At 39.5% G+C, this 60666-nt stretch overlaps 5 protein-coding genes across 15 annotated transcripts; 4 read left to right on the forward strand and 1 right to left on the reverse strand.

Moving 5' to 3' along the window:
* The first annotated feature begins 6658 nt into the window (after positions 1-6658).
* LOC115678902 (cysteine-rich receptor-like protein kinase 1) lies at positions 6659-9930 on the forward strand. The gene is made up of 6 exons (XM_030602390.2): positions 6659-7545; positions 7893-8006; positions 8101-8451; positions 8750-8984; positions 9159-9303; positions 9488-9930. Exons 1-6 carry the CDS (start codon positions 6750-6752, stop codon positions 9857-9859), a joined length of 2013 nt encoding a protein of 670 aa, XP_030458250.2. The 5' UTR covers positions 6659-6749; the 3' UTR covers positions 9860-9930.
* Positions 9931-11631: 1701 nt separating this feature from the next.
* On the forward strand, positions 11632-18058 carry LOC115678905 (serine/threonine protein phosphatase 2A 55 kDa regulatory subunit B beta isoform-like). Its single transcript, XM_030602398.2, has 14 exons — positions 11632-11852; positions 12092-12201; positions 12310-12402; positions 12506-12625; positions 13583-13771; positions 13855-13946; positions 14315-14433; positions 14582-14705; positions 14829-14952; positions 15789-15857; positions 16812-16903; positions 17016-17093; positions 17734-17807; positions 17919-18058. Exons 1-14 carry the CDS (start codon positions 11753-11755, stop codon positions 18053-18055), a joined length of 1521 nt encoding a protein of 506 aa, XP_030458258.2. The 5' UTR covers positions 11632-11752; the 3' UTR covers positions 18056-18058.
* A 2813-nt stretch (positions 18059-20871) lies between these two features.
* LOC115678903 (protein MICRORCHIDIA 6-like) lies at positions 20872-30246 on the forward strand. 6 transcript variants are annotated; one of them, XM_030602396.2, is made up of 20 exons: positions 20872-21188; positions 22174-22523; positions 22754-22828; positions 22945-22979; positions 23382-23460; positions 23593-23682; positions 23769-23844; positions 24303-24381; positions 25118-25252; positions 25938-26036; positions 26128-26229; positions 26311-26457; positions 27070-27162; positions 27905-27959; positions 28037-28148; positions 29017-29171; positions 29254-29384; positions 29456-29535; positions 29954-29996; positions 30088-30246. In XM_030602396.2, exons 2-20 carry the CDS (start codon positions 22262-22264, stop codon positions 30205-30207), a joined length of 1968 nt encoding a protein of 655 aa, XP_030458256.1. In that variant the 5' UTR covers positions 20872-21188; positions 22174-22261; the 3' UTR covers positions 30208-30246. The 6 variants fall into 6 exon arrangements, 5 of the variants coding, with proteins under 5 accessions (XP_030458256.1, XP_056175414.1, XP_030458254.1 ...); XM_056319439.1 differs by having other exon boundaries at positions 29257-29384; XM_030602394.2 differs by having other exon boundaries at positions 20873-21188; positions 22162-22523; positions 29017-29201; positions 29275-29384.
* A 9271-nt stretch (positions 30247-39517) lies between these two features.
* On the forward strand, positions 39518-48679 carry LOC115678904 (protein MICRORCHIDIA 6-like). Of its 5 annotated transcripts, none has more exons than XM_056319277.1 (20): positions 39519-39913; positions 40789-41149; positions 41378-41452; positions 41569-41603; positions 42025-42103; positions 42236-42325; positions 42412-42487; positions 42925-43003; positions 43588-43800; positions 44385-44483; positions 44576-44677; positions 44760-44906; positions 45600-45692; positions 46020-46071; positions 46156-46267; positions 47139-47304; positions 47387-47500; positions 47572-47648; positions 48085-48127; positions 48220-48679. In XM_056319277.1, the coding sequence occupies exons 2-20, from the start codon at positions 40888-40890 to the stop codon at positions 48337-48339; spliced, it is 2034 nt and encodes a 677-aa protein (XP_056175252.1). In that variant the 5' UTR covers positions 39519-39913; positions 40789-40887; the 3' UTR covers positions 48340-48679. The 5 variants fall into 5 exon arrangements, with proteins under 5 accessions (XP_056175254.1, XP_056175252.1, XP_030458257.1 ...); XM_030602397.2 differs by having other exon boundaries at positions 43588-43722; XM_056319278.1 differs by having other exon boundaries at positions 40800-41149.
* Positions 48680-53012: 4333 nt separating this feature from the next.
* LOC115678992 (uncharacterized) lies at positions 53013-59439 on the reverse strand. Of its 2 annotated transcripts, none has more exons than XM_030602505.2 (5): positions 59201-59439; positions 58710-58781; positions 57798-57919; positions 54337-54795; positions 53013-53719 (listed from the first exon to the last, which is right to left on the reverse strand). In XM_030602505.2, the coding sequence occupies exons 2-5, from the start codon at positions 58734-58736 to the stop codon at positions 53305-53307; spliced, it is 1023 nt and encodes a 340-aa protein (XP_030458365.1). In that variant the 5' UTR covers positions 58737-58781; positions 59201-59439; the 3' UTR covers positions 53013-53304. The 2 variants fall into 2 exon arrangements, with proteins under 2 accessions (XP_030458365.1, XP_030458369.1); XM_030602509.2 differs by having other exon boundaries at positions 54337-54783; positions 59201-59436.
* Positions 59440-60666: the final 1227 nt, after the last annotated feature.

Genomic DNA, 60666 nt, shown 5'->3' on the forward strand with positions numbered 1-60666 from the left:
TTGCAGATCTCTCTCTCTCTCTCTGTCTCTCTGTCAGACATTGGTCTGTGTTCTTCAACCTCCGGATCCAGTCTCGTCTCAACCACCACCGTCAACCCAAAATCTTCCCGGACTCGATGGGGTCTCGGACCCCCATCACTCGCGCCGTGTCAAACACTGCATTCCACCCACTTTCTCTCTCTCTTTCTCTCCTGTACAGCACTGAGCAGGCAGGCAAGACGATGAAGTGGGGAAGATGAAGTGGAGAGAGAGAGAGAGGGTGGAGAGGAAAATATGTCAATTGCGGAAGTTTATGGGGACCTGGCATCATCATGACACTTTTCAAGATTCTACTGTAGCATACATAAGAAATCAAGGGTTACATGACAATCGAAACCCAAAAGTCAAGCATCAGTCTGTCGCTTCGATTTCGCCTTTTCATCTCCATCATCATCCTATCTCTCTCTGTGATGAACAAAGATTTCAACCCAGATAGGGTCAATCATCATCACGCAGCACAGTTCGCTCAAAAGCTCGCCGCAGACTCGTCGGACTAATGATTCGAGCTAGAACACCTCTCTCAAAACAGTAGAACCCACCAAGGCAAACAGTTGCTCCACTGTAGAAGAAGAAGAAGAATAATAGAAATTCAATCAAGCTCGTGAATGTTTTAGTTGAATATCGGCGAGCTTGACCTCAAATCAAATTTAAACAAGTAAATCTCGCGTGATCATCCCGTCAAGCCCGAGTTAGTCTCGGAAATAGCTTGAGGTCAGCTTCATTCCCATATGCCGCAACCGAAACTAACTTCACAAACCGTAAGACCCAACTAAAAACACAACCCTAGCAGCAAGCTCTTCAATCCGAAACCCTAGCTTGCCTCCTCCATGCTGTCCATCCCTTTGCAGGTCGTTCCGAACTGAAGTTATGATGTTAAGCCATTTATCACAGAATGTAAAGACCTCTTGGCCCTTTTTACGAGTCCTGAGTTGGCCCACAGCACTCGAGTATCAAATAGAGTAGCGGATTGGATTATAAAATGAAAGTCTTCATATCCTTTCTTAGTTTAATTTTGGGATCAACAACTTCTACTCGCGAAAGGTAATGGCAATTCATCCCCCACGGCCATTCCAAATGATGCTAAGGACGGGTTAGTGAAGGAAATGCATAACATAGGTATAACTCGAATCGACGCTATCAGATGAGATCGACGACACCTTATTATATACCCGATGTCATTGAAAAGTCATTTGAAAATGAGGTTCTTCACCTATTCGCGATAAAATAAAAAAGAACATATGTACTTAGACGAGTTAGGTCACGAGGTTACTGTCAACTCGGTGTCCCTGCCAAACATGTGCCAACATAAGATTAAAAAGGGTTGGAAAAAGCCATTGGATGAAGCACATCTTTACTTAAGTCGTGACCGCGATTCCACGCACTATGCGCCAAAACATCAGTTGCCTTGCACTTGCAGTACGAGATGAGCGCATGTGTTTGGTGACTGTAATGATCGTCGCAGTTGATCGCGGGCCGTGAACTAGGGTTTATCATTCATCTCAACTCGACCCGGGGACATGCCTGGATCGCGAGCTGTAACTGGGTAGGGGTGTTGCTTCAAGTGGAGAACTTACTCTGACCATTTAGCATCATGCGGTGCATGGGCAACTCACATGCTGCAGATAGATGTTTACTGTGTACATACCAGAGATTTCGCATTCAGAAACGCCACATGCGTCTTGCCATTGATGATTCTTCTTTCAAGGTTTCCCATTCATGGTTCAGTTTTCACAGAGAGAGAGAGAGAGAGAGAGAGAGAGAGAGAGAGAGAGAGATGGTTTTTCCGCAGGTGTAAATTTAGTTTCTCTTAGATCTGAAAGTCGTAAGGACAATAAGGAACAATCTAGTGTTTCTTTCCTTTTCTTGTTTGAGGAAAAAGGAAAACAGACTGACCTTTTTAAAAACAAAATATTTTTTCATGCTCATAGAAATTTTGAAATATTACGTTAGTTTTTTAAAAAGCTACTGGTAAAACAAGTTATCCATCGCCTGATTTTTCGGTAACTTGTTCTTTATGAAATTGCTAGTTCTTTTTTTATAATTTGCAAGTTATCAAGTTTTTTTATGTTTACCCACCCATAGGTAGCTTAGTTGGTTCGGGCGTACTTGGAATTGTGTGGTTAGGCGCGACTTATCCAAATTCGATTCCCAAGTTATTGAGTTTTTCTGATCTTGTACAAACTTTTAGTTCTTTGTCTTAGTCTTAGAAAAATAGTCGAGGTGCACGCAATGGTGGCGGATCTCGGTTACCAAAAAAAAAAATTTTTTTGATGTTTTACGAACTTTTACTCATCATTCCTGTTAACGCCTTAAATTTATCTGAGTTTGTCAATCATTGTTTGGATGGCTTACCAATTTTTCTCCTGTTAGAATTACCTACTTCTTTTGGATTACGACTTCTCATTTGAATTTCTTACGGACTTTTATTTGGTTTTTTTCTTAATTTATCAACTCTTGTCATCATTTACCAACTTTTTGAAACGTGAGGGGGCTCTTTGGACAAATTAGTAAGTTTTTGTAGATTTCTCAATCTCAATTTATTTTCTTCAGATCTGGCTTCCAAAAAACAATGTCATTTAGGAGACCCATCTATGGTGAATTCTCATGGGGATTCACATCATACACCGATCACCTAAGTTGTTTGCCAAAAATGTTTGCGCATAAGCAATTATCTAGGATATTGGACGGAAGCTAACGAAGGGAAAATTTGTCACGTGTGTACCATTTTACTATTTTGTAAACGTTTATGTTTTTTTCGATGCACGAAAATTAGTTAAGGATAAATGTGGCATCGATTTACCGGCTTGAGATATTTTGTGGTATTAATCTGGTGGCCAACTTAAATAAGAGTTTAGTAATCCAAAACTAGTCGATAAGTCGCTCGGAGAAAAGTTAATAAATCATTCGATTAAAGTTAATAATTTCATATAAGAGTTGGTAAATTTAAGGTGTCGTGCGACAAAGCTCGAGTCCAGGGATGAAGGGTTCAAGCTCTTCTAAGCTTAAACTAGGTTGAATGCCGACTATATTTTGGCTAAGTATGAAAAGATTAGGGATAAGCTAATCTAATGTCAAATCTTAATCACCATAAAAATATGGATTACCTGCTCCATCTTACTGTATTCTCCATTGTCACTTTCGAGAGATACAGAGATTGATGGGGATTGTTGATGTTGCCATGCCACCAGCATACTTTTCCTTTTCTTTTTTCTTTTTTTACTCTTTCTTTTTCTTGTTTTGGCCATATTTGTTTATGTTTTTCCCTTTTGAAGAGTCGCACTAAGCCACTAAGGGATGAGAATAGTTGACCGTATGGGGGGAGTGTTCTCTCGACAGGCACGCACAGTCAAAAGTCAACGCAAACCCTTTTCTTTCTTTTTATTTTTGTTTAATTATTGGGAGGGGTCATATTGATTTTGTCCGTGATTTGCATATTGGTAATTGTCAAATTTTTTAAGGTGTTGGTGATTATGAAATCACTGAACTTTCATTTGGACCGTCATTGGCAAAACTTTCTTCCCGTGTCCGGATTCCCGTGCGTCTCGTTTTATTAAATTTTTTTTTATATAAAAGTCTTATATGAGAATTCCTTTCAAAGTATTCGCTAAGCATATTTTATAAAAAAAGAAATATTTCGATGCCCTGTACTAGTTACGTGTAACACGTGAAAAATCGCGCGATGAAAATTATAGATTTTCGCGATTTAGCATGATTAATAAATGGTTGGCCGATGCTTTTCTACGTAATTTCCTTTTTAATCATTATTTTTTTCCTCTGTCTTCCTTTTGAATTTGTTTACCATCGAGCTTCTAGATTTTCACCATCGAGATTTAAAATTCATCGGTTCTTTCAACGGGAAAATGTTTTCCCTTTCCGTTGCTTTTTCCTCCATCACCTAACCATCTTATGGCGAATAATTCAAGTTCCGTGAATTTTAACCAAAGTATGGTGCCGTAGTAATTCATTTTCTCCTTGATAAAAGAATTACGTAGTCTCGACATCCATTTTTTCCGTGATCGCGACTCTAATTACCATTTTTTTGTTTTGTTTTTTGTTTTACATTTGAACCCATCGGTAAATTTTGAATTGGAATTATATGACAAAGATACGTGAAAAGTATGCTTTATATTTTTAAAATATTAAATCTTGAATCATAGTTTTTTAGGTCTTCCTTTTTTTCGGATTAAACTAATGTTTTAAGCTTTGAAAATTGGGGCATCTGCAATTTTCCATGTTTGGTGCTATGTACAGGTGTGAGGTAGAATCTGTGGGATGGACCAATTTGGTCGCGGTCGAATGATCGGAGAAAGGGGGAGAAGTATTTCGAAGTGGACCGATATTGCCTGGTCGAGAATATTTTTTGGGTTTTGGTCGAAACCTAGTTGAGATTGAGATATCCGCCGTGACAATTAACAAAAAAATAAAAAGTAAATATTACGCCGATGCCAATTCAGTCATAAAACTTTCAATTTGGCCGATTTGTTCATAAACATTTTGATAATTTGCCATTGAAGTCCTTCCGGCCAATTTTGGTGCTGTTGTGGACGTCGGCTGTCCTACATGGCACGGCCTGCCGACGTTGACGTGGACAATTTTTATAATTTTTTCTTTAAATTGTTTGAATATATTTTTAAATTTTTTAGTTTTTTTGCTTTTTTTTTTCATTGTGGCCACCCGCAGGTGAGGACCTGCAAGCCCTTGCCAGATTACCCTCACCGGCCACAATGAAAAAGAAAAGGAAAATAAAAATATATAGAAAGTTTTTAAGAATCACAAAAAACTGTTTACGTCAGCGTCGGCCGTGCCACGTGAGACAACTGACGTCCAAGTTAGCGATTTCAAATAAAAATTGATCGGAAATACTACATTGAAAAATTGTCAAAATATTTAAAACTAAATTGATCAAATTAAAAGGTGTAGGACTGATGTGATATCCGTACAATAGATTTATAACTTTTTAAATAAATTTTCCACCATCAACCACTTTCATTTTATTCCTCCTCTAGTGATTTTGTTCTTGGCGAAGCAAAAATTTCGCCATCAACTTTGGTGCGATAATGGCCAAACCCCAAACTTTTTATTGGGTTACGTGCTTCCTGATAACAGGTACTCAATACATATGATCCGCTAAATCATGCGAGACTTACATGATTCGATACTTGTCGTTCTTTTTATTCGAGGTGCTATGGAAAGCGTGGAAGAGTAACCCGATCGCTTCGTGCTTGTAACTCATTGCACCGAGAATTTACTCAATTTTCCTAAGATTTCCTCCTACTTTAGCTATGGACTGAGTCGGTCTTGTACAAATTACCGTGTTCCTACACATTTTGATACGCGGAATTCTACGTAGCGCGATTCATAATTAGGGTAGACGATGACAAGTAAATCTAAAGACGACCCGCATCTCGTGTAGACATCTCAAATTCTAGATTTGAGCTCGAAAACAAGAAGGTGCTCAATCATCTTCTCATCTCTACTAGGTGTCTCGAGTTGAACTCGGATCGTTCGTTCTATGACTTCTTCGAGAAGGCGTGTCACGCAATACATAAATCGGGCACCTCGCAACGCGACGGTGACGGGACCGAAAAAGTCAAGTTGTACTAGTGAGAAAAATGAAGGGGGGAATCTAATCTTAAAACACTCAATGCCAAAAATCGATCATCTCTAAAGTCACATTAAACGTCGTTATATACACATGGTCGGCCTCCGAGTTGATACAAAAGAGAGAACCTTCCAAGGACGACTGACCCGCCTTTATCGACCAACCCACCATGATCCGTGCAATGTAGAAGGATTCACGGTACACACCTCCCCTGAATTCAATGCGGGAGAATAATCGCCAGACACGAACAGCGGACGTCGACGACATCCGTCGCTCTCGTCGTCTCCGGTCAGCCATTGCAAAGAGATGTCTCTCTCTCTCTCTCTCTCTCTCTCTCTCTCTCTCTCTGTGTCGGACGTCGGTCCCCGTGTCTTCAACCTCCGGAACCAGTCTCGTCTCAACCACCACCGTCAACCCAAAATCTTCTTCGACTCCAAGGGGCCTCGGGAACCCCACCATCAATCGCGCCGCGTCAAACACTGCATTCCACCCACCTTCTCTCTCTCTCTCTCTACCCTGTACAGCACTGTTCAGGCAAGAGGAAGATGAAGCGGGGAAGATGAAGTGGAGCGAGAGAGAGAGAGAGAGAGTGGAGAGGGAAACACGTCATTCCGGCAGCTTGACGGGGGACCTGGCGTCATCATCGACACTTTCCAAAACTCTACTGTACCACACACAGAGAAATCGAGGGTGACATGAGAGTTGAGCCCCAAAAGTCAGGCGTCGGTCTGTCGCTTCGATTTAGCCTTTTCATCTCTATCATCATTCCCCCCCTCTCTCTCTCTCTCTCTCTGTGATGCTCTGTGATGAACGAAGATTTCAACCCAGTTGGGGTCAATCATCATATCACGCAACCCAGCCCGTTCAAAAGCCGCTCCCCAGACTCGTAGGACTAATGATTCTCTCTCTCTAAAACAGTGCAACCCACCAAGCCAAAAAGTTGCTCCACTGAAGAAGAATATGATGTAGAAGAAGAAGAAGAGAATTGTGTTCCGTGTAGAAGAGAATTGTGTTCTGTGTAGTGGTTGGATCGTAGTTTCCCTTACGCTTTTGCTCAAATCTTTCCCTTTTCTTCTTCTTCTTCTCCTCTCTTTCTCGAGCAGAGCCCATGAACTCAAACGGAGCGAGCCCGCCAATGCGTTCGCCGGTTGCGATCTCCGCCTGCTTCGCTCTTCCTCTGCTCGCGCTCTCCTCGCTCTTCTTCTCCCCCGCCGTCTCCGACCCTCGAATCGCCCAAGCGGGCCTCCTCTGCGGGAACTCCTCCGGGATCTTCGCCGGGAACATCGTCCCCAACTTCGGCGCCATCATGAGGGAGATCTCCGTGAGCGTCACCGACCGGCGGTGGGGCAACTCCTCCCTCACGTCCCCGCCCCCGGCGGTGTACGGCCTCGCCCAGTGCCACGGCGACCTGGTCGAGACCGACTGCCTCCTCTGCTACGCCGAGAGCCGGACCCGGATCCCCCGCTGCCTCCCCAGCTCCGGCCGGCTCTACCTCGACGGCTGCTTCCTCCGTTACGACGGCTACGACTTCTACAACGAGACCGTCGATCCGACGCGCGACATGCTCAAGTGCAGCTCCAATTCGACGGTCCCCGCGGACCAGAAGGACAGGGTGGCCGAGTTCTCGGATAGGGTGGACCGGGTGCTGAGGAATGTCTCGGCGACCGCGGTGCAGAACAGGGGCTTCGCGGTGGCCGGGGAGGACGGAGTCGGAGAAGTCGCCGGGGTATACGCTTTGGCACAGTGTTGGAGCACGCTCGACGCCGGCGGTTGCAGAGTCTGTCTGGAGAATGCAACTTCCATGGCGAGAAGCTGCGCACCCGGAGAAGAAGCGCGGGCCATGAACGCCGGATGCTTCCTCCGTTACTCGACGACGAAGTTCTACAGCGTCCCCGTCACCGGAGGTAGACAACTAGTCTCTTGATCACTCAGTTTTCCGGCTTAAAGATGGCTTCCTTGCCATTAAAGAAAAACCGAAGCTCTTCTTCGGTATTATTAACTGCGGTTCCCTCCATGCTCGTTGATTAAGTTTTGATTGGATTGATCTCATGATTCGACGTCGCCGGATTTTCGAAAATTCTAATGAACTCTGCTCATCTCAACCTGAATATTGGGTTGAACATGTTGATCGATCTTTCATTTGAGTGCTAAGGCTGCGAAATCTAAATTTTTTGTGAGGTGCCGGACATTTGACCATGTAGTTGGTATAGAATCGCTTGCAGGATGTGATCTTGCCTCCGTCGTTTCGCAGGGTCGTCCAGGATCCACATCACCATAGCAATAGCCTCATCGGCCGCTGCGGCGACTTCGCTTGTTCTCATCGGCGCATACATCGGATACAAAAAGTACTCCATGGACAAACAAGGTAAACGATTCGAATCGAGCCCGTAAAATGGTATCTCGGTAATTCTTAAAACACGAAGCTTGATGACGCGGATTTCGCATTCATCCATTTTCAGTGCAAAATAGCCTCCTGAGATTACCGGCGAGCATGAGCAAGTCTAGCTTATACTTCAAGTACGAGACGCTGGAGAAGGCCACCAACTTCTTCCACGACGAGAGGAAGCTGGGGCAAGGCGGGGCCGGCTCCGTGTACAAGGGGATCCTGGCCGACGGGAAGGTCGTCGCGGTTAAGCGGCTGGTGTTCAACACGCGCCAGTGGGTGGACGACTTCTTCAACGAGGTGAACCTGATCAACGGGATCCAACACAAGAACCTCGTCAGGCTTTTGGGATGCAGCATCGAAGGCCCGGAGAGCCTCCTCGTCTACGAATATCTTCCTAACAGAAGTCTTGATCAAGTTCTTTTCGGTAAGTAGCTGGTTGCTGCATAACTGCATTAACACTTGCAGAGTCACCGTTCGATGCCAACAAGAGAACTACCCTTTAAGACGAGCATCGGTTCAGTTTGCAGTCTTACCAACTGGTTTCTTGTATTGCAAGCAATGTTTCCGTGGTATGATTTCCGAGTCACTAGGCATCGAAAATCTGCTGCATTAGCGTGTTGCCATTCCGGTTCTTCTGTCATGTCCACCGCAGCACTCTGTTCTGCTGGTCTTTCTAAAGTACGAGGCGGTCCCGATAAGCATATAGAATCGTTTTGTTGCAGTGAGCAACGCGACCTACATCCTGACTTGGGAGGAGAGGCTGCACATCATCACAGGAACAGCCGAGGGCCTCGAGTATCTTCACGGAGGCTGCGGAGTGAAAATCATCCACCGGGACATAAAAACCAGTAACATCCTCCTCGACGAGAATCTCACCGCAAAAATCGCGGATTTCGGGCTTGCCCGATGCCTTGCTCCGGATAAGTCTCATCTTAGCACGGGAATCGCCGGCACACTGTAAGAATGCATGTTCAATCACTAGCGTGCTCGAAACCGTAGTCGGCACTTTTCTATTTCCTTGATCTGACAAGCTTGGCCTGTCAAAATGTTTTCGCATATCGTCCTCGTCTTCACTTCACAGCTTCTCTGGGCTAAGTTTGGTTTATTTATTAACAATGGTGAACTATGCAGCGGTTACATGGCGCCTGAATATCTCGTGAGAGGACAGCTAACGGAGAAAGCCGATGTTTATGCTTTTGGGGTGCTGGTTCTTGAAATCTTGAGCGGTAGGAAGAGTAGCGTGTTCGCGCAGGGGTCGGGCTCTGTATTACCGTCGGTAAGATTGCTTGTCCTTGCGTTCGCGAAGAACTTAGACCGACATTTACTTTTCCTGGCCACGCCACACCAGGATTATCTAATTTTTTACCTTGAATGGATCGTGGCTTTCTGTGTTTAGGATTAAGCAGACTAATGTTCAAATGTGATGTGAGCCATGGAACTTTTGATGATTGCTTTTTCAGGTGTGGAAGCATTACAGGTCGAACAATCTAGCCGCGTGCGTCGATCCCGCCCTACGAGGCAAATTCCCCGTCCAGGAGGCCACGAACGTGCTCCAACTCAGCCTTCTGTGCACGCAAGCCTCCATGGACCTGCGGCCCCCCATGTCCGGGGTCGTCGAGATGCTCCTCCACAACAGAGACCGCGAGGTCCCCCAGCCGAAGCAACCCCCGTTCCTCAACGCCAGCGTGCTGTCCGACGAATCCAGCGGCAGGAGCTCCTACACGCACACGTGGCTGTCGAACCAGCTCACGGCGTCCGAGGTCTCTTCCAGCCTGACGGGGAGCCCGCGGACCAACAGCCGGCTCGCGATGGAAGCATCCGAGCCTAGGTAGGAAGCGGGACCCCATTCTTTCTGTACAGGCAGATGGTTAGACATCATTTCGCACGGACGGGACGAGTCAAAACAGAATTTTCCATTCATGTACTGTGGGATCACACGGATTCTTGTTCTTTTGATTCCACAACCACCCGACGGTTGTCGCATTCGATTCATTGGTTTTTCGGAAGCACTGAACGTCTCCTTCCTACTTTCTTCGGTCGTAGTAGTTGCGGACGGCCTTCGCGCACACAGAAAGAAAGCACGTTTCTTTCTGCAGCGCGCCACCCTCCACTGATGATTTCTTGGTTTCCCATGACGACCCCACCACCCCGGTCAAACTTTGCTGCGTTGACCCTTGGGTTGAGCCTGCCGTCTTTGTCGTGACGGAGATGCGAGCAGATAAGGTGGCGGTTCTTTCCAAGAATGTCTGTGTCTTACGTGGGGACCTCTGCCATTCTGGTCACCGCAGGCACTAAAGTACAGATAAAGTTTATCGGGAAGATTTTTGTGTGTACGGATATCAATTACAGTTTTAAAGTTTTTCGATTTTATAAATTCAATCTCAAATATTTTTGTGCGAAATTCTGATGTTCTTCTTCCGGTCAATTTTCGCCGGAAGCACTATACTGAAAATTCGTGCAAAGATGTAGGACGGTATTGGCAAAATTGAAAAGTTAACGATTGAATTACCGTCCGTACAGTAAGTTTAGGAGCGATTCGATAATTTTTCTAAATTCATCTCATTCACAGAGAGAGCGGAAATTCTCGAGAAATTGATTTTCTCATGGTCTTACTCTTTGGAAATTGCAACGGCTTGGCAAGTCCCACGTTTCGAAGTCATTTTGTTCGTTTGACCCGCCTGCTAGGTTTAACCAGCATGATATAAACGTTGCAAAATATACCTTAGTGCCACTCTTATATAACAATTCATTTTTGGCAAAATAAAATGCACCCTAAATGCCTTCTGAAAGACATTTCTTAATTAACCAGACTTGGAGTCAAAGCGACTTTTACGCAAGATTAAGGGTTGAAAATTCTTGCAAAATAAATACCAAAGACACGGGTTGAAAAATGATGTGCGAATTTGGATACTAGAAGTCTCATCGAAGGTAGACAAAGAAGTTCGACGAGTCATGAAACAAAAAATTGTGAAGTTTTTTAGCTCTTTTCGGATCGCTTGTTCAGCAAAAAATGAATATATTTAGAAATTTTTTTTTCTGAAAGATGATATGTTATATCGTTTAGTAATAAATATTATCATTATCAATAATAATTTATTCCCGTATATTTTCTTGCAAAATAAATACCAAAGACACGGGTTGAAAAATGATGTGCGAATTTGGATACTAGAAGTCTCATCGAAGGTAGACAAAGAAGTTCGACGAGCCGTGAAACAAAAAATTGTGAAGTTTTTTTAGCTCTTTACGGATCGCTGGTTTCGCAAAAAATGAATATATTTTGAAAAACTTTTTTTTTTAGAAAGATGATATGTTATATCGTTTAGTAATAAATATCATCATTATCAATAATAATTTGTTCCCGCATATTTTCACGGATGATGAAAATACTTTTCGCTCGGTGATTTTCGCAAATGATATAAACAATCATTTTTAGGGTGGATGTCATAAAAAATCATGAAATTTCCACGAATCAAACGCCCTTAGAATTAGTTTGATCACATGACGCCTTTGGTTTTATCCACGACTCAAAGAAAAAGCAAAAAAATAAAAATAAAAAGAAGATCGATTTTAAATGGATAAGAGCGTTGAGTCATCGTCGTCCTCCCCGTGTCTCTCTGTCTTCTTCCCTGTGCGCGCGCGCGCGAGAGCCAGCATGTTCGCTTCCACTTCCGCTTGAAGCGGCGAGCGAGCCGAACGCCGCCGTACCGGACGCCGGCGAGCCGATCATGGCTCCGAGCAGCGCCGCCGCCGGCTCCGGCGCGCCTCTCGAGTGGAAGCTCTCCCAGGTCTTCGGCGAGCGGTCTCCCGGAGAGGAAGCTCCCGACGGTGAGTCGCTTGCTTAGGTCGTTTCCTTCTTCGAACTCCGGCGAGAGTCGTCCGAGGATGCTCATTGGAAAGCGATCGTGCGTAGTTCGATTTGCTTTTAGCTCGTGTAACACTGGTTTCGGTAGCGGAGACCGCGGGATATGTGCCGCTGAATCCGAGGAATCGAGAGGCTCTAACTCGTGCGTTCGATGGTTTGATATCGCTTGCGATGTGATAGGATTTTTCTTTCGTGCTGTCAGTTCCGGATGATGTCATATCTTCGATCGAGTTCGATAAGACGGGGGATCACCTCGCCGTCGGCGACCGCGGCGGCCGCGTCATCATCTTCAAGCGAAAGGACGGCAAAGACGTGAGCGGCGATGCCGTCCCTCTCTCTCTTTGAACTGTCGCGATCTTCCTGAACTTTTCTAATGCTGCTTGGTTAATCGATTACTTCGTGTGCTTTGAATCTCGGCAGCATTTTCGGAGGCAGGTGGAGCGGTCGGAGTCCGACTTCGCGTGGCATCCCGAGTATCGGTATATGACTGAATTTCAGAGTCACGAACCTGAGGTGGGCCTGACTCTTTCATTCTCGAGCGCGGGCTGATTCTTATTCGTGCGCTATTCAAAGATTTATTGTAGTTCTGTTGTCTTTTTTCTTTTTCCCTCTCTAGTTCGATTATTTGAAGAGTCTGGAAATTGAAGAGAAGGTCAATAAAGTTAAATGGTGTCCAATGCCCAACGGATCCCTTTTCATGCTTTCAACCAATGACAGGACAATTAAACTCTGGAAGGTATGGTTGTATCTGGTCAGCAAGGCCTTCCATGTTCCATTCTTCAAATTCTTGAGAAATGTTCTGAGGATTATAAAATACTCATTCATTTACTATGTTCAGATGGGATGATTTCAAAAGAGGGGAAATGATTTAGTTAATCTCTAGGGTAAAGTAAAGTGAAGAAAAGAAAAGATTTGATCGACTCATGCATCGTGTTTGGTAGGGGTGATTAGGAGAAAAGGGAAATGATTTAATCATCTCATTTTCGGAGGGATTCGGAACTTGCTAAGAATGACCTGTAGCTGAAGGGAAACTCCTAATCATTTCTTTTCCCTCCACTAAAAGAAACCAAACTGGATTATCTATATATAATCTGCTTAGATCCCTTCTCTTCTCTCCAAAACCAAACATAATGTGTTGATTCTTTGCTGAAGTGAAGAACCGCTCGGGGTCAGTGGGAAGACTTGCTTCAAAAGAAGAGTAGAATGCCTCCGGGCATATTTCTATATTGTGATAACATGTGTAGTTTGGATGTTTCATAATTTATCAAATGAACAGAGAATCGTTCTTTCGGTTTTTTCGCTTAAGGCTTTGGAACTTAGCAGTCAATATCAGATGCTTTTCCTCTCCTATGTTGTTATAAACTTTTCAAAGATCAGGTGTTTCGTCTATCTGTTTCAAGAGAATGTTGAGGGTAAATGTACTGTAACTCCATAAGCATGTTCGTCAGATAATAGTATATCAATAAGGAAAGAAGCGAGGAAATAGGCAATGGCTAGACAGACATTTAATATTTGTTGCTTGACGGTATCTGCATTTGCATCTACAATTATTGACGAGGGTAATTTTTTTAGGCCTTCTTGACTACCTTTTCTTACCCCCTTTTTACAGTTTCATTTGATTGTTCTCCTACTCGAGCTTAGATGCATGCTTTGAGCTGTCCAATTTGTTCCGTTTTGTTATTTTGGAAGCCAGGTAAAAGAACGTAAGATGAAGAAAGTGAGAGAAAAGGATCTCGGTCCATATATTTGTCCAGAGAATGCACTGTTGGCAGAAAGAAGTTACGTGAGTGATCAAGAGAAAATTAATTTTGATAATGGCCATCATGTGGAATGGACAGAGAAAATAGCTCAGCAAAAGTTGCCTTCACACGAACTTCCAGGGGTATGTAATAGTGTAGCTTTACTGCTTTTCCCAACCTTATTCTTCAAGTGACGGGATAATAATATGTGTTGATGCAAAACTAGATTGCCGATTATAACAATGATGCTCTTGCACGATGTCGAAAGATTTACGCTCATGCTCATGATTTCAACATAAACTCACTTTCGAATAACAGGTAATGATGGTTATTTTGTTCAGTCAGTTGAATAACTATTTTAGGTTATATTAGAACTTGCTGCATAATATTTAGTTGCACCAGTAGAGCATGGCTTTCCAACTGGCTGTTCCATAAAGGATTTAACAATGAAGAGATCTCCTCTGTGCCTAATGATAGGTGCCTAGTGCTTCTTCAACACATGACAAGTCCCTAAGCACGTGCATCTCTAGTCATTTACACCATTTTATTAGTAGGTCATTCCATAGGGGAAGGTGAAGGTCGGGTTGCTCAAAATTTCCTTAGAACTTGCTTTTCTTGTTTGAATTGTAGGTGGCAAGCTATCAAACTGACACTTAACAATTTCTTGTTTTATATTCTCTCTGCAGTGATGGTGAGACCTTTGTTTCTGTCGATGACCTTAGAATTAATTTGTGGAACATGGAGATCAGTAGTCAATGTTTCAATATAATTGACATAAAACCAACGAATATGGAGGATTTGACTGGTAATTTCAGTGCCTTGCTTGCCGACAATTCTATACTTCTGCCGGTAGCTGACTGAATGCTTGACTTAGCAATCACCCTTACTATACTGTGATGCTGCCCCACTTTCCTTTTGTTGTTATTTTGTAAGTGCTTGCATCTCTTGTGCAGAGGTCATAACTTCAGCTCAGTTCCATCCGGTTCACTGTAATCTGCTTGCTTACAGCAGTTCAAGAGGTTTTATCCGTCTAGTTGATATGCGGCAATCAGCCTTATGTGATCATAGTGCAAGGATGTGAGTGTCGGCCAACTATGTTGTTTGATTTTTGAGGTCCATTGTGCATTTATATAGTAAGTTTTCTTGTTTTCTGCATGTGTTCTTGTTCCGATACCTGGCATCAAAAGCTTAAATATACAGCTTACAGGATGGAGAACAGCGTAGTTCTAAATCATTTTTCACAGAGATCATTGCATCAATCTCCGACATAAAATTTGCAGCTGATGGCCGGTACCTTATGAGTCGTGATTACTTAAACTTAAAGGTAAGCTAATTTTCATGGATTTATTTTGCTTGAGCTTTTGTAACATCCCTGAACAGCCAAAAAAAAGAAAAAAGAATCAATGCAAACACATGCACAAGGAGATGGGAAGTTGCAGGGTTGGTTTCTGTGTCTCTATTCCCTGATAAGAGAGAAATAAAATAATCAAGTCTGTCTTCGTCAATTATATCTCTGTCCTTTGGGTTTTAAATAATTCATTGCCTCAATAAATGGCACTTCTCTTAAATATCTTTCTCCCCTTACTTGAAGTATCGATGACAATAAAAGGTCTCTATAGATTATCGAAGAATTCTATCTGATCCATAATTGTTATTTGATCTCTTTAAAGCAGAACAAAGTGCTTTTTATTTGGTCCTCACACTTTAATATCGCAAGCAGTGGACGCTGGAGAAGCAACATGTCCATTAAGGGAATGCTAAAATGCAGGGTTAGAGTTAAGAAAATTTAACTTTCTTTGCTTGCCATAAGAACACGATCCATTGACTGTTTTCACAGAAAACCATTAGAAATAACTCCCCAGTTCCTTGACATAGTGGTAAAAATGTTGGGCAGTGTTAGAATTTAAAACAGGGTCATATGTGTCTATTGGAATTCAGTGAACAAAAGATAATTTCCTCGAGTATTTAACTGATGCATTATGCTGTATTTGAAGAAACGATGAATCTATTTAGGAACATTGACTGCTGAAACCTCACGGCTGAGGCCATTTTCTGTTTGCTTCATTATCTTGCTTTTTTCTGTGGTATCTTAACCTTGAAATTCTATTGATTCGACTATTGTTTTCCTCTATCTATTGCTTTCTGAACATGTTCAAATAGCTTTGGGATCTGCATATGGGATCTAAACCAGTTGCAACATTCAAAGTTCATGAGCATCTTTGCCCAAGGGTAAGCAAATATCGCATGATGGTCAATCTAGTAAAGATTGTCCATCGTGATATGTTTGATAGCTATCATTGTATTTGCCAGTTGTTATGTTTTATTTCCTTTAATTTACAACAAGTAATTTTCAACATAAAGAGGATATTTCATCAGTCCATTGTCGTTATCACTAATCAGTAACAGAATAAGGAGAGTAATCTTCCTTTTTATTTTCATTTGTGGCTTCCTTAGTTAAAGTCATAAAGATCTTCAATTGCACCCATATGCACTTTTACATATTTGGATTTCCGAGAAATCATGCTCTGGTCAAATGTGATACTGTGGCCTTGCTGATATTATGGACAATAAGTTCAGTATGAGTGAATAGATCATTGGAGGCATATCGCGTGGTCGATGCTGTACTAGAATCCTAATATAATTGATGTGCAAGCTGAAGCTCTCTTAGTAACCGGCAGTCCAGCTGAGTTCTCTCTATAATCTATATTCTCTATCATCAGCAACTCTGGCACAGCATGGGTATTTACCTTCATCTTTCCAACTGCTAAATTTGAACAATACTTGTCTGTTTTGACACCACATTCTCATTCTTTCCATTTAGAAGGCATTAGATATCATATATGATATGAGTACTATTGACTAGGTCATCTCTGGAAGTAGGGGCTTATTTATCTTAACAGAAGGTACAGGCTGGCTATCGAGTTGATTGAGAATTCTTGCATTAAGTTGTTATCGGACATTCTGGTATCAATCTTTATGTTATAAGTTTGCATCTTCTATTGTTGCTGCTTTTCCTTGTCTTTCCACTTTAACGGTTAAAATTTCCAAATCGATTGACCTCCTTATCTACATATATGAGGAGACCTCTTTGTAGATACCATGGATAAAAAGTCTATTTTCAACTTATTTGTCTTATTTCTACATTAGGGTAAGGTCGCTAACCTTTGAATATATTTCCAACAGCTGTCTGATTTGTATGACAATGACTCCATATTCGATAAATTTGACTGCTGCCTAAGTGGAGATGGACTTCATTTTGCTACTGGTTCATATAGGTTTGCCCTGTTACTAAGCAGTTGCATTTGCAGTCCCGTAGATACTAATTCGAGGGCTTAGGTTTTTTGTCCTCCCGCTTTTATCTGACAATACATAATCTTAAATTTTCAGTTATCTTCTACGCATTTTTTCTCATGGTTTTGGGAGTGAAGAAGGGGTCACGGTTGGTTCTTGTAAAAATCCGAGCAGGTTGGTGGTTTGTTGTTTCCCCTCATTATTTTATCATATCTGCATAGTTATTGGCATTAGAAAATGATCTGCTCCCCTGCTACTCTAAGACCCTGCTAGAGTTATTCTTCACTGAACGAGGCTTTATCCTGGGGTTAACTATTCTGGTTGATTTTGTCAAACTTTCTTAGCAACAGTTGACTTTATGGATGGCCAACTAAGAGATCTTGAATTTTACTTGCATATACTGGCTGACAGTCCTTTGCCATCACTTGTCTCAATGGGCTATCGCTATCATTCCGATAATGGCCTGAATAAGATATGCCTCCACGTTTGGGAGGTGAAATTTTGGGTTGGGTGTGGAAAATGGGGTTTTGAAATTTTTGGGAGAGAGAAATGAGAGGGAAAATTCAAAATTTGGTCATTTTCCTCTCCATCTCACATTCCACGTCTTCCGGAACATAGCTAGTTAAACGAGGTCTGCTCTCTAATAGCTGCTAAGGAGAGTAATAGCCGAAGACGATGCTGAATTAGGGAAAAAGCAGATTGGAAACTTGGCAAATGCCAGTTTTCATCGCCCTTGAGACTGATTTTGTGCACATCTGAGTTTGCGTCTCTAAACTCGCATCTGCTACTTCTAAATTTCCAATCTTACCGACAGGGCGTCTCTGCCTGCTGCTCCAAGGGCGAGGAGGTCATCAATAAGCAACTTGGCGCGTGGATTTTACCGGCAAGGTCCGACTTTAAACTTCGTAAACACTTATTTTTCGGACATTTCAAATGCTGTTAGGTTCTCCATCCCTATGTCGTCTCAATCTCTCTCTTTCTCTCTCTATACTTTTGCAGCGCGCGAAAATTCGAGCTCAGTTGCCAACGATACTCCCTGTGACTTGAAGCAGAAGTTGCTGCATTTAGCATGGCATCCAACTGAAAATCTGATTGCTTGCGCTGCTGGCAGCAGCCTGTTCATGTACTATGCATGAAAATCTGATTGCTTGCGCTGCTGGCAGCAGCCTATTCATGTACTATGCATGAAATGCTCCATTGACGATCCCATCAGGAAGCAGTGAAAGAGAAAGCCTTGTATCAATAGCTGAAGAGAGGTTGGTTCTCCTGTTCCGGTTCCACGCGCAACATCGACTTCCCATTTTAGTTGGCGGCATCCCCGGTCCCAAGGACCTGCACGGGGTCACGAGTTTGAGTGTCTGTTGTAATTAGCTGCACGCATCAGCACATGAGCGATGGGCTTGCGTGATTTGCGGTCTCAACTGTGCATTCCCTTCACCGACGAGGAAAACCACAAAACCCTACCGACGGTAATAGGACATGGTTAGTGAATAATATGTAAAGTTCTCTCTTTCTTCAGGACATCAGTAACGCGATATCTAATCAGAAATTCGTGACACAAAGGGGTTTAGTTGTGAACTTAGATTTGTTAATTATTGTCCTTTCTAAGTGTCGCAATTAATAGTCTAGTATCGTATCAAATTTATGATGTGTGCTTTGGGGCGATGATCAGCTGCAGCTCGAGCACTGGCAGCTAGTGCTCGAGCTGCCGCTAGTGGGAGTCGCCCGTTGATTGGAGTGTCCTATCGTACAATTATGTCCTCAACCGCACATAATCTTTTTGCAAAAGACACCCAGAAATTCCAATTTTTCCACCAATCTCTCTGTCCCACTTGCAACCACAGCAGGCTGCCAACACTGCCTCGCGTGCCCTCGTCGATGTCCCCTCGCATCTAGAGCCATCATACCCTGTTGTCGCGTCCTCGCGCTATCGCCCATAATCGTGCGTCACATCCTCCACAGGTAGACATTCCTGTACCTCTCTATCCTTTCGAGCTGCGCCAATCGGGACCTCGGGATCATCACGAATGGTGCCGTCGATCTTGATCGGCGACATTGGATCTGGCTTGGCGACGCCTGATCTGGGCTCGACAACGCCTGATTGGACATTCTGTTCGCAAATCCGACTCGGCGATAAATCGACTAGAGAATTTTATCCGGTGAACCACTGTACTTGCAAATATATGCTTCCGGTCTTCACACCAAACGGTTTGTTAAAACGAGACCCTTCGTTCAACTTTCGTAATGGTTTTCGATCTACGTGACAATCACATGACAGCTGTCTCCTTTGGAAATACTACCAGCCGTTGGATGGAGTGACTTTTTCACCAACATGCATGCTACCTAAGATTAACTACATAAAAAATCACCAAAATTCGGACACTATTTGTATAATTATTCCAGACTGCAAAATGTATTGAGCACGGTGAATTCACCCTCACTTAAGATCATGGATGCACCTAAAACATTAGATTTTATTAGGAAACTCTACTTGTTTGGAGAAAAATAAATAATTTAAAAAATATTTTTTAAAAAGATTGTTCGTATCACTTGAAATAATTAATCAATAAAAAAAGTTTTTATTATCGATAACAATTTATATCTAAACATTTTCCTGGACGACAAAAATATTTTTTTGTTCACTCATTTTTGTAGACGATATAAATAATTATTTTTAAGAAAATATTTTTTTTAAAATTATTTATTTTTCACAAAACTCGAAGTTTATTAGGATTTATTAGGATAGAGTTTTCATACAAACTTCATTTAATAAAAAAAGTGAAAACCAAAGGACAGCGACACCCGCATGGTATAATAAAGGGGTTAATACCACGAAAAACCCTAAACTGGTACACTTGTGACAAATTTACCCCAAACTATTTTTTTGACCACAAAAAACCCCAAACTGGTACACCTGTGATAATTTTATCCCGAACTATTTTTTTGACCACAAAAACCCCAAACTGGTACATCTGTGACAATTTTACCATGACTTAATATTTTTATTTTATTTTTTCGAAATTTTTTTATTTTTTCTTTTCTTTTCTTTTTCCTTTCCTTTTCTTTTTTTTTTCCTTCATCTTCAACCTATGGCCGGTCGCTGGCGAGGCCGACCTCGCTGGCAACTAGCGAGGTCGCCTTGCCCACCCCTGGTGAAGTTCGACCTCACTAGTTGCTAGTGAGGGGTTGTCCTCGCCAGCGACGGCGAAATCCCAACTGTTCCGTCCGGCGATTGTGAAGCCGCATCGCTTCGAGTGCGAGGCGTTTCTCTCTCGATTTTCCTTCTCCGATCGGAGGACCGGAGCCATGGCTGGCGTCTCTCTCAATGCGGCGACTGCGGCGCCCTCTTGAAGTCCGTGGAGGAAGCTCAAGGGCACGTTGAGCTCACCTCTCACTCCAACTTCTCCGAGTCCATCGAGGCCGTCCTCAATCTCGTCTGCAGCTCCTGCGGGAAGCCTTGCTGATCCAAGACGTCGAATCCCCGCCTTTTGTGGCGTTCTGATCTATTGCGCTGGCCATTGATTTGGTTTCTGAGCGACGGCGAGGACGACCCCTCGTCCTGGCGAGGTCGAACCTTGCCAACGACCGGCAGGGCCGACCTCGTCGGGCCCCGTCTCTCGTTGGTCGCCGGACCGGCCATAGGTTGAAGATAAAGAAGATGAAGGAAAAAGAAAAATGAAAAGGAAAGGAAAAAGAAAAAAAAGAAAAGATTAAAAAAATCGAAAAAAATAAAAAATAATATTAAAAAATTAGGTCGGGGTAAAATTATCGCAGGTGTACCAGTTTGGGGTTTTTGGTGGTCAAAAAAATAGTTCGGGATAAAATTGTCACATGTATATTAATTTTAGATTTTTTATGATAAAAAAAATAATTTAAGGTAAATTTATCATAATTATACTAGTTTATGATTTTTCGTCGTATTAACTCTGTAATAATGGTACTGTCCAATCCCAATGCCACGCTGCCTCTGCGTGTTCCCCGCGGGTGGTGTGGTGGCGAGCCGAGGCGCTACTGCTCTCCCGCTCAGTCGCCCGGCCCCGATCCTCCGCCGCGTCTCCTCCGACGGGGAATCCTCGCTCCGGCCGTTGAAACCGGGATCTTCCTCCCCGGATTCGTCGCCGGACAGCGCGAGGGTTCCGGCGAGGGAGCGAGCTACAAAGCGTGTTGGGCAAGGAGCAAGAGTTCCCGGTTCCGGAACTCATTGAGGTTTCGCGAGTTCCTGTCCGGGTCTGGACCCGAGCCCGTGCGGGGGTTCTTCCATCGGAGGAGGTTCGTTGCTTTTCCCTCTTCGCGACTGCGTTTCTTCTCGGCCGCTTGGGAGCATCCGCCTCGCGTGTTTACGTGGGTCGTCTGTCTGTTCTTGCCTCGTTTTGCTTTTGCTTCGCGTAATTGCTTGTGCGGTTTGAACGTTCTTTAACTTCCTTGTTAATGGCTGTTGCTTAGGGCTTAAGTAAGCTTTTTGAACATGCCTCCGTCTTAAGGCTTAAGCTTTGTAGTCTCACAAAATCTTACGTGATATCAAAAAATAAGAGATTTAAGCATCCGTCTTAGGGCTTAAGTAAGCTTTTAGAATACGCCTTTATCTTAATACTTAAGTTTTGTACTATAAAATCTCATATGATATCAGAGAACAGAGAACGTGAAGTTCCGAATTTTTATATTTAGGCTTAGGTTAAAGTCCAGCTTATGAGTAAGAATATTAGAATATTTTAATATTAAACCACATCTTCAGTCCAATGTACTTCGATGGGTCCATTAGATTCTTGCTGTTTTTTTTTTTAAATCTTTTTGGGGTTGTTGGGGGTGTCTGGAAAGTGTTCGGTTAGTTTAAGACTTGAATGGTCTTGTGTTTGCCGCGCTCTAGCGTTCGAGAAATATCAAAAACACTGTTGAATCTGTATGGCTGGATTGTGTTCTGTTTATGACGCGTGACGAAATTCTGAAGAGAACTTTCGGGCGCATCCAAATTCAGCTTACCTGCAAACCAGCGATGTGAACATTATATAGATAGTTTGTAGTCAATTTAACTGGAAACATATCATAACCAATGTAGTCACAATTTGTATGAACGAACTCTGTTTAATTTAGTAACCGACAGAGTTGGTTTGTACCGGTTACCTAATCAAAAGATTTGCAAGGCATCCCTTTGAACCCTGGTTCATTTACTAAATTTGAACTTCGTACTGTCTTCCTTTTTTCTCTGAGCAATTTGTTCGTTGGCTCTCTTTAACTTGTTTTACAGTGCTAATTACAGGCATTGCAGATTGCTTGGACTTGCATAAAGCTGAACTTGTGAAGGGGGATGTGACAGCTTTAGACTAGACTTTGTGGTGCCTTTGAGCATGATGCCTCCTGGAGTGTTTCAAAAAGTCCAGCTTCAGAAGCCCAAATCACTTCTTGAAAGACAAGAATCTGGAGAAGAGAGAAGCTCAAATGCTTTAAGTACTGGTCACAGTGGAACCAGCGTGTTAGATCAGGCGCAGTCTACTCTTGATGATACAGGCCTGTCCTCAATGTCCACCATCTGTCCAGCACCACTATGCCGGCAGTTTTGGAAATCTGGGAGCTACGACAACGGGCATAGTGCCAAAATCTCAATTCAAAGTATTTGGCTCTTAAGTCCTACTTGTATATTTTAAGTCCTCATTACAATCTCAATTGGATACGGCTGGTGACTAGACACAAGAGTCCCAGTGATTATTGGGACTTAATACATTGGCCTTTTCAATTGTGGAATTAGCTGATCCTCCTGTCAACGTGCGCTGTAAATTGTAGATTCTTTGTATATTAACTGCATTTCTACCTTTTCTTTTACTGCTTTTTTCGCTTTACAGATGGAAGAAATTACCTCCATGTCCACCCTATGTTCCTTCATTCAAATGCCACTTCACATAAGTGGGCCTTTGGCGGTAGGTTGAACTGGATGGTTGTGAATTTTCTATTACAGGGATTCTAGTTCTTGACAGAAACCACTTCAAGTCCTTTTTTTTTTCCAGTTTGGATTTACCAGCTTCTTCTTTTGCAGCCATAGCCGAGTTGCTTGACAATGCAGTTGATGAGGTGATTTTCTGACCAAAACTTTTTAAGTATTGTACTATTTTGTTTTAGGTGCTCCTCTGATGGTGATTGTTTGTTATGAAAATATCATTAGTATTACCAACTATGATATAATAGTTCTTTTCCTCCGCAAGTGTTGACTATTCTAGAATAGTTGTAGGCTTGTTCTGAAATACTTTAAGAAAAATTTTAAGGCGAGGATGATGTATCACAGGAATACTTTGATAGTTAGACCTATTTGATTGGAATATGAATGAAAAGTTAATGCAAGAGTAACTCTCAAACAGTGAATTCCATCTTATTTTCTTATTTATTGATTAACATTTAGTAGTCTACTGGTTAGGATCCACATATTTGAAGTTATGTGATCTGATTTTCATATTCATTGTTTGCCTGCAAGGACAGATCCAAAATGGAGCCACATTTGTTATCGTAGACAAAACCTTAAATCCAAGGGATGGAAGCCCAGCATTGCTAATACAAGGTCTTTGCCACCTTCAACTTCTTTAATGTGCAAATTTAATTGGATGTTATTTTGGAGGCTCTGTCATCATATTGTTTAAATAGGAAACACACCTGATTCATGTCTTCCAAAAATCTGACTCATTGCAACTAGATGATGGTGGTGGAATGGACCCTGAAGCACTGAGGCAGTGTATGAGTTTTGGATTTTCAGATAAAAAAGAGAAATCAGCTATTGGACAATGTACACCTTCTCTGCTCATTTTGTGAAGTACTTCCAAGTTTCTTTTGGCGCTCTTTTTACGTTGACATGCAAATCTCATCTTTCAGATGGAAATGGCTTCAAAACCAGCACTATGAGACTTGGTGCAGACGTCATTGTCTTCAGCCGCCACATGGAAGATAGGTTGGCTTCCCTAAAACTGTTGTTTGGAAATTTAGGCTTGATCTCTATTTTCAGCAGATGTTATAAAATGTTGGTGGCTTCAGTGAAAATTGTACTTCTTTAATTAGGTTTTATCTGAGATGAAATAAGTGCAGAAGAATGGAAAGATTGGGAGCTCATTTGACTGGATGTTCTCTTTTACTCTCCTGGTTTTATCTTTAATGCAAAAAGCTAGGGATGATTGCACTTGTATGAGTAGATGTTTGATTAATTTTTTGCTTATTTGAAATATTGCTCCCCTCCTTCCTTATGAAGTTCAGTTTGATCATGTTCAGGAAGTTTTCTTAGAAAAAATCTCCACTTAAAAAAATTGATGTCTTCCTAAAGATTCTGTCTAATCACCAGCAACATATATAATCATTTCAGAGTTTGCTATTCCCCTTTTGGACTATTATGTAACTAACTTGTCTCACCATCAGGGTTTTGACTCAGAGCATCGGCCTTTTGTCATATACATTCTTGATGCAAGCAGGGCACGACAGGATTGTGGTTCCAATGGTAATTTTAGATGCTTCAATCTATTTCATTGTTGCTTTACATGCACTTTCTATGAGGAACTACTGTTGAGAAGGCAATGTTGTTATCTCTATGATTTAATGCTGATGACACATTGACTGTCTGACTGGTTAAATGTCACATACACAGTTATGGGTTTTGTTTGATTAGTATTTACTGCAAACCACGTTTGCAGGCCAACTTGTCGTTTTAGGATTTTGCCCTGGTGAAAGTGGTCTTGTATTTTAACTATTGGCATTGCGTAAAGCAATCTACTAAAGTCTATATAAAGACACAGGCATGTATCTTGGTATTTGAGTAAATGGAGTGAGGTCAGATGATACCTGGGGACAACTTGTTGTTTTAGGATTTTTCCCTGGGGATGATATTTAAACTGTTGGCATTAGGTAAAGCAATCTTCTAAGCCTATATATAGGCACCAGCAGGTATCCTGGTATTCGAGTAAATGGAGTGAGATAAGACAATTCCTCACTTCCTTACAACTTAACTTTATGGTTGGCTAATCCTTAAATGAGATATCAGAGCATTTCCTTTTGAGGTTTTTGTGTTGGGATGTTATCTTTCAAGAGCCTCTAGTCCTAGCTTTCACATGTTCACATTTTATTGGTCTTCTCTTATCTGGTGAAAGTTTTGATGCGGATGATATTGCTCTCTTATTTCTTGTGTGCTCTTTTTCCCTTGTAACTTCTCTATCTTGTTTTTTGTGTTTTGCTTTCAGGTTGACTATGAGTTTAATGCAAGCACTGGGACTCTGGAGATGTCTCGTCGCAATGATAGAGAACATTTCATGGCAAATCTTTCTTTGTTGTTGCAGTGGTCTCCGTACTCAAATGAAGCAGATCTTGTCCAGCAAGCAAGTTCTTTCTCGTTTTTTTCTCCCCATCTCTTTTAGTTATTTAATTTTTCTTGACAAGTCCACCTGTTATATGCAAATCTATTGCAAGTACAAGTCTTGCATCTTTTATTTTAGCTTCTCTTTCTGATTATATCGCTTTATCATCTTCACAGATTTGATTTATCAAGTCTTGATTGCCACACTTGTTGGCTTGAATATGCCCATAAATCCATGCTGAGTTTTGTGATGGAGGCTTAGTGTACATGGGCGTAATGCGAAAGCAACGAATTCTGTTGGCTTTTGTGGAAGATCAAGAGTATGATTATGCCTGCTGTGCTTATGGACTAGCAATTTTATTTCCTTTTTTAGTGCAATCCTGATTATTTTACTAATGATCATCTGCAGTTTTTTCATATGATACTTTGAAGGTTAAGTAGTTCTGGTCTGGTTCATTAGCATTCTGATTTGAATACGTCATCATGGCTATGTGACAATGTGTGCAATTTTGGAAAAGGTTAGCTGCTACTTGTCTAGTCTGCTGACCTGGCTATCTTGGGATTGGTATAGTCTATTTAGGAGAGAAGATGCTGAGACATTCTTTTTCCTTATAATTCATGTGTAGCTTTTAAGTAACATTGTACAGTTGCTGGCATCTTATTGTGCTCAAGGTCTTAAATAAATGATTTCGTCTTTCTTATGGCAGTTTGATGACATCGGATCCCATGGTACAAAAATTATCATTTATAATTTGTGGTTCAATGATGATGGGGAAATGGAGTTAGACTTCGATGCTGATCCGCAGGTTTTATGCTTCCTATCCGTTGTTCTTCCTCGTGCTATTTGTTCTCATCTTATTCCCCATAAATTGACTTCTCTTGAATTTCTAATTGAAGGACATCCATATTAGTGGAGATATTAAAAAAGTCGAAACATGTCACAACTGGAAATCAGTGAATGAGCAGCACATTGCTAATAGACTCCATTATTCTCTTCGTGTAAGTGGTATTGTTATAGTCAGAGAAATGATTAAGTTTCAATTCATCTGTTTTGACAAGTCTTAATTTGTCGTGCAACAGGTATACTTGTCCATTTTGTACTTGCAAATACCTGAAAGTTTTAAAATAGTGCTCCGTGGTCAGAATGTGGAGCATCATAATATTGCAGATGATCTCAAGTGTATCGAATATATATTATACAGACCTCAAACCGCTGGATCTGTGGAGGTTATTTTGAATATTGCATTTTTTCTTACCTACTGTCTCTGTTGTTAGCGACGATTATTTAGTTTGACCTAGCACAATTTTGTGCTCGATCTTCTCTTGTCTAATTGAATTTTTAAGGCTTTATTGTTATGGTGGTGTTTATTTATTTGTTTTTCTTGAAAAAACTAATAGCTTTTTAAGTAATATTGACCCTAAAGTGACGAATCACGCCTGGTGGCTACGGTGTTAGGATTATGAAAACTTTATATTTCCGGATGTTAATAGCTGTCTCCTCCTGGATAAAATGTAATAAATCCCTGAAGGTGTATTGGAGTTCTATGATTTTAGAATTTGTGTGAATGGGTTGGTATTTTTTGTCAGGGTTGGGGGGGGGGGCATTGTGGAATATTCATCGGTCGGAACTTTTATTTTGCATTGCAAATCTCTCTCTCTCTCTCTCTGTGGCACACATGATCTATGAGGTGCATCTAATGTTGAAGCTTGCACTTTTACGCTTGGATTGTTAGAAAATAGACATGCTTGTCTGATTGGTGTCTCTATATATATGCCACCTCTGTTAAAGAAAAATTGTGCTGCAAATATTTAATTGCTGTTCATGGGGTACTCATGCAGGGTGAGGTTGTAACTACCGTAGGGTTTCTAAAGGAAGCTCCGCATGTGAACATCCACGGGTTTAATGTGTACTACAAGAATCGACTGATACTGGTAACAAAATCTTCTCCAGTACTTTCAGCGTTGGGTTTATTATCTTTTAATGCTTTACTGTGTAGTAGGCATCTCTGTAGGTTTCTATAGTTTGTCATAAGTGGCAAGATGGTTCCATCTGTCGTTAGGGTATCAAGCAGTTGTTGAATGCTATTAATTTTAGGTTAATACCTCGAAAAACCTCAAACCGGTACGCCTGTGACAATTTTACCCCAAACTAATTTTTTGACCACAAAAAATTCCAAACTGGTACACCTGTGACAAATTTGCCCTCGGTTTATTTCCGTTAAATTTTACTGTCAAATTGCTTTGTTAAATGACACGCGGCAATTGACGAATATACCAATTTTATGTTTTACCCTCCGTTTGTCATAGGCGTACCAGTTTATGATTTTTTTGTAGTATTAATTCAATTTAATAGAAACTAACAGAGGGTAAATTTGTTACAAATGTACTAGTTCGGGGTTTTTTGTGGTCAAGAAATTAGTTTGGGGTAAATTTGTCACAGGTGTACCAGTTTGGGGTTTTTCATGGTCAAAAAATTAGTTTTGGGTAAAATTGTCACAGGTGTACCAGTTTGGGGTTTTTCGTGGTATTAACCCATTAATTTAATAGGGAGGCAACTGTGGGAAGCCACTATAAAAGGTAAACAATAGAAAGTGAAACAAACGACAAAGATTGGCAAAATGAATAATATCGATATTCTTTCTTCTGACTTTATGAATTTGTATTCTCTTTTCAGCCATTTTGGAGGGTTGTGAACTATACAACACATGTCAGGGGTAGAGGTGTTGTTGGTGAGAAGCATCTTTGTTCACCTTGTGTCTTGTGATAAAGTGCTGTTGCTTCATCCTAATCCACACTGTTTTTGAAGGTGTTCTGGAAGCTAATTTTATTGAACCGACTCATAACAAGCAAGATTTTGAGAGAACTTCCCTTTTTCAGAAGCTGGAAGTTCGGTTGAAAGAAATGGCGTGGGAATACTGGTAAGCTACTTGTTATCCTGGTGGAATTTGTTGTGCTATAGAACTAGAACTTTTCAGTTTATATATGCAACATTTTTGTCAGTTCCGCCTTGTTTCTTCTTTCTCCATTTGACATTCGGTTTTATGGTTCCTGTGAACCATATATGGCCCTCTGCTACTTTATGCTACAATTGGAGAATTGCTTATAGTTTGCCTTTCATGGCGAGCTGCCTCCCAATAGTCTCAAGTAGTCTTTCTTGCTCTTTACATCTTGAGTTGCCAGCTGTAGCAGTTTTGGTGGCCCCTTTCCGAACCTTTTATTTTTATGTCCATCTAAGTAGCTTTACATGCACTTTTCAATACTTTGATTCAGATTTGTATCTATTACCTCTATTTAGTTGAGTGGTCCCTTAATGAATGTTTTTGAGCTTCACACCTAAACATAAACTAAAGGTGCCATAGTTCAACGAAGTTTCCACCATGACGATTCTTCTGGATAGGAACTATCAATTAACTGAGTCCTTGTACCCCATGTGCTCATTTGTGTTTTCATGAAAATTTGGCTTGATTTTCTTCACTTGACCATATTTAGATGACCTTATTGATGGCTATACCATCATGGGAATTCCCAACTCTTTAGAGATTTTGTTAGTCACATTTGATGACTTTTGTCAGAACCAGCAGTTGCGATACCGTCTTTTTGTCATCTCTTCTTCAGTTAGGAGGGAACCTCGAAATCAATCGAGCTATATGCTTAAAGGCTCATAGATGTTGCGTGGGTCATTTTTGTCATCCCTTATCCAATTTACCATTTAAAGGTAAAGGCTCATAGATGTTGTGTGGGTCTGTTTCAGACTTATCTGATCTTCTTGTGCATGTCTAACTTCAGGGACTGTCATTGTGGACTGATTGGGTATCAGGTCAATAAGAAGGTTCGGGCATCGGTATATGCAGAGAATTCATCTCATTTCGTTCATCATGGTGGTCTTGAAATGCCTGTTCAATTGGAACAGAGTTTACCTCTTACGACATCTGAAGCATTTGGTGAGGCACTCAGAGATGAGTCTAAGCAAGGTGAACTTTTGAGGATGAGCTGCTGGTAACTTGTAGTTGTAATTTTCTGAAGCACAGGACTCAATGAATACAGGGTCTGGTAGGAAGCGCAAGGCAGTCGGGCTAACAGAAACTGAAAGGGCAAATATGAAGACAACAGGGGAGGGCGGCATTAACAACAATTGGGAGATCGAAGAGATACAGGTCAATCTACAAGTTGTATTTAAAATTGTAGCTGGCTTTGTGCACTGACTTCTTTAATACATGTGTTACAGCCTATCAATATCCCTGATGACCAGTTAAAAGATGAGGAGGCCGCAAGGATAGTGCAAGAACACAAGAAGCTACTTGCAAAGTGAGTGGCTGCCTAACAGTTTTGATTTTCAAGTGATTGAATTGTGTAAGAGTAGCTATAAAACACCTGGATACACTGAAGCATCGTGAGTTGGTTTCTGGTGTCCATGAGTTCCATTGTTTCCGTCCTAGGTTTCAACATCGTCCATCATACTTACCTGCACCAATTGCTCTTCCTTTTACCTCTGATAGAGGGTGATGATTACCCTTGCCTTATTAGGCTAGAAGATATATTTGAGAAATATTAAACTTGACATTTTGTCCGTCTTTACTCGGATCATATACAATAAATAAGCTTCATCTCAGACAGTATTTACCTACTAAGAGGCCGGGTACATTACTCCTTTTATGTCAATGCGCTCCGTTCTGTACGTGGACCATGCACTAGACATTTATAAGCTTCTTGTGATTGCTTTCAGATGCGTGGAATATGAGAAGAGCGAGAAGGAGCTTAGCGACAAGGTTTTTCAACATTTCTTGATGCTAATCTCTTCTCATCTTAGTTGATGATATTATGCCCTTCTAAAAAGATTCGCTGTTTTTGGTGGTGCAGTTGGCTCGGCTCACTAGTGAACTAGGAGAAGCTCAGCTCGAGTATTCTCAACTCTTGGCCGAAGCTCTATCTCTGGGTCCAATCAAGAAAGAAAACAATGTAAATATGTCGTCTCAGTAAAAAATCTCTTAGGTTTATTCAATCGAATTTTTGGTGGTATTGGTAGCTCTGTCAGGCTATCCAGAATTCTCAAGTGCCACGGCCTGATTGCGGAGAGAGAAACCTCAGCACCCTTGCAGATCTCTTAGGGTACATCATCGATTTCTATCGGATTCTTGGCTAATTGTGACCGAGAAGATCATACTGGTGAAGAAGTATAGTTTAGCAATAGCCAGCACTTCAAACGATAGAGGAAAGCATGCTTCGACTACGGTGGATTTGCCAAAGCGATCTGCAAGTCTAAGCGGTGACGAATGTAGCAGGTAGATTTAAATTATCTCAGCTAACTAGCCCTTTACATTTTGACAAACTGTGTCGTGTGATGGTTCTTAGAATATCACAACCTGAAGTTTGATTGACAACACATCATGCGGAGATGCTTCTCAAGGCTGCTATGTGTGAGTTGAAGTGTATGTGTTATTATGGTGAAGGTTAAACTCTAAGTTGCTATTTTACCCCTTTGCTTGCATAGGTTCATCTCTAATATTTTTACTCATCAAAGTCATTCAAAATCCCCTTGAAATCACATGACCGCTCTTCTTTTTCATAAAGTACAGTTATGATCTATAGAAACATGGCATCACCCATTATACAAAAACATCAAAGATCATATAGTATTGCCTCTTGGTTCATCATATAATCATCAATTCCTTTTAACAATATTGATCTATAATATCATTCATACTTTAAATTATTATCAAATAATGATCAAGAAATACTAAAGGATTGACCTAATTTAGCACCTAAAGATTCACTTACCTTGGATGGACAGCTTTGAGTGAGCATAGAGCTTGATCCACCTTAAAATCAAGTGATACTATCTTGAACTAACATTAATAAGACAAGTCAAACGGGAAAAGTGCCAAAAAAGTTTTAAATCTTTTGTATTAGTGTCAATTTAGTCCTAAATCTTTTTTTGGTGCCAATTCAGTTCTAAATCTTTTGCATTGGTGCCAATTTAGTCATAAACCTTTTTTTGGTGCCAATTAAGTCCTAAATTTTTTAAATTGGTGCCAATTCATTCCTAAACCTTTTGTTTTTGTGCCAATTTAGTCTTTACGGTCAATTTTGACTGGAATTTGCCAACGTGGACGCTTGCCGGCCGGCGACAGGTCACCGGCGCCGACGTGGACGACTTTAATTATATTTTAATAATTTTTTGAATTTTTATTTTTTTTCCTGTTTTTTCTTTTTTTTTCCACTTTTTTTTTTGGTCCCCCTCCTTCCTCTAGCCGGTCCGGCGACCGGCCAGAGGCCAGAGGCCGGCGAGCTTGACCTCGCCGGCCTCGCCTGGCGAGGGCGAGCCTCGCCTTGGTCGGGCGAGGTTCGACCTTGCCAAATCCGGCGAGGTCGGATCTCGCCGCGGCCTCGGGCGAGGGCTCGAATCTCGCCATGGTCGGGCGAGGGCGAGCCTCGCCATGGTCGGGCGAGGTTCGACCTCGCCGGATCTGGTGAGGTCGAGCCTCGCCTGACCAAGGCGAGGCTCGAGCCCTTGCCGGAGGCCGCGGCGAAGGCGAAGGCGAGCCTCGCCATGCCCGACCTCACCGGATCTGGCGAGGCTCGCCCTCGCCGCAGCCTTCGGCGAGGGCTCGAGCCTCGCCTTGGTCGGGCGAGGCCCAACCTTGCCGGATCTGGCGAGGTCGAGCTCGCCGGCCAGAGGAAGGAGGGGGGACCAAACAAAAAAAGTGGAAAAAAAATAAAAATTCAAAAAAATATTAAAATATTATTAAAGTTGTCCACGTTAGCGCCACGTCGGCACCGGTGACCGGCCGGCAGGCGTCCACGTTGGCAAATTCCGGTCAAAATTGACCGGAATGACTAAATTGGCATAAAAATAAAAGGTTTAGGACTGAATTGGCACCAATTTAAAAGGTTTAGGACTTAATTGGCATCAAAAAAAGGTTTAGGACTAAATTGACACCAATGCAAAAGGTTTAGGATTGAATTGGCACCAAAAAAAAGGTTTAGGACTAAATTGGCACTAATGCAAAAGGTTTAGGACTTTTTTGGCACTTTTCCCCAAGTCAAACAGTTAATTTAACAACATTGAGGTGACTAAAACTTTGAACGAGAAAATCTTACCTCAGAGAACATAATTTTTTAACGTATTTCTAAAAATCAAGTGATTTTGGGTAGGCTTAAGTGTTAAGCCTTCCAGTTTTGGTAGAGAAGAAAACAACAAGAGATGAGCTATGCGGGGAAGATGATGAGTGGCGGTAAGCCTCCAAACAGAGACAGAATGTTTGGCCGAGTATGTGCAAGAATGAGGAGACTTGATCTGCAAGCTTATCAAGAACATAAATGGGCTAGAGTTTAAAAAAAAATGGGTTAATTCCAAAAAAAAACACCAACTTTAGGTCGAGGGACAATTCTGGCCCGAACTTTTTTTTATTCCATAAAAAAGCATCAACTTTAGGTCGAGGGATAATTCTGGCCCGAACTTTTTTTGTCCCATAAAAAAGCACCAACTTTAGGTCGATGGATAATTCTGGCCCGAACTTTTTTTTGTCTCTTAAAAAAGCACCAACTTTTATTTAAATCCCAAATTTGGCCCCCCATTGATTTTCTGTCTGAAGTTACCCTTATTTGAGAAAAAAAGTTATGGTGGTGAGCCTGGCGAATCTCTTTCATGGCGTCTGTCGACAGGCGGTGGTCTACAGCTTCAGATTACGACAAAACGACGAAGTTTGGCCAGAAAGATTCAATATAGAGATATTTTTGACTTGCCGGTGAAGTGAAGGAGACGAACAGTTTCACCGTTATTTTTCAAGCTGTGGTTTAGAGAATAAGACAATGAATAATGCTTTAAATCCAGTCAGCAAGTCACGTGGATTTATTGCTAAGGTGGAATAGTCAAGTTGAAAAATCAATGGTTTTAAGTAAAAAATGGCCAGATTTGGGATTTAAGTGAAAGTTGGTGCTTTTTTACGAGATAAAAAAAAGTTCGGGCCAGAATTGTCCATCGATCTAAAGTTGGTGCTTTTTTACGGGACAAAAAAAAGTTCGGGCCATAATTGTCCCTCGACCTAAAGTTAATGCTTTTTTATGAAACAAAAAAAAGTTCGGGCCAGAATTGTCCCTCGACCTAAAGTTGATGCTTTTTTTTGGAATTAACCAAAAAAAAATGATGTCACACATGATGCAGCTGTTGGAGAAATATGTTGAAAAAGATGAAAATAAGAACAAAATAGTTGAGATTTACAAGCACTGTCCTTAAGAATAATTTCGTTTCTCGTAGTACGAAATTCGGTGTATAAGGCTCTAGCGCAGAATTTTCCTATATAGGGAACATGAACAACAATGCTATGTGCAAATCCAACATATAAATGGAAAGAAAAGAGAGAATTTCTTGTTTTTTGGTGAAAAATAATTGTGATTTGGAGATTCTCTTTATAGGCAAATAAATGAGAGGGTTAATAAAGAAATAAATCAAATCAAACGTTACAGAACCATTACAAATTGATCGCGGTCATAATTTCCATTAAAGCCATTACAAAACAATAATTTCAAATATTTCAAAACCATTGAAATATTTGACAATCCCCACATTTTTCAACAGGTTTTGAAAAAGAAAAAGAAAACCGATGTATTAAACTCAATGAATGTAATGCATCGGAACTGGTGGTTGTTAAGCTATGAATCGTACCTAAAAAGAATGAAATATAATTCACAAAATCATTGGTGAAGTTTGAAATTTCCATGAACCAAGAATTTCTTTTAAAAATTATAATTTTCACCAATCACATTAGACCCCCTACAATTTTTGTTGTTCAAAGCGGTTTTGCGTTAATAAGATATGTGCATGCCCGGTTTCATAAATGCTTTAGAGTTTTTGCCAAATGTTATCATAGGAGCAGCCCACTCCACACTTAAATAGATGATTCCATCAAGAGTATTCTACAATTTGATACACCATCAATAATGGTTATGGAATTCATTAAGAGCTTAGCTCAACCTCTTTTTCATTACAGTCTATCTCTATTCTCACCTTAGGAGGGACAACAATTTTTACTATTGCATCACTAAATCAACAAGTGACTTGTTATTACCTATATAAATCTTATTCATGGGATCGTCGATCACATAAGTTAGGCTACCATCACTGTTGATTTTCAATTAGCTAGTTTAAGTCTCATTCCCTTTAATGTATCAAAAATTAATTTTCTCCCCACAGGTTTAGTCAGAGGATCAGCTAAATTTATTTATGACTTTAAATAATCAATAGACATAATTTCATCTTTAAGCAATTGCTTTACCATATCACATCTCAATTGGATGTGTCTTTTTTAGCTATTTGAAGTTTCATTCTTTACAATGGCTATTGCCTCTTGGCAATCACAATGCCTAGACATAGAATGTGTAGGTTTCATTCCCAAAGGAATATCTGCTGAGAAGTTTCTTAACTACTTAGCCTATATGAGTTTTGAGAAGAACTTTTCATTTCCCAAGAACTTGAGCAGTTCTCGAATCGCTAAAATAAATAATATCTTCTCCTTCCCCTATTAGAGTGTAAGCGGATAAAGCATTTTCTTCATACTTGTATGCCTAGTCGCACTAAGTCTACCATTCATTCTTTCACATTGCTCGCAATATTGGCTTGAGAATTAACTGCAACAATTACGTTATCAGAATCATGTGGTTCAACCAAGTTGACTTTTGGTTTAGCAAGATTGTCATTCCCTTATAATTTTGTTTGACTGATTTCCAAGTTACAGCACTTTCACCACGGGTGAACACATATCAACTAATGGATTTTGTCTGATCTGAATTTAAGATCCGATTAGCATTACTGTATCCTTCTATTATAACAGGAAATCCACTATATAAAATGTGATGATCCATTTAAACCAACAAATATCAATCAACCAAGTTAATTGTCTAGGCTGATCATTCTAACTTATTCTTTAGAGTTTTCACTTACCTTGAATGGAATCTTGAACAACCAAAGCCTTTAATTACTTTGTAAGACTCTTGACAGTTGAGCTAAAACCACAACTTAATTTTTTTTTTTTTTTGTAGTTGAAGGTTCATTGAAATTTTGAACTGGAAAAAATTGTTTCTTTTCTATAAGGTGGGAAGATGAAGCAATAATTGAAGTGGAAATCGAAGGAAGTGATGTCACAGCCAAGAAACGGGAAAGAGGGTGTCATTTTATTTTCATTTTCTTAACTTCACTTGTAATGATTGCTATAAACCTTGGTTTAGTTAAAATGTCATGAGCGATGTCATTTTAGTGGCTAAGCTCAATGGCACAAATAAGAGAATGCGAATAATTACTTGGGTGACAAGTTGCAAGATTTGGGTGAAAATGTGGAGATATTTGATTGGAAAAAGAGAGAGAGCATCATTGCGCTCAAGTAAAATGCATGAATGATGAAGCATTATTTAAGTTGTAATCATTCAAACATTAATGTATATGTGAGAGAGAGAGAGAGAGAAAGAGATAAGATAGCCCATGGATGAACAATTCAATCTTATCGAGAGCATTAATGAGATAAAGTTAAGAATGTTGAGGTCATGCATGATGTAATTCCATATTAAAACTTATGGTTTGACAATTTAGAAGATGTGGCAACATAGATGAACAACAAGTGACGTGAGAGAGGTAGAGAAAGAGAACATGGTCGGGCCAACTTGGTGCATGAATAAGGAGAAGTATTTGAATTGCAATCATTTAAGCATTAATGACTAAATGTCATGAATGGTGGCATCTCATGATTAAAACATATGCTTGATAATCAAAGAGACGTGGCTAGATGAATGAGTAAAAAGTGGCTAACTTGTTTTGGCAAAATTGTGGTAAAATAATGCTAGGAGTAGCTAACAAATAATGATTGTGAGAGAGGGAGAAAAAGAAGGTAATAGAAGCATGTGACAAATATCAATTCTCATATTGAATATTATGAATCACATGTATAGATTAATTAAAGGTTGTGTGTACTAAAGGCAATTTGAGTATTCCAATATAAAGTAATCATGTCACCCATGGCACTATCCAAATATTCTCAATTTAATGGCACTAATAGTGATACTCTCATTAATCTCATGTAATATAAGGAGCACAAGATCCAATGTAAGAATTATAAAGTGCTAAGCATACTTCATCCATTGTAATGAATATACAACGTAAGAGCCATATTTGACATGCCGATGATGTTTTACTTAAATTTTAGTAGGGAATTTTATTTTCATTTAACATAATAGATGCTCACATAATGGGAAAAAAGAAGAAGCAAAAATGCTTTCCTAAGTGTGATTTTGCAAACACCATTCAAGCCAAAGTTATTTCCCAATGCACTTTAAAATTACAATTTACCAAACACTACTTGCATTAGATCAAAGGCCTTTGTATTTTCGCAAAGATATTTCCCCAAAGCCAAACCAAACTCACCCTAAGATATGTGCAGGGATGAGAGAGCATTCTGACACCTTCATGCACTTATCAGACATACACATTGCCATGAAGCAAATACCTGAGGAGGCTAGCAAGGATCACCTAGAGGGGGTGAATAGGTGATACAAAAAATTCTTTTTGTAATATAATGTAGAAATAGTAGATCAAAAACAAAGTCTGAGTATAGTTTAGATTTTGAGCAGACTTTGAAAAGCAATTAAGTAAATGAGCAATGAAAAAAATGAAAGGAGCTTTAGAGAAGAGAAAAATTGCACACAAGATGTATAGTGGTTCGGCTTAGATCAAGTTTATGTCCACTTTCCCACGCTGACAGCCTACTAGCTGGATTCCACTAGATGATCAATCAAAAGATTACAGATTTTGAGTGATAACTCACTGTGTAAGATAGGTCACTCTATCTCACTTAAGTCTCTTAAGATCGCAGATTTTAGCTCAAGAAAGACAAGTAATACTGATCGGAGTATGCTTAGACTTTGGAATACATGATTCAAGATATTGTCTCTTCTTCTGCTCATCAATACTTTGTCTCCTTTTATATTCCTCTACTTCCAAACTAGCCATTGGACAGTCTTCAGAGATCATCTTCCAATCTTCATCTTGGAAAGATTTATATAAAGAGGATTGAGTAGCGTTGAGTGACAAAATCTAAACCCCGCTAAATCTGATCACTCATACAATTAGAACTTCGTTTCCATAAGAAGAGCCTCTCCATTTAGAAATAAACTTGTCTCGTGGTTGATTATCAATCAATCTAAGATATTTTGCGATATAAATATCCCTTGCCAAATAGCCTTTTAAGATCAAGTCAATCAAGACTTTCCATTTGTGAAATCCAAGCCTAATTACTAGATATTGTGAATATTATGAGTTTGCGTCGAGAACCAAATGAGATCTGATTCTATAGTATTTGGTCTTGTAATCCAATGTATATTAGGATGGATTGTTCTTTAAAGTTTGAGTCTCTTGATTCCAGTATAAATGTTGAAGTTTGTCAAAAGCCGTATAAAGTATGAACATCCGTATAAAGTCTGAGCTCCACGAATTAAAAAATTTGTCATCTTCAAAGTATAACTTCTTAAATCAAAATACTTAAAAACATTTGTCATACTTACAACATATATATGGACAATTTTGTCAATTTTAAAATCTATTAGGAGGTTTTCCCAATAATACCAACATGTGTGAGCATTGGCACACACCCCCGAGCAAGCATGCACAAAGACATGCCTCCGAACACCAACACAGGCTCATGTGTACACTCACTTGAGCAAATCGGCATGGGCATCACTAAACACCTGTCTCAAAAAAATAATAAAAATAAAAAAGATTAGCCAGATTTCTTTTCGTTTCTTTTCCACTTTTTCTTTTTCTTTTTTCCTCTTCTAAGGAGCCACACAGAATCACAATGCCTTTTTAAAGATTTCTCTAAATAGATAATTGGAAAAATGCAAGCATTCTCCATAAAGAGTATAGAACCACAAATTCTTGGAATACGCTGGAGGATAATTCCGCTCCGTAGAGAATGAAACTCGATGCTTAAGGCTCTAGTCTATCATCTCAGGATACATCAGATCTTCCTCTATTTTCCATGCAATTTAAATTGAGGGAACATGAACGACAATGTTATTCGTAAAGCCTAGCAAATAAACGAAGTAAAAGAGATAATTTCTTGTTTTTGGTAAAAATGGTTGTGATTTGGAGATTCTCCTTATAGCCAAATAAATGAGAGGGTTAATAAAGAAATAAATCGAGTCAAATGTTGCAAAGCCGTTACAAATTGATTGTTGTCATAATTTCCATTAAAGCCATTACGAAGCAATGGTTTTGAATATTTCAAAATCATTGAAATAACGAACGATAATTACATAGTTAAAAATACATGGTTGAAAATGAAGGATCTCACTCAGCGGCCACCCGATCCCCACGTGTGGGAATTGGGGGGGTTTTTGGGTTTATTCCTAATTTCTGTTACTAAAAGCTCGTTGTTATACCCAAAAAAGAAAAGAGTGAGTGATGAATGACTATCTTTGTTGGCAAAACTTGTGGTCTCAAGAGAGGAAAAAAAATAATGTGATTGAAATATGTGGTAAATATCAATGACAATGTAAAAAAAAAAAAATGAGACTCGTCTATAAATTAATTTGAGATTGTGTCTCCTAATGGCATGTTGGACATTTCCAGTGTGTGGTAGTCTCGCCACTCTTGGCACTATTGCAATATTCCACTAATCTAGTAGCACTTCTGTATTTATAATGAGATATGCTCCTGAAATTTATGTAATCCAACGTGCGCCAGATCTAATGTGGAAATTGTAAGGTGCTAAGCATGCCTTACACATTGTAACACATGTATCACGTAAGGCTTATTTTCGACATGCCAATGATAGTTCACTTTGATTTTAATATGGAATTTTATTTTCACATAACACGATAGTTGCTAACATAACAAATAGAAGGAAAATTTAGAATGCCACTCAATACCGAAGTTTTCTCATGAATAAATTCCACATAATTAAGAAAGCTAATATCTTTACGTCGCTTCTGTCGAAATATTTTATGATAATATTTCCTGGAAAAGCGAATTGAAAATACAAATCAAATCAATTGGCCTCATGACATATAATACCTTTTGCTTTTCCTTTTCAGATATCGTAATTTACACAATATGAATAATTTTTCTCTTTAACGAATTCAAGTTATGTATATTCAAATGTAAATTCACATATAATATTTTTTTATAGTCTTAAAAAAATATATTTGTGATGCTTCAAAATTTAACAATGAATTTTTTTGGTTGAAAATATAAATGGGGAAGTTGACGTCTATGCAAAGAAAACAGGGATAACTAACAACCGTATGATAGAAACGTATCGTCCAATGACCAGAGTCTCAGACGGTCGAATAGTATACCCGCAGGTGGTCTGGTGAGCCGAGGAGCGATCCACCCCCAACTCCGTCCACCGAGTCGGCCTTCGCTTCTTCGATCCTCGCCGCATTTCTCCGACGGAATTCTCGCTCCGGTCGTCGTCGTCGAAACCCACTTCCCGGATTCGTCTCCGGGCAGCGCTAGGGTTTCGGCGAGGAAGAGGTACTAGAGAGTGTGCGGAGGAGGACCCACAAGAGTTCGGGTTCCAAACTCGTTGAGGTTTCGTGAGTTCGCGCCTGCCGAAGGTTCGCTGAATCGTGGGTAGGCCTTGGATTTTCGCATCGTTGCCTCTGAACCGAGCCCGCGGGGTTCTTTCCGTCGGAGGTGGTAACGACCCTTCATCATCTTTCGTGCTTTTCTCTCGTTACAACTTCGTTCTTTGGCCGCTTCGGAGCATGTGGTTCGCGTAATTACTTGTGCTGTTTGAATGTTCTTGACTTCCTAGCCCTGCCATTGTTTGTTTTTGCTCCGAAGGGATATGCGGTTTCAGCTAAATGCAGGTGGCGTGTCCGATGTACTTCGATGGTTCCATCAAATTCTTGCTGGTTTTTTTTCTCTTTTGGGGGTTGTTGGGGGGTTGTCCGGAAAGAGTTCGGTAGTTTAAGACTCGAGCAGTCTTATATTAGCCAAGCTTTAGCATTGAAGAAATATCGAAAACGCTTTTGAATCTCTATGGCTGGGTTGTGTTCTGTTTATGATGTGTGAGGACTGAGAACTCACGGGGACAGAGGGGTCGACATTTTCAAATTCAGCTTACGTGGAAACCAGAGATGTGAACATTATCCAGATAGTTGGTGGTTGATTTAACAGGAAACATATCATAACCAATGTCCTAACAATTTGTATTGACATGTTACCAAAATGGCGAGCAGATGTGGTAGTTAAATTACAAAATCAACAGAGCACTGAAATTAACAAGATTAGTCAAAGAAGAAGAATTACATCTTGAGCATGGTTTTCATGGACATGAATTTCGCTATCCGCATATTCTTGAACATTTTGAGTAGGAACTGTACGAGTAAAAAAAATGCCATTAGTATTACTTCCTAGAGGATGACAAGCAGCATATCGTTTTGTGACACACTTGCTTCATTACCTCAGTCCCTTCTGGATTGTGACCTTTACTAAACTTTTGAACTTCGTACTGTCTTCCTACTTCTCTGAGCAATATGTTCATTAATTCTCTGTATCTTCTTTTGCAGTGCTAAATAAGGCATTGCAGATTGCTTGGACTTGCATAAAGCTGAACTGGTGAAGGTGGATATGACAGCTTTAGACTAGACATTGGGGTGGCTTTGAGCATGATGCCTTCTGAAGTGTATCAAAAAGTCCAGCTTCAGAAGCCCAAATCACTTCTTGAGAGACAAGAATCTGGAGAAGAGAGAAGCTCAAATGCTTTAAGTACTGGTCACAGTGGAACGAGCGTGTTAGATCAGGCGCAGTCTACTCTTGATGATACAGGCCTTTCTTCAACGTCCACCATCTGTCCAGCACCACTATGCCGGCAGTTTTGGAAATCTGGGAGCTATGATAATGGGCACAATACCAAAATCTCAATTCAAAGTATTATGCTCTTAAGTCCTACTTGTATATTTTAATTCCTCATTACAATCTCAATTGGACGTGGCTGGTGACTAGACATAAGAGTTCCAGTGATTATTGGGACTTATGCTTTGGCCTTCTCAATTCTGCAATCAGCTGATCCTCCTGTTAACCGTGTGCTCTAAACTGTAGATGCTATCTATATTAACTGCATTTCTGACCTTTTCTTATGTGTGTTTCACATAATAGATGGAAGAAATTATCTCCATGTCCACCCTATGTTCCTTCATTCAAATGCCACTTCGCATAAGTGGGCCTTTGGTGGTAGGTTGACCTGGATAGTTGTGAATTTTTTTATTACAGGGATTTTATTCCTTGACAGAAACCACTTTTGAGTCCTTTTGTTCCAGTTTGGATTTACCAGCTTCTGTTTTTTGCAGCCATAGCAGAGTTGCTTGACAATGCAGTTGATGAGGTGATCTTCTGACCAAAAGTTTTCAAGTATTCTGCTATTTTCTTTCAGGTGCTCCTCTGTTGTGATTGCTGATTTTGAAGATACCATTTTATATTACCAAGAAAAATATAAGAGTACTTTTCCTCCATCAGTGCTGACTATCCTATAATACTTGTAGGCTTATTCTGAAATACTTTAAGAAAAATTTTAAGGTTAGGATGATGTATATCAAGAAGACTTGGATAGTTAGACCTCTTTGGATTGGAATATGATAAAAAAAAAAAAATTGATGCGAGAGTAACTCGCTAACAGAGAATCTTATCTCATTTTCTTATTTCCTGATTCTGGCTTTGTATTTCAACATTTAGTATACTGGCTGTGTTCCCCATATTTAACGTTGTGTGATCTGTTTTTCACATTCACTGTTTGCCTGCAAGGACAGATCCAAAATGGGGCCACATTTGTAATCGTAGACAAAACCTTAAATCCCAGGGATGGAAGCCCGGCATTGTTAATCCAAGGTCTTTGCCATCTTTAAATATTTTTATATGAAAATCTAACTATATGTTATTTTGATGTCTCACTCATCATATTGTTTAAATAAAAAATACACCTGATTCACGTCTTCCTAAAATCTGACTCATTGCAACTAGATGATGGTGGTGGAATGGACCCTGAAGCACTGAGACAGTGTATGAGTTTTGGATTTTCAGATAAAAAAGAGAAATCAGCTATCGGACAATGTACACCTTCTCTGTTCACTTTGTGAAGTACCGTCAAGTTTCTTTTGGCGCTCTTTCTATGTTGACATGCAAAGCTCATCTTTCAGATGGAAATGGCTTCAAAACCAGCACCATGAGACTTGGTGCAGACGTCATTGTCTTCAGCCGCCACATGGGAGATAGGTTGGCTTCCCTAAAATTGTTGTTTGGAAATTTAGGCTTGATCTCTTGTTTTGGCAGATATTGTAAAATGTGGGTGGCCTCAGGGAAAATTGTACTTCTTTAATTAGGTTTTACGTGAGATGAAATATGTGTAGAGGAATAGAAACATTGTGGGCTAATTTGATTGGATCTTCTCTTTTACTCTCCTGGTTTTATTTTTAATGCCAAAGCTAGTCATGATTGCACTTGTAAAAGTACATGTTTGATGAATTTTGTTCTTATTTGAAAGACTGTTCCCCTCCTTCCTTATGAAGTTCCTTTTGATCATGTTCAGGAAGTTTTCTTAGAATAAAGCTCAACTTAAAGATTCTGTCTTATCACCAGCGACATATATAATTATTTCAGAGTATGCTATTACACTTTTGAACTATTCGCTAACTGATTTGTCTCACAATCAGGGTGTTGACTCAAAGCATCGGCCTTTTGTCATATACATTCTTGATGCAAACAGGGCACGACAGGATTGTGGTCCCAATGGTAAATTTGGATGCTTCAATCTATTCTTACATGCAATTTTTATGAAAAGCAACTGTTGCGAAAGTAATATGTTCATTATGTTGATATCTCTAGAATTTAATGCTTATGACTCATAGGCTGTCTGACTGGTTAAATGTGACGTACACAGTTGTGGGTTTTGTTTGAGTAGTTTTTACTGCGAACATGCACGTTTGTCCGCCAACTTGTTGTTTTAGGATTTTGCCCTGGGGATGATATTTTAACTGTTGGCATTAGGTAAAGCAATCTTCTAAGCCCATATATAGGCACGGGCAGGAATCCTGGTATTCGAGTAAATGGAGTGAGATAAGATGATACCTCACTTCCGTACAACTTAACTTTATGGTTGGCTAATCCTTAAATGAGATATCAGAGCATTTGCTTTAGAGGTTTTTGTGTTGGCATGTTATCTTTCAAAAGCCTCTTATACTAGTTTTCCTGTGTTTACATTTAATGGGCCTTCTCTTATATGTTCTTTATTTTGACACTGCTGAACTGCCCCTCACCTGAATGCTTGATTAGCACATCTATGTCTAACATTCACTTATATATCCTGTTGCTTTCAGGTTGACTATGAGTTTAATGCAAGCACTAAGACTCTGGAGATGTCTCGTCGCTATGATAAAGAACATTTCATGGCAAATCTATCCTTGTTGTTGCGGTGGTCTCCATACTCAAATGAAGCAGATCTTGTCAAGCAAGCAAGTTCCTTCTCATTATTTTTTCCCGCATCTCTAAATGTTATTTATTTTTTCTTGACAAATCCTCTTTCATCTATTGTAAGTACAAGTCTTGCATCTTTTATCCTACTTTTTCTCTCTTATTATTTTGCTTTGTCATTTCACAGATTTGATTTATCGAAGTCTTGATTGACATGATTGTTGGCTTGAATATTCTAATAAATCCATCCTGTGAGTTTTGTGATGGGGGCCGGTATACATGGACGTAATGAGAAAGCAATGAATTCTGTTGGCTTTTGTGGAACATCAAGATTATGATTGTGCTTGCTGTGCTTATGGATTAGCAACTTTCATTTCCTTCTTTTAGTGCAATTCTTATTATTTTACTAATGAGCATCTGCAGTTTTCTTCATATGATATTTTGACGCTTAAGTAGTGCTAGTCTGGTTCATTATCTTTCTGATTTGAACACTTTGTCATGGCTATTGTGACAAGTGCAATTCTGGAAAAGTTAGCTGCTTATTGTCAAACAGTCATATGACCTCGCTATCTTGGGATTTAAGAGAGAAATTGCTGGAGACATTTTTTTACCTGATAATTCATGTGTAGCTCTTAAGCGACATTGTACAGTTGCTGGAATTGTCTTGTGTTCAAGTCTTAAATAAAGTTCTTTTTTATGGCAGTTTGATGACATTGGATCCCATGGTACAAAAATTATCATTTATAATTTGTGGTTCAATGATGATGGGAAAATGGAGTTAGACTTTGATGCTGATCCCCAGGTTTTAAGCTTACTATCCATTGTTCTTCCTCATACTTTTTTACTTTCATCTTATTCTCCATAAATTGACTTCTTTCGAACTTCTAATGGAAGGACATCCGTATTAGTGGAGATATTAGGAAAGTCGAATCACTTCCTGCCTGGAAATCAGTAAACGAGCAGCACATCGCTAACCAACTCCATCATTCTCTTCGTGTAAGTTGTATTGTTATAGTTGAAGAAAAAAATAAGTTTAAATTCATCTGTTTTGACAAGTCTTATCTTTATGGTCCATCAGGTATACTTGTCCATTTTGTACTTGCGAATACCTGAAAGTTTTAAAATAGTGCTCCGTGGTCAGAACGTGGAGCATCATAATATTGCAGATGATCTCAAATATATCCAATATATATTATACAGACCTCACACCGGGGGATCTGTGGAGGTTAGTTTGAATACTGATATTTCTTTCTTATCTACTGTCTCAGTGGTTAGCGACGATTATTTAGTTTGACCTAGTGCAATCATATACTCGATTTTTTCTTGTCTACTTGATTTTCTGATGTCTTTATTGTTGTGGTTGTGTTTATTTTTTCGATGACAACTAAGGGCTTCATTAAGTAATATCAACCAAGTCAAACAACGAGCTTGAAGTGACGAGTCAGGCCTGGTGGTGATGGTGTTAAAATTATGTTAAACTTTATATTTCTGGATGTTCATAGCTGTCTTCTCCTGTATAAAATGGAATGGATCGCTAAAGGTGTATCTGAGTTCTCTGATTTTAACCCCATGATATAAGCTTAACTCAGAGAAATAGTTGTTGCTGTGTGATTTTCCTCGTCCATATGGGGGATCATAATACGGACAACAATAAATGGGAGTAAGTCGAACATAATGGAATAATCAGAAGTCAACCTTATTTTGCATTGAGAATCTCTGTCTCTCTGTCTCTCTCTCTCTCTCTCTCTCTCTCTCTATATATATATATATATATATATATATATATGAGTTGCGTCTTATAATGTTGAAACATGCATTTGCACTTGGATTGTTAGAAAATAGAGACATACTTGTCTGATTGGTGTCTCTATATATTTGCCGCCTCTGTTAAATTTCTGTTCATGGGGTACTCATGCAGGGTGAGGTTGTAACTACCATAGGGTTTTTAAAAGAAGCTCCGAATGTGAACATCCACGGGTTCAATGTGTATTACAAGAATCGACTGATACTGGTAACAAAATCTTCTCTGGTACTTTAAGCATTGGGAGTCTATTATTATCTTTTAATGCTTCATTGTTTAGATAGGCATATCTGTAATCTATAGTTTGATGTCATATGTGGTAGATGGTTCCATCTGTCGTTAGGGTATCAAGCAGTTGTTGAAATGTCATTAGTTTCAAGCAGTTATTGAAATGTTAATAGTTTAATAAGGAGGCAACTGTGGGAAGTCACTATAAACGGTGAAAGATGGAAAGTGAAACAAACGATCAACTGTTGGCGAAATGAATACTATCAACGTTCTTTCTTCTGACTTTATGAATTTGTATTCTCTTTTCAGCCTTTTTGGAGGGTCGTGACCTATTTAGATAGCAGGGGTAGAGGTGTTGTTGGTGAGAAGCATCTTCGATCTTTTTTCACCTTTTGTTTTGTGATAAAGTGCCGTTGCTTCATCCTAATCCACATTGTTTCTTAAGGTGTTCTGGAGGCAAATTTTATTGAACCAACTCATAACAAGCAAGATTTTGAGAGAACTTCCCTTTTTCAGAAGCTGGAAGTTCGGTTGAAAGAAATGACGTGGGAATACTGGTAAGCTACTTGTTATCCCGGTCACTTACTCTAATGGAATTTGTCTTGCTATAGAATTGGAACTTTTCAGTTTATTTATGCAACATTATTGTCGTTCCGCTTTGTTTTTTCTCATCGTTCTCATTGGACATTTGGTGTTGTGGTTCCTGTGAGCGGTATATGGCCTTTTGCTACCTTATGCTACAATTGGAGAATTGCTTAAAGTATGCCTTTTGTGACAACCTACCTCCCAAATAGTATCGAGTAGTCTTTCTTTCTCTTTACATCTTGAGTTGCCAGCTGTAGCTGGTTCGGTGCCCCGTTTCCTAACCCTTTATCTTTATGTTCATCTAAGTAGCTTTACATGCGCTCTTCATTACTTTGATTCTGATGTATATCTATTACCTCTATTTCATTGAGCGTTCCCTAAATGAATGTTTCCGAGCTTCACACCTACACATAACTCAAGGTGCCATAATTCAACAAAATTTCCACCATGACAAGTTCTGCTGGGTAGGTCTTTTAACTGAGTGCTCATCCCCCCCATGTTGGCTTGATCTTCTTCACTTGACCATATTTAGACAAGCTTTTTAATGCCTATCGTCATGGGAATTCCTGACTTTTAAGAGATTTTGTTAGTCACATGGGATGACCTTCCTCAGAGTCTCGGACTCAGCAGTTAGCGAGCCTCTTGCACCATGACATCTTTTTGTCATCCCTTCTTCAGTTAGGAAAGAACTTCAAAATCAGTTATGCTTTGAGGCCGGCAGATGTTGTGTGGGTCATCTTTTTGCCATCCCTTGTCCAATTGACCATTTAAAGGTAAAGGCTTGTAGATGTGTGGTCTGCTTCAGACTTGTCTGATCTTCTTGTGCATATGTAACTTCTTCAGGGACTATCATTGTGGGCTGATTGGGTATCAGGTTAAGAAGAAGGTTCGAGCATCGGTATTTGCAGAGAATTCATCTCATTCTGTTCCTCATGGTGGTCTTGAAAAGCCCGTTCTATTGGGACAGAGTTCACCTTCTATGACTAGGGTATCTGAAGCATTCGGTGAGGTACTCAGAGATAACTCTAAGCAAGGTAAACTTTTGAAGATGAGCTATTGGTAACTGGTAGTCATAATTTTTTAAAGCACAGGACTCAATGAATAAAGGGTCTGGCATGAAGCGCAAGGCAGTCGAGCTAACAGAAACTGAATGGGCAACAGGAGGGGCTGGCACTAACTATGATTGGGATGTCGAAGAGATACAGGTCTATCTACAATTTGTATTTCAAATAGTGGTTGGCTTTGTGCACTAACTTCTTTAATACATGCGTTACAGCCTATCAATATCCCTGGAAACCAGTTAAAAGATGAGGCTGCAAACGTGGTGCAAGAACACAAGAAGCTACTTGCAAAGTGAGTGGCTGCCTCACGGTTTTGATTTTCAAGTGATTGTTATGTGTAAGAAATAATGTAGCTATAAGAACACCTGGATACACTAAAGCATCATGAGTTGGTTTGTAGAGTCCACGAGTTCCATGGTTTCCTTGCTAGGTTTCAACATCGTCCATCGTACTTCCCTGCACCAATGTACTGATTGCTCTTCCCTTTTCCTATGATAGAGGGTGATGATCACCCTTGCCTTGCTGCACAAAAAGATGTGTTCCTGAAATGCTAAACTTGACATTATGTCTGTCTTTACTTGGATCATATATCATAAAGAAGCTTCATAATAGACAGTATTTAGCCACTAAGTAGGGCTGAGTAAATTAATCCTTTTCTGTCAATGTGCTCTGTTCTGTATGTGGACCATGCACTAATCATTTATAAGCTTCTTTGTGATTGCTTTCAGATGTTCGGAATACGAGAAAAGCGAGAAGGAACTAAGTGACAAGGTTTTGGATCATTACTTAATGAAAATCTCTTCTCTATCTCTGTTGACGATATAATGCCCTGCTGAAAAGATTTGCTGTTTTCGGTGGTGCAGTTGGGTCGGCTTAGAAGCGAACTAGGGGAAGCTCAGCGCGAGTATTCTCGACTCTTGGCCGAAGCACTATCTCTTGGCCCGATCAAGAACGAAAACAATGCGAGCATGCCGTCTCTGTAAAAAGCTCTCCGGTTTATTCATCTGTGAAACCTTTTGTCGTACTTGTGGCGTGGTCAGGCTCTCCAGAATTCTCGAGTGCCACGGGCCTGATCGCGGGGAGAGAAACCTCGGCACCCTGGCCGATCTTTTAGGGTACTTACTTCATCAGTTCCTAACAGAGGCTCTTTCATCCGGAAAAAAGTCACTCTCCTTGGCTAACTGCGACCAAGAACATCATCCTCTTGAAGGGGAATGAACTTTACCTGATGTTGACTTGTACCATAACAGTAGGCTTTTTTTTTTATGATGCATGTAATTTTAACTAACCCCTTTTTCATTTCTAATCACTTTGTCGTTCTAATTTCCATTTTTTTATTATGTTAATTTAAATTTTAATGCATAAGTGAGTCTAACATATAAAACTTCCCCATAAGGTCAATCTATTTGTTTGTGATATCTAAAATTTTAGTTAACACTTTTTTATTATCACTTTGAAATTAGCATGTGGAAGTAAAATAAATACCATGAGTGGCCGCAATGCTTATTGTGTTGGTAAGTTGAGCAAGGCCATCTGATTATTTTAAAATTTAGTTTAAATGAAAGAATGAATTCTTGCTATATGTTCACCTATTAATTAGTGTATTAACAGGCAAACCCAATTCTTATGCTTTGCCATTTTAATTTTGAAAAAATAACACAAGTGGTCCTATGAACTTCGATCCAATGTGTAATGTGAATCATGAACTTTCAATCTGTTCAATCTGGTACATGAATTTTTTGTATATGTTCAAATTAGTTCTTGAACTATACGAAAATATTAAATGTTGTCCTTTCATTAATTTAAGTTCATGGACAATATTGAATATTTTCATATAGTTTAGGGATTATTTGAATATGTATCAAAAGTTCATAGATCACATTACACAAATTGAAAGTTTAGGGATCACATTGCACATTGGGCCAAATTTCAAAGACCATTTATGTCATTGTCCCTTTAATTTTTCACTTCTTAGGCGAGACTTCAAGAAGTGATCGATGAATGTCTCTCTTTTTTTAAAAAAATAAATATATATTTTCTAATTTGGGACCTCTGAGAGATGTCTTGGTTCAATATATATTTCTCAAGTTAAAACTATATCGCATATGGTGCTATCAACATTGCATTTATGGAACAGCTTAAAAATAAGTATAAACAAAATATGCTAAAAATAATAATTTTGGAGAGCATAGGGTGCATTTCATGCTCTCACCCTTTTCTGCTCACTTTTATTTTTTTAATGTTTTTTTCTTTTTTTTTCCATTTTCAATCACTATTGCATCTTTTGTGAAAAAAAGAAAAATAGAAATACGTCTATTTATCTGTTTAATATACTGAAGGAACTTTTTTAAGGACATATCACGTATGTCACTTCCTACATGGTTTCTTCTTCTTTTGTATTTTTTTTTTCCTTTCCCTTTTAACCTTCATTTCACTAAATTTATATCAAGTTTCACATTTGCCATTTTTTTCTCCTCCTTTCCGTCGTTTTTTTTCCATCAAATTTTGAATTTACCTAATTTTTCGAGCTATATCAGATAATTCCCTTTCTTTCATGAATTGTATGATTATAATGTCACATAACTATGAATTTGACGTTGATAATTTTGAAGTGAAAATTTTTATTTTGAGTTCCGAAATAGAATAAATTCACACTATTGATATGCAACATTGAAATACTAATAATAATGATTGCATGTGGATATGTCTTTTACATGATCGTGAACTCATTATCTGCAAAGGAGACACATAATTTGTTAATTATCTATTTTATGAGTTTAATTAAGTCAACTTGGGAAATCACTTAAACAACTATTATAACAACCCTAAATTTGACACATCTTCCTACAAGTAAAGGTAACTTTGAAGTTTTTTTCTTTAGTTGATAAATATCCTAATATACGTGCATAAAACCGTTTGAACTTTCTTCGAAAGAGTACGTAGATAAATTAAGATTGATAGTGAGCACTACAAATGTTGCAAAACCAAAAAAAAAAGGCAATCAATCAAGCTATAATGTTAAATTTTTAGTGTAACGAAAGGATTGATAATCCGCGGGTTGATATTCTAGTGGGAGTCTTGGAGCTTAAATGAGAGACTTGGATAAATTTACATTTTTGAAACTGTAAATACATAAAGAGGAGTGTGTGAACATAGTGAAACAATTTCTACCACTCTAATGTCAAAAACAGCATCCCATGCTTGCGTTCTTTTGGCTGGTAGGCTTCCTAACCTACGAAAATTTGTCTGCTGTTCAAGACAGTATAGTAGGAAATGGTATCAAGACAACATAAGAATTGGTTCTGAGACGCAAAAAGATCAAGTAGACAGCACGACTGATTTTATAAAGAAAATATATGGTGAAGCAAGTCGAAGTCGCTAAGAGTTTGACACACGACAAAGCAAGACAATTAGAAAGTTATTATCATGAACTGAAGGCGATAAATGGAAAGAATGGTAAAAGAAAAGGGGGAAAAAATACGTATTGCCGAGTTATAATGAATAAATGAGGAATATCCATTATATTATATGCTTTAGATCCGAGAAAAGAAGATAAGGTCGACCGCCAACTTGCATTATTTAAATATACACAGCGGGCAGCAGGACAAGAACTGCCCCGCCCCACCCACGAGCGCCATCCTTCTTGAAATAACTCTCAACGCAACCCTTTGCCCGCTGCCCGAAGCTCTGCTGCCGGGCTCGTTCTTGACCTAGAGCATGCTTGAAACCTCTATAAAGACACCCTGAAACGGCACCTTCGCTTCTGGTGTTAGCCTCCATTGGTGTTCTTTTCTTCTCAGGCTTTGTTCTTGGCAGGTTTTCCTTATTTGCTTTGCTTTTTTGTCTGAAATCTTTTCTTGGCCTCAAGAAAGCTCTGAAGATGTCGTGCATTCCATCTGTTGCTTGTCGTTCGCGCATTCATTTCTGTAGGACAGCTGAGAACTGTGCTTGCTTAAGAGTTTCAAAGATTCTTTCGAGAGGTCGAATGATCTAAAGAGGAAGGGGTTGTCGTCTTCTTCTTTTCTTGTCTGTTGTTTCTTGTGCTTTTCCACATGCGTGTGGTTACGTCCCGAGTAGTTCAAAATCAAAGAACGAGTCTTGCACGTGCAAAGAACTTCCATCCGCATGCCACGAGTTTTTGGTGGGCAGAGCGGCCATACTTTGCACAGATGAATCTCCTTGGAGAATGAAAGCTATATCTGTTTGCTTTCGTTGCTGATTGTCTTGGAGACTTGTGTTTCTCTTACGACACATGAAGCTCTAAAGTCTTTTCCAGCGTACATATGGAATGCATCTGATGCATTACACATCATGTATTATCAACTCTTTTTACTGTGTGATTGGGCTTCTTCCTCTTTCCAGGAATGAACAATTGGCAAAATGAATTTCTTTTTATTCTATGATACTTTAAAAATATACGTATATATGCGTGATCTACGCCTAGAATTATATGTGGAAGGCAATCAAATAAAAGGGTAGAACATGTTCTATTTTCCGATCTTTTTGTCCAAGGATGGAGATCTAACCCTTTGATCAAGATCCAATTGATTCGGAGGACGAAGATCATGCGTCTAAAGTCATTTAGATTTCTATGATTTTGATGTTGGAAAGCCAAAGATAAGGTCAAGTCCGAACTTTTCCGTTATCCCCTTGTCACTATTGAAAGAGTAACAAGGCCGGCCATTGCCTAAATATCGGGAAAATAATCTGCATATGTTATATGAGAAAACTTAAATCAGGCGGATCTGTGATGTGAAAATAGCCTGCATTTATTATATGTGAACCCTTAGATTAGGCGGATCTCACGCCTCAGGTCCACCTCATTAAAGGGTTTACATGTGTTAGGTGCATGCAATAAATCTAATAAATATTGGGCGGTGGCCGAAAACAATCAAGGAGAGCGCATGGCTATTTTGGGGATAAGGAACTGACATTTGATGGTTAAAGGGCCCTTGAATAGTTGAATAAGATTGAAATAAAATTTGTGAAAATAGATCATTTAAAAAAAAATTCAGCAAAGTATATCTACTCAAATCATCCAACTTATGTCCAATAAAAAATTCAAGAGGAGCAAGGCATTTGAAGGACATTATTTTGACATAGACCTCGATTCAATTCCGGCATGAATGGATCAAACACTAGTCCTGATCGATATAAGAAATGGTACCTTCATGCAGAAAAATTCACAATCATTTACTAGCTAAACCTTTTTCCGAGTTCGAACCATCGCATAATTTCTGCAATCCTTTCAGTTTGACATTCATAACAAAAAGCGAGCATAACAACTTCCAGTCAAATCTTTCTTATATCACCACTATCAGTCATCAGACTACCAATTACTCCTCAAAGTGAAACTTTACAACCAACTCGCCTTTCCTTGGCGTGAATCATGCCTCGCATTAACCAAATGCAGGATGAACATCGTAGTGATTCACCACTGGGAATCAAGTACAAAATAACCAGAAACCTTCAAGGACAAAAGGGTCTCAAAAAAGTCATTAACCCACTGCAGATAAATTTTCAAGTATCTTAGCTCAGGGTCAACCCACCTAAAATATCTAGTGCATCAGTGCGGATACATTCAGAGATTCAAACATCGCAACATCATCGTGTTGCAAGAAGAAAACAAGGAAACAACAAATAAATAGATCGGAAATAGAACCAAATGCTCCGCTTGGCGGTTCAGAATAGACAGTCATTTCTGCTTCTCTCAATCAAATAACAGATGCAACCAGATAAAACGATTTATGAGGATCTCATACATGAATTAAAACATCGCCTGCAAAAAGCTATTTATCTCCCTGACTGCTTGCTGTCAACACGACTTGATCAGGATCTAACCGAGAGCCCCAGGCCAAAATGGGGCTCTCAAACCATATCATGAATTCAAAAAACCATCTAAACAATCTTGATACTTAGCCCCACCTTCTCGAATCAAGTTGTGCAACTTAAATGAGATTAGCCCTCTTTAAGAATCTAATTGTTCTACAGTAATATGGCCATATAGACTCAACAAAATCCAAGTACCTCTCCAGCAACCACTCTTGCAGTTCTTGGAGTTTCCTTCTAGAAAGCTCCTTGTAATCCAAGTTCATTACATCCACCACAGGTTGCCAGACACGAGAATGTACATCTTCCTTTAGCTTCCCGTTTGCAACATACTGATAGGCTATGAGGTAGAACACAGGCAAATTTTTAACTACGTTAACTGTCTGCCTGAAAGTGAACAAATAAAGTGCCCACAATCCTCGGAACAACTTGACATAGAGGGCGACAACGAGTGGCCCCAGGATCCACAAAGGGGTCAACTCCTTTGAAACTTCACTACCATAGGTCACATTAATAGCCAGGTACAAAGGAGCGCTGCCAATACAACATAATTGAAAGTATGAGAATAAATCTTTGTAATTGCTCATCAGAAAGTTGATAAGGAGCATAAGTCCACTTGCCAAAAGCAATTTTAAGTCAAAGGATTAATATGACTTACAGGATTTATATGATTTACAAACACAGTTATGGGAAAGAACAGTTCTAGCTCTAACAATTCCAAAATCAAGCATGAGTCCCACCAGTGTATTATTGTTTACCAATTCTGTTTTTCTTGGAGGGGTTTTTTCAATATTCATCTCAAATTATGACAAGTCTTGGCTCAGTATAACATCTCTTTCTATGACATCTACAATATATCGAACAACTTTAGTTGAAATAATACCCATGACTGCTCTGTTTCACAGGTTGTTCTATCAACTAAAAACAGATTTCTGATATCAACAGTCTCTTGACCTTCAGCAGAAAGAAAAAGGTGCCCATCCCTCATCTTTTTACTTTCTCCTTTATCTCTATGTTACCCCGAACTATATCTCTATTAATATATATTGCAGCATCTGTAGTGAAGCCTGAGAGCATTTGCGATAAGCAGGGAATGATGGCACAGAAGGCAGATCAGAGAACAAATGCCAGGAAAGGACCATGCTACTTACAATATCATCAAGGGAACTTTTATTGTCGCATCCAGACCCCAAAAATGGCACCACAACGCTTTTATAAGCTGACTCCTTTCCTCTACTGGCTTCTCAGTTTCACTTACCCCCCTTGGAGGCAAGGCTTCTCCTGAAATCTCATCAACTAGCTGACCATGTGATCCTGTGCGCAATATTGTCAGCCATTTCCTGAATAATCTTTGGATAGCAGGTGAGCCACCAATACCTTCATCTGCTTCAGATGTATAAGAAACTGGCACATTCTGTGCCTTTGGTGAGTCCACTATGGTCTCATCACTCTCATTTGGTAAGTAAGAGAGTTTAACAGAATTTTTGGAGGTTGTCCCATTGGCTCTGCCTGAAGATTCATCATTTCGGGCACTGCCTTTAAAGGACGAAATCCTCAGACATTTGACTCTTGGTGCAGAAAAACGAGGAGACACTACTCTGCAAAGCAAGCTATCTGAATCTCAATTCCAGTGAACTAAAAAACGTTACTTGACAAAATAGAGTGCAATTTCAGATCTAAAAGAGAGCATCCCAAAGCAATCTCAAACTATACAGCCAAGATGAACAAGGACTCTACTATGACCCAGAGGAACTTGTCTGAACTGAAAGATAAGTCACCAAAGTAAATGCAAAAAGAGCTTATTAAACTAACAGAAATCAGAAAGAAGAAACCCTCTATGTGAGGCTCGTCCATAAGTTTGAAGGTAACAATTTACTGAGCTGTTTTGCCACAAAAATGGCCAGATCATGTAGTGACAGTAGCCAGCAGAGAAGTAAGAGAGAGACTTTAAGCAAGCAACAGGGACATAAGACATCCGCACTTAGTAGTCAAGGAAATTATAATTCCACAATCTATTAAAAGATTGGTACATGTACACTTTTCTCAGTTTGGAGGAAGATAACTTGGTAAATATTCCATGATTTTGTGATATTCCAAGCTTCTCCTGACCAACATAATGAACAAAAGAAGAAGACAATGTTTTCTTGACATAATCTAACAGAAGATTAAGAGATGTTATACATATTAACAGTGACATAAGTTCAGCAATACAATAAGAAACAGCCTCTAGGTTTCCGGCAATCAACTTACACAAACATATAGACAAGATGCATCCATTATGACACACCAAAGAATAACTAAGCGTCCACTCTGTCTCTTCTCAGACATACATAACTCCTGATAATTATATAAGCAATATGAATTATCAAGATTCTCCTATTTTTACACAACCAAAGATTTCTAATTGTGAACTCACCATTTGTTATTTCCCCCATTCAGATTGTATATGTTCCCCAGCACCATGCTCATATGGATAGATTAGAAGCAGTGCTGAATTTAATTTAAGATGTACTCATCAGAACTTGAACTGCAACATTCAAATTTTAAATGCATCCTAAGTTCCAATTCCAACTTTTGCTTGGAACAAAGTTGAGAAGGATAAATTTCACCATTGAAACAACCTCGATATAAGTAATTGCATCTCTAAAGAATGTTCTCATTCTTATCAATGTGTCCAAATACCTCCACAGCTCCTTTAACTAGATTGCGCTGCTTAGGTACCGTACACAAGAATAGAAATTAACCTAGCCAATCTCCTCATTCTCAATCCATAAACTTCGTAATTATCATCTCCTTCCATTAGCTTCTTTGAAAGTATATTTATAAATAGTAGTCAGTAACTAATAGATGATCATATATAATGAAGTTAGGGTATTGTTAGTGTCTCTCATGCTCTTTATATAGAACCATCCTATATACTTTTTCATTAAGTTATTACGTGATATAGCTTTTAAGTATTTTCTCTCTTCCTCTCTTAAAGATCCTAGAATATTTACATGGTATAAATAGTCACCAAGACAGAGAGAAACCTAAATCAAAACCCTAACTCATATCTTTCTTTCTGCCATGAGTCTTATAAATCAAAAGAATCCTCGTTTTCGCCATCATCGTTTCTACTCTTACACTGAGCCCGCCACGTTTGTTGTTCTAAATCCTATGTTTTTTGTCCACCAGTCTTCAACCTCGAGAGTAGCCACAACCCGTCATCTTCAAGAAGCAACATCGTCCTCTGCTTATTCTGGTCTCAGATCCACTCCGGTTTTCTCTGAGAGCAACTCTATCTTGTGAACTGCTGGCATCTCTGTTGTCGTCGGGGGAGTTGTTCGCTGCGGCTTCGTTACTCGTTAGTCTTTTCACCAGCATCCTTGTGCTAGTGAAGTCTACCACAAGTCGAGCCTCTATATTCTCTAGCTTCATTCTGCCATGCATCTTTCTCGATCGTGATAATTTGTTCTGCTTCTCCGTCAAAACAGCTATTGGCACCCTAGTAAGCCTTTTTTTGTTGATTATGTCTTCATTGAGCAGCCAAAGTTGAGTGCCATGAGGTGATGCAGTTTAGTTTGCCACAATTCAAGTTGGATTTCCTCAAGGTTTTATCAAGGTTGAGTGAGAAAGACGTGTCAACTTTTATAATCATGTGTTTCTTCTGCACTTGTCAAGTCCAGTCACGGTGCGGATTACACTCGATTTTTCTTATAAGGTCCAGCTTACACAATTGTCATTAAATTCCACATTTCTTGTCTAGCATAAGGTCTGGCTTATGGCGCTTTAGTCACAGACTTCGAAAGAAAGTTGCACCTGTTATGCAAGCTGGAGCTTGAGGGGTAGTATTGAAGTATAATTCTGGATATTAGTCAATAGTTAATAAATGGTCATAAACAAGGAAGTTAGGATTTTGTTAGTGTCTCTCATGCTCTATAAGTGGAGCCATCTTATGTACCCATTCATTAAGTTATTGAACGAAGATGTTACTTTTCAGCTCTCTCTCTCTCTCTCTCTCTCTCTCTCTCTCTCTCTCTCTCTCTCTCTCTTAAAGATCCTAAAGTATTTACAGCTGCATTCATTGTAGTGGGAGTATCTAAGCCCAATCCTACTCGCTTCGTCTTCATCCCTCCATCCTCCCTGCATTCATTGACATCAAGATGGATCATCATTTTTCCCTTTGAGTCAAACTTATATGACTTCCGAAGTTCCCTTCATAGTTCATACTAACCGCCAACTAAAATTCTCGTCGATATAAAAGTGACTTTGCCCCCAATGGCATTTATTATCAAGGCCTTTTCTCTGAAAAGGGAGACAAATAGCTATGCCCCGTGTGCACGCACGCTCAGAGCCCAACTCTAGTACCTACTACCTAGTGCCTGCGTACTTAACAATTTAAGTTCGACATAATCATCCACTACATGTCCATTTATAATGACAAAACTAAACTTAACACAAAAAAACAAAACCTTAACAATATAAAAACTCGATCTTTCAGATTTTCATCAGTCATATGATTTTCTAATCACGCAGGGAGAGATATATAATTTCAAACCTGTTCCCCCATGATAAAATAGATACTCTATACAACAAACATGTATGGTGGCAACAAATTCAGTAGAATCCAGACCTTAAAAGAATATGATGCTTTAGGGACAAAGGTCTATCTGTTTTCCCAACTGCACAACACCTCTTTAGTGTCAGCACTTTGCTCAAGGATAAAGGTCTCGGGGGAAATGCCACATAAGAACCCTGCATTCCATAACAAGAGCATCACTGTTGATTCATCACAATATAGGAGAAATATCAATAGACTTATTTGAAGTGCAGCTCCAGATCTATTTTAACTCATAGAAGAGATGTCAAAGATCATGTGAACCTAGTGGCATAAGGACTCACATGAACTGAAGACTAACAGGGCATGTCTGATATCTTGCATAAATATATTCTTATGGTAAATGAAAAGAGTAATGAACCATAAGCACAGGACGTGATGTGATTCAGTTCATGTATCTTCAGCTATAGCATTTCATCAATTTATCTGTTTAAATATTAAACATTGCTATACAGAAAAGTCAAACACAAAATGCAGTTACACTTAATTGTAAAATCCTATTTCAACATTTGGCTATATGTATGAAACCAAAAATATCTTGGTGCAAGATATATCTTTTATCACCACCTATGTAAACAATCCTATGCAGCATAAGTCTTTTATCATTCAAATGTCATCTGAAAATTAATTTAGATAGCACGAAGTACAAGTCCTGTTCAGTTTAGAGAAATTACGCAACTTCTAACACGTCCATGAGAGGATAAACAACAGAAGTGAATGCACCTCATGAATGGCTCATCACTGATCTAGTGAGGTAAACTGGTACTTTGACATGTACGCAGACCCAACAATATCCTAAAGCTAATAGACAACAGAAAAAGTTCATTCCAAGACCACACAAATGCCACTAACTAGGAGCATCATCTCTCTAGAACAAATTAATCAAAGCACAGATAAGCGAAACAACTGCCAAGTTCTTGACAGAACCTGAAATTGATGGGTTACCAATGCCATCTTCTCCAATTTAAGAGCCCAACCATTTACTCAAGCAAGCCTTATCTGAAGACACAGCCAAACAAGAACACAGTTTAGCTAAAAAACTTCAGGTTACAATCAAGAGAAACTAAAGCAAGAAAAAAGCACAAAGCCCCACTTTTTATTCCAGCAGATTGATTAGAAAAAAAGATATCTTTCGGCTGTTACTATCCGAGCGAGACCAAAGCGGCGGCTGGGCGAACAAAATTGAGCTGACCCAAGTTATCTTTCCCAAATGTACAGTTCCCCAGACCGAAATTTCCCAATCCCAGCAACAAAAGAAGACCACCCATCAAAGAAAACGGCCGTACAACAGGCAAAACCAAGAACATCCACACCCCCAGAAAGCAATTGCCCCCCCGACAATTCAACGTCGCTAAACCCACGAATTCCACGAGACAAAAGGGAGATAACAGGATAAAGAGCGTAGATTCAGCACTTGCCTGAAAGAGACGAACTTCGTTGGCCTCCTTATCATCCAAGGTCGGCTAGGAAATGGGGAAAATTGAAGAGGATAAGAACATGAAAACCCTTCTTCTCGCTTCGGGTCTACAGTACACAAAGAATGGACAAATGGGAAGATGGAAGACGGGGAGACGGTCGTCGAAAGGTGGAATTTTTCGGATTGCTTTTTGATATACTCGTTCGTTGATTGATTGCTCCTTCAAAACTAGGGGAAGAGGGGAGGATTTTGAGGATAACAATACAGAGAGCTTAATAAACTGGAAGGTAAGGATAAATATAGGCGGTTGAAAATTATGATATATTAATAAAAGATTAATATGTAGAAATTAAAATTAGGGGTTTCCGAGTAGGGATGAGCATGCATCCAGGGTGGAATCGGAAACCGGACCGAACTGGCCATAGGAACCGGTTCGGTTCCAGGTTCTTGCAGTTATCAATTCAGTTCCCGATTCCAAAAAAATTGGAATCAATATTATGCGGTTTGGCTCCCTATTCCTAGATAAGAGCTGAACCAAGAACGAGGAATCGATGAACTTTAGTTACGTGTTTTGAACTTTTTATTATTTATTTTATTTTACGTGTTCATCTTTTATGGATTATTGTTATTGACAAATGGAGGTATTTGTTGTTGCATTCAATTTCATTTTGCTTAATTAAAAATGAAACGAAAAAAAAATAAAATAAAATAAATCGGCCAATTCTTAGGTTGACCCAGTAACCGAGGATAGGTTTCAAAGTACGCAGGATAGATTTCAGGTTCCATAAACTAACAGAATAAGTTTTAAATTCTAAGTAAAACCTAGACCGACCTGGAATCACTCGTCCGTACTTTTAAGGAACCACATGAAGCAAAATAGGATATGGGCCTAGGTTTGAGATTCCTTCTATTTGGGGTATTTATGGGCTCATTTCAGCCCAATACGAGTGCACACCAATTCTCATTTCTCGCCTCTTTTTTATTTTATTTTCATTTTGGTTATCCACTCTTTGATTTCGATTTTCGTTTATGTTGGTTGCAGCATCGATTTTGACTTTTGTACAGTCCTAGAAGGGAACTTTTTTGTTGACAAGCGCCGTTGCTATCGTCCGAGGTCAGGTCTCGTTTGCGTCCGTCAAAATTTCTTTAGCTTCCTTTCTAGTGACCTTGTTTCGAAGTTCGCTATCTATTCAAGTCACGTTCAATGAGACCAGTCTTGTTTAGATCACGTCGGGATAAGTCGCAAGTGTTAAGATCACGCGTGTTAGCCGATTCGAACCGGCAACCCTACCTTTCCTAACATGGACACCAAGTTTAGTGCAACCAGAGACGCCGTAACAATCTCGTTCATCTTATGCAGATCACATGAAACATAGAATTGCCATGTCACTACATAATATCAGCTGCATTGCTCATGCAATGCTAAAGTTTCAGTGGCAGTAATCAAAAAGTGATCTGTATGACGAC

Source organism: Syzygium oleosum, unplaced genomic scaffold (genome assembly GCF_021117445.2).
Source record: "Syzygium oleosum isolate NSW1041296 unplaced genomic scaffold, Sole_v2.1 Sole_v2.17, whole genome shotgun sequence".
NCBI lineage: Eukaryota > Viridiplantae > Streptophyta > Magnoliopsida > Myrtales > Myrtaceae > Syzygium > Syzygium oleosum.

Excerpts from the sequence above, each read along its gene's own strand:
- LOC115678905 (XM_030602398.2), top strand. The coding sequence starts at position 11,753 with ATGGCTCCGAGCAGCGCCGCCGCCGGCTCCGGCGCGCCTCTCGAGTGG. Across the intron at positions 14,434-14,581 it reads GAATATGGAGGATTTGACTG|AGGTCATAACTTCAGCTCAG; the intron begins GTAATTTCAGTG and ends TCTCTTGTGCAG. Across the intron at positions 15,858-16,811 it reads ATGAGCATCTTTGCCCAAGG|CTGTCTGATTTGTATGACAA; the intron begins GTAAGCAAATAT and ends TATTTCCAACAG.
- LOC115678904 (XM_056319277.1), top strand. The coding sequence starts at position 40,888 with ATGATGCCTTCTGAAGTGTATCAAAAAGTCCAGCTTCAGAAGCCCAAA. Across the intron at positions 47,305-47,386 it reads TATCTGAAGCATTCGGTGAG|GACTCAATGAATAAAGGGTC; the intron begins GTACTCAGAGAT and ends TTTAAAGCACAG. Across the intron at positions 47,649-48,084 it reads CACAAGAAGCTACTTGCAAA|ATGTTCGGAATACGAGAAAA; the intron begins GTGAGTGGCTGC and ends GATTGCTTTCAG.
- LOC115678903 (XM_030602394.2), top strand. The coding sequence starts at position 22,262 with ATGATGCCTCCTGGAGTGTTTCAAAAAGTCCAGCTTCAGAAGCCCAAA. Across the intron at positions 24,382-25,117 it reads ACAGGATTGTGGTTCCAATG|GTTGACTATGAGTTTAATGC; the intron begins GTAATTTTAGAT and ends TTTTGCTTTCAG. Across the intron at positions 29,202-29,274 it reads CAGAGATGAGTCTAAGCAAG|GGTCTGGTAGGAAGCGCAAG; the intron begins GTGAACTTTTGA and ends CAATGAATACAG.
- LOC115678902 (XM_030602390.2), top strand. The coding sequence starts at position 6,750 with ATGAACTCAAACGGAGCGAGCCCGCCAATGCGTTCGCCGGTTGCGATC. Across the intron at positions 7,546-7,892 it reads CAGCGTCCCCGTCACCGGAG|GGTCGTCCAGGATCCACATC; the intron begins GTAGACAACTAG and ends GTCGTTTCGCAG. Across the intron at positions 9,304-9,487 it reads CGGGCTCTGTATTACCGTCG|GTGTGGAAGCATTACAGGTC; the intron begins GTAAGATTGCTT and ends TTGCTTTTTCAG.
- LOC115678992 (XM_030602505.2), bottom strand. The coding sequence starts at position 58,736 with ATGGCATTGGTAACCCATCAATTTCAG. Across the intron at positions 54,796-57,797 it reads AAGCATCATATTCTTTTAAG|CTTGCTTTGCAGAGTAGTGT; the intron begins GTCTGGATTCTA and ends AGATTCAGATAG. Across the intron at positions 53,720-54,336 it reads AAAGTTCCCTTGATGATATT|CGCTCCTTTGTACCTGGCTA; the intron begins GTAAGTAGCATG and ends TTGTATTGGCAG.